The sequence below is a fragment of the Mustela lutreola genome, chromosome 1 (genome assembly GCF_030435805.1).
Source record: "Mustela lutreola isolate mMusLut2 chromosome 1, mMusLut2.pri, whole genome shotgun sequence".
NCBI lineage: Eukaryota > Metazoa > Chordata > Mammalia > Carnivora > Mustelidae > Mustela > Mustela lutreola.
In genome coordinates, this window is record NC_081290.1 from 277,482,030 (window position 1) to 277,553,635 (window position 71,606).

At 45.4% G+C, this 71,606-nt stretch overlaps 2 protein-coding genes and 1 long non-coding RNA gene across 4 annotated transcripts; 1 reads left to right on the top strand and 2 right to left on the bottom strand.

The window, feature by feature from the left end:
- Nucleotides 1-535: 535 nt before the first annotated feature.
- LOC131822675 (olfactory receptor 1052-like) lies at nucleotides 536-1,495 on the bottom strand. The gene has a single exon (XM_059158963.1). The coding sequence runs from the start codon at nucleotides 1,493-1,495 to the stop codon at nucleotides 536-538; it is 960 nt and encodes a 319-aa protein (XP_059014946.1).
- Nucleotides 1,496-25,401: 23,906 nt separating this feature from the next.
- On the top strand, nucleotides 25,402-35,337 carry LOC131812933 (uncharacterized). 2 transcript variants are annotated; one of them, XR_009346558.1, is made up of 3 exons: nucleotides 25,402-25,845; nucleotides 31,079-31,215; nucleotides 34,406-35,337. It is a non-coding gene; the product is annotated as an uncharacterized LOC131812933 (long non-coding RNA). The 2 variants fall into 2 exon arrangements; XR_009346556.1 differs by having other exon boundaries at nucleotides 25,406-25,845; nucleotides 31,079-31,203.
- Nucleotides 35,338-43,685: 8,348 nt separating this feature from the next.
- On the bottom strand, nucleotides 43,686-44,633 carry LOC131811333 (olfactory receptor 5G9-like). Its single transcript, XM_059139809.1, has one exon. The coding sequence runs from the start codon at nucleotides 44,631-44,633 to the stop codon at nucleotides 43,686-43,688; it is 948 nt and encodes a 315-aa protein (XP_058995792.1).
- Between the last annotated feature and the right edge of the window lie 26,973 nt (nucleotides 44,634-71,606).

The window sequence follows — 71,606 nt, forward strand, 5'->3', positions numbered from 1 at the left end:
GTAGGGAAATCCCGACACTGAATACTCACTCTCTCACTGTATAGTTTTAGGTAAAAATTTTTAAAATATTTTATTTATTTATGAGAGAGAGAGAGGAAGAGAGAAAGAGAGAACACAAGCTGGGGGAGCAGCAGAAGAGGGCAGGGGGGAAGCAGGTGCTCTACGGAGCAGGGAGCCCGACGCTAGGTTCGATCTCAGGATCCTGAGATCATGATTTCAGCAGAAGGCAGCTGCTTAAGCGACTGAATCACTCAGGTGCTCTTAGGTAACTTATTATTACTGAGTCACTTTGTTTGTAAAACAAGATCATCATAACAAGGACTGCCTCACGATATGGATGCAAACATTCAACACCATAATGGATATGAAGATGGTTTTAAAATTTTCAGTTCTCTGTACTAAGAATGCTATTTGCTGTTCCTTCCCTACTTCTTGCACCTCCTTCAGAACCAGGGCTGCTCTCCATTCAGTCAACTCACAGTGTGATTTGGAAGAGGCTCTGCCTTCCTCATTCCAACAAATAACCTTGCAGCACTCAGCAGGGAAAGATACTGACCTGGAGCTTCCTTTTCAGTGCGTCCTTGACCTCCTTGTTGCGGAAGCTATAGATGAAGGGGTTGAGCATGGGAATTATGATGGTGTAGAACACGGACACTATTTGGCCATTGGTATCATTAGTGGACCCATGAGGCTGGACATAGGTGAAAACCACAGTGCCATAGAAAATGGCAATGGCCAGGAAGTGGGAGGCACAGGTGGAGAGGGCCTTCTCCCGTCTAGCTGCTGAGCGCATCCTCCCAATGGCCACCAAGACCAAGCTGTAGGAGGTGAGGATGACTGCAGCAGGCAGAAGGGTAACCAGAGCGGAGAAGATGTAGAGGACCACTCCTGCTGTGGCTGTGTTGGCACAAGCCAGGCGGAGAAGGGGAGGGATGTCGCAGAAGTAGTGTGTTACTTGGTTGGGTCCGCAGAAAGGCAGAGCAAAGACATTCCCAGTCTGTATAGCAGAGTTGGCACCACCGAATGCATAGGAAGCCGCTACCAGCTGGAGACAGGTCTCCTTGGTCATGACCGAACCATAACGGAGGGGTTGGCAGATGGCCACGAAGCGGTCATAAGCCATGGAGGCCAGCAGGAAGCTCTCGGCTGTCACGTGCACCACGAAGAAGGTCAACTGGACCACACAGCCCTCAAAAGAGATGGACTTGTCTGAGGCCAGGAAGTTGGCTAAGAGCTTGGGTGTGACCACAGAAGAGTAACAAATGTCAAGAAAAGAGAGGACGCTGAGGAAGAAATACATGGGGCTATGGAGACGGGAGTCCGTGAAGATGAGTGCCATCATTCCCAGGTTGCCCGTCACTGTGATGACGTAAATGAGCAGGAAGGTTACAAATAGAAGCTCCTGGAGATCTGGATAACCGGAGAATCCCAACAAGATGAACTGGGTGACTGGGGTGTGGTTTCCACTGGCAAGGGCTAGTTCTCCAGGTGTCATCTGCAGAGGTGACAAGTGATAATCACTCAAATGGGAATTACCTGAGCATGTCCACTGCGGTGCATAGGACAATGAGGGAGAGTATAAGCAGGTATAAGGCCTCTTGCACAAGATGCTAATGGGAAGCATGGTGCATAGTGGAAAGGACATGAACTGGGAAGCCTGACAGATTCTGATTATAGCACTAACTAGTTTTGTCCCCTTGGATAAGCTGTATTGATGCACTTTAGGTTTCTTGTCATGAAGTGAAGAAAGTATGCCTAATTTTAACAGGGTTGCTGCATGGCCCAAATGAAAAAAGGAATGTAAAATATCTGAACGTCTAGAACACAGTAAGTGATCAATGAGTTATGAGGCCTCTTCCCCAATTTCTAGTGCCTGTATCTATACATATGCTTATGACTAGATTTGACATTTTTTTCATTCATTTTAAAAATCCAGATATAATTCACATTCACCATTTTAGGGACATCTGAGTGGCTCAGTCGGTTAAGCGTCTGACTCTCGATTCCAGAACAGTTCATGACTTTGGGGTCCTGGGATTGAACCCCATGTTGGGCTCGGTGATCAATGGGGAGTCTACTTGAGATTCTCTCCCTCTGCCCGTGCCTGCCCTGGGTTCTCTCTATCTCTCTAAAACAAACAAACAAACAAACAAACAGCTAGATAGTTAGACAGCTAAATAAATAAATAAGTAAAATATGTAAAAAAATAAAGTGTATGATTCACTGGCCACACAACCAGCCCCACTATTTAACTGCAGAACACTTTTATCACCCAACAAAGAAAACCACGTGGCCACTGGTAGGCACCCCCCATTCTACCCTTCCCCCAGCTCCTGAAAATCATTCATCTACTTTCTGTCTCTTTAGATTCATCTGTTCTGGGCATTTCATATACATGGATTCATACAATTAGTGGCTTTTTGTGTCTGGCTCCTTTCACTTAAAGTTTCCAAGGTTTCTTCATGGCGTAGCATGTAAGGGTTTTCATTCTGTCTCATATTTAAACTTCCTTCAGGGCATCCCCTCTATATAGTAACCATTGTGTCCTCTGAGAATCTATCAAGTTGAATGTTACCTGGGAGACCATCAGCTTGGAAATAGTGTTTTAGTGCTTGCTTGACTGTCCTCCAAGATATTTATCTGTAGGAGTATTGGAAATGCCCATAGTCCTTTCCTTCTTTCCCATACATCTCTCTCTCTTCTGCCCCTCATATCCCACCTTCTTGGGGATCTGGGATACACCCTGAAAATTAGTCCTAGGAAAACCTCACTAATCCCTTCATCCACGTCAAATGGTTTATGTGGAAGACAAGGAGGAATTGTGGTGTCTCCTCGCAGAAGAACATGGAGTAGCCTCACCTTTGTACAGGATAGAGACCAGCTTTCTAGTTCCAGCTCTGTTACCTCGGGCAATTCTCCTTTCTCTGATTCCTCATGGGCAAGTCAAGGTTTGGCATGGAAGATCTCAGAGATCACACTTGGCTGTGACGGTGACAATGAGTGAGGGCATCCTCCCTGAACTTGCTGCCTGGGGATGGGTCTTTGTGCAAGTGTAGCCCCAGGCACCACAAAAAGAATCCAGGTGAATTTGTCCAGAAAAAGGATACTCTATACCTAATAATAACAGACAATTTGAGGAGGGTCTGTCCAACTCACAAGAATCTATTTAAGTACCTGGCCACTCACAGCAGAGATCCCTCACAAATATTTCATACCTAAAGGAGGAAGTTATGAGAAACCTTGTTAACATATATGAATAGAAGAGAATATGGGGACTGCTCTTATGGTAATGCCATTCAATGCATTGAACTTCTTAGTTAATGCCAAGAATCACATAGTAATATATCATCAAAAATTATATTGAATGTTGCATCATCTGTCAATTTGAAAAGATCCTCCCTCTATTCTGTTGAAAGATTTCCATCTGACTTAAAAAGGATTTTATAGGCAGTCATTAAAATCATTCACTTTTCAACACCTATTTACCTAATTACCTCTTTGTGTGGTATCCTTGTGTTTTTGTATGCCGGCAAAATGTCTTATACAGAGAGTCAGGATGGGTTAGAGGCACACATTTCTTTTAAAAAGTGAAAGGAGGATAATTGTGAAGAGGGAGATGAGAACGGAGTACAGGACCCCTCCCCCAACCCCCATGCATTTCCAAGGACACTGGTTTTGTAAAAGAGTAGATGCGGACCTTGAGGTTCTGGAAATTAGTTCCCTTTAAAATTGCTTTGTCTACGAATCTCTTGAAAAGTCTTTACTTCAGCCTCAGGGGTACACAACCGTAGTTTGAAGAACATGGCTTTAGAAGCACTGGTCAGTCCCAGGACACTGTCCTCTGCCCTACTGCCCTTCCTTCCTCTCAGGGCTGGTCTTGTGATTTTGTGACCCTAAGAGATTTCACTGGAGTACTCTGCACCCTTCAGAGACTAACCCTCTGTTTAGTGCAAAGATCAGAATATGCAACCCTGAAAGGCAGGCTCCCAGGGATGGGGCAGGATCCCATCATGTGCTTCTGTCTTGGAGTTTAACCTAGCAGGATCAGCTTCCTGCCCTCTGCTCCACTTCCTCCCGCAAGTGTCCCGTGGATCTTTTATGCTTGCTCTTCCTTTTCTACTTTTTTAAAGATTTAGTTGTGTCCAGATCTCAATATCCACAAGTCTCTGATCTGCCATGAATCTCTGATAGGATGACTGCGAAACCACTACACACACACACACACACACACATGCATGCATGCACACTCACACTCACTGTTGTTTTTAGGGTGAGATCCTGGATCCTGCTCTCCAGTAAATAAGGTTGCTGTCCGCCTCCCCAAATCCTCCTTTGCCACCATATTCCCATGGTCCAGACTGTGTTCCTTCCTTCCTTTGCTACTCCCATCCTGTCTTCCAGATGGCCATTTGATTCCTCCAGAGCCACACCCACCAATCATTCTTGATTGTGGCGACCTCAAGGAACAGCCTTACACACGTACCTGTGGGGTCTCAGTGTGCAAAGTACCCCTAGGCAGCATCTGTGAATCCTGCAAAGCCACTCCTCAGCCCTTCTTGTCAGATTTCCCTTACCCGACTGAATGCTCTTTTTGTGTGCCGTTATCATCTAGCAGCTGAATCTCACACAGATGTATTTAGAATTATTTAACGGGGCTTCATCAACGTCGCTGTCTTTCTTTCCTCCCACTGGCTTGTTTTGCTTTCCCATCACATTATAACTTCAGAAAGCAGAGGCTATTCTAAGTCTTGTATAAGCGAACAGCAAATATTTGAGCAACCACTGTTATCTAGAACTATTTCTACCATTGCAGTTCAAACATATTCAAGCTACTGCAGTTGCCCAAAGTATTTAAACAACTACTGTTCAACTAGAGTAAGACATGGCTTCGGCCATTTAGGGTCTTGAAATTTTGCTGAGAGACAGACTCATTCCCGTGAAACAAGAGGGAAGTTGGGTGGTGCCCTCTTGCCGGTAAAACCCACTGGAGTGGTGGAGAAGGCTTCAGAACAGGAGCATGGGGCTGAGCTTTGTGGGAGGATGGAGGGGCTCGGTCCAGGAGACAAGGCAGCACCACAGCCTGGACGTGGAAATTAAACTCCTCAGTCAACATCTACCAGGCAAAAGATGCACTGGAAAGAGTCAGAAAACCTGGTAGAGTTACTCAACCTTCTTGAGCCTCAGTTTCCCTAGTTTCTGGGCAGAAAGACAATGGTATCCATGGACTTAGCCCACTCTTGGCAACAGGGTAAGCCCCTGGTATGCATTAAGTTCCATCCCACTGCCGGTTAGTTTATGAGTCCACCATGGATGGGGAGCTGGAGGAGATTGCTCAGGACCCCTGAGTGCAGTGGGATCTCAGGAATGCTTACATAGGGGTGGGGTGGGTGCAGATTTGGGGATTGAGGAAGGAGACGTTAACAGCTTTCTGAATCAGCTCTGGTGGAACTCAGTGCAATCTCCAATAGGCAAATACCAACCTTAGCAAATAGTGCTCCCAGCCAGGTCTAACTCTAGATGCTCTCAGCCCAGCCACATAGGGAAGACTGTGGGACTCACTTTCACTCCGGCCTGTGTCTTTCAGGTTGTTCCTCCTGGGGCTCTTCTTGGGGGGGAGGGGCACACATCTAGACCTGGTGACAAGGCATACAGCATATGACTGAGCCTTTGGGTGCATCCTGGTTCTGCTGGGCTTATAAAGCTAGCTAGCTCCATCCCCTCTGGATCCCAGGTGGCTGCAGGTGCTCAGAGCTCTGGAGAGGTGCTGGAAACATACCCACCCCCATATCCCCTTCAGGGGTCCCGCAAGGTTCAGGCCTCGGGGAAGAAGAGCCGATCCCCTGTAGGTTGTGGTCACTTGCTTTGGTCTTGAGACAGAGGGAGGTTAGGGTCTCCTGGAGGAGTTGGACTTTATGGTCCTTTCACACCAGCAGAAGGACTTCCTGACTCCTCCTTGGAGTCTGAAGTCCAGATAAGAAAAAGTCAGCTTGCCCCTTGGGAGCTTGCAGAAGACTGGGTGACAGCTTACCCCGCTAACCCCACTAAACGACCCAGGGGCTCTTTGCTGGGCCCTAATTCTGGTCAAATGAGTCGGTGACACTGAGCTCTGCAGAGTATATGCATCTAGAGCTCCGTGCCTTTCCCTGTTACTTCTGTGTCCCAGCAGCCGCGGGGCATGGAGGGAAGCTGGGGGCACATGGGGTAGGAAGTCTGAGGCTTGACCCTCTCTGTGAAGCTCTCCTGGTTTGGGCTGCCAGGGACTCATCTAAGGAGGCACTGGGGGCCTTGTTAACAGAATAGGTAATTTATTTATATTAGCAATTAAAAAAAATTCCATTTTCAGAAAGGAAGCTAACTTCTAAGCCTAGGAAATGCCGATGGGCATAAGGAGGAGCCCAGGGGATCGTTAACAACGTTCATCTCCCAGCTGTTGCGTCGTCCCTCCTCTTCCCCACTCTGACTGCTTTGAGGGTGGGGAGGGGCGGCTCCCTCCTGCCCCGCTGTCAGCTGGCTACGCTCTCTGGAGCCCAGCAGGCGCTCAGCAGTGCAGGACCCCACGAGAACACCAGGAGCAAAGTAGCGGCGTGCATGTTAGAAAAAGAGCATATCTGGACATTTTTAAAAAGCACCAGGAGATGATAAGACATTAGAATTTGCTTTAAAGAAAAATCTGGGTAGGTGCATGGGGGAAAAAAGGGCACTTTGGAGATCATTGATAAGATCTAATATGAACATCTAATATGAACTGTGGCTCAGGTCATAGTACTGTAGGTCTGCAAAATGTCCCAGTTTTGGTAACTACTGAATCTGGAAAAGAATTACGTATTCTTTTTTTTTGTTTTGTTTTGTTTAAGATTTTATTTCTTAAGTAATCTCTACCCCCAGCATGGGGCTCAAGAGATCAAGAACCCTACGCTCCCCGGACTGAGCCAGGCTGGTACCCCGAGAATAATCTATTCTTAGGAACTATCCAGTGAAGTGTCTAGTGATAAGTGGTTTGGAAAACATGCCATATCTGTATGAATATTCTGTGTGTATATATGCACGTGTATACGGACGTGTAAACTAAAGATATCTCTGGGTAAAGGATCTGTGGAGTTCCTGTGTTATTCTTGTAACTGTAGAAGTATAGTAAATACATTATAAATATACATTATATTAAATTATGTCAAAATCAAAAGGTAAAAAAAAAAGTCTGATGGGAGGAGGAGATAGGGAGACTCGAAGCAGGAACTGGCTGTAAGCTGGTCATTGTCCCGACTGGGTGATTGGTACGTGAGAGTTAGCTGGTCATGCTATCTGCTTTCTAGATATTTGAACTTGTTCATAATAATTTTAAAAGGTTTTGAAGCATCACAGAAAAATCAAGATTTTCTTGCAATTCCTTGTACCTAGTTTACAGGTTTAGATTTGTATGTGGGGTGGTACACCCCATAATTTTTCAGTGTTAATCTTTTTTTTTTTTTTTTTAAGATTTTTATTTACTTATTTGACAGAGATCACAAGTAGGCAGAGAGGCAGGCAGAGAAAGAGGAGGAAGCAGGCTCCCTGCTGAGCAGAGAGCCCGATGCGGGCCTTGATCCCAGGACCCCTGGAATCATGACCTGAGCCGAAGGCAGAGGCTTTAACCCACTGAGCCACCCAGGCACCCGTCAGTGTTTATCTTAAAGGAAACAAAAATTCAAAGAAAGGAATAGGTTAATTACTGCTTAGCCAGTGTCATGCAGCTAATTAGTTCTAGACTCAAAAGTTTAGCTCAGTGTCTTCTGGGTCCCAGTCTATGAGTCTTTATACAATGCCTTTGTCCTCTTAATCAGGGCCTAGTCAATAATTTGGGATTACTAAGTGCATAGAACTTTCTCTTTTGCCCTATGAAGATACTTCAGTGCTTTACTGCTTTACTTTTTGAGGAATTTTTTAAACAAATTGAAAACATGGACATTAGGATCACAAGCACCCATATGTCCACCACTTTGACTTAGTAAATGTACATGTTCTTGCTATAGATGCTTCAGATCTTTTTTTTTTTAATCATGGAAGTAACACACCAAAGGTCATTGAAATCTCCATGTTTGCTACCCCTGTTCCATACCCCTCCCTCCCTAGCGACAACCATTATCATAACTTTGACTTGTAACCTTTCTAGTCTATGAAAGTATAATTTTTTAAGACTTTATTTATTTGACAGAGAGAGAGACAGAGGGAGTGGGCAGAGAAAAAATCAGGCTTCCTGCTGAGCAGGGAGCCTGATGTGGGGCTCCATCCCAGGAAGCTGGGAACATGACCTGAGCCAAAGACAGCTGCTTAACAACTGAGCCACCCAGGCGCCCCTGAAAACATAATTTTCAAACAAAATTAAAACTATGACTCATACAAATATAAAAGACACACATATCAAAGACTTTATTCTATCAGTAAGAAAAACGCTAAGATATTAAGGCCAGTTCAAAAGGCATTTGTGAGGGGCGCCTGGGTGGCTCAGTGGCTAAAGCCTCTGCCTTCGGCTCGGGTCATGATCTCAGGGTCCTGGGATCGAGCCCCGCATCAGGCTCTCTGCTCAGCAGGGAGCCTGCCTCCTCCTCCTCTCTCTCTCTCTCTCTGCCTGCCTCTCTGCCTACTTGTGATCTGTCTGTCAAATAAATAAAAACAAAAACAAAAACAAAAACAAAACAAAAGGCATTTGTGGGGAAGGGAATTTATAAGCAATAACTTAATAAAAATAATAAAAGAAAATTAATTTAAAAGGAAGTTAGGAGAAGACTGCCACATTAGATACTCAAGTGATTCTTGTCCTATATGGCAATAAACTATGAACTGGGGGTTATTTTTTCTGCAGGACAGATATCGTTTGCATTTCTACCAGACAACAATCTGTAAGTTAACATGTAACTTCTTTAAGTTTGGAACTTTTAATTAGCAGTAACTGTGGGCCAAACCAGGTACATTTCCTAAATAAATCCTTGGGTGGGCCTATTAAACGATACCCCACTGTAACATCGAAAGGACATTCCACTCACTTTTCTCCACTATTTCCAAGTTTTGGATAATTTTTCTTAGCAAACCTATATTTCTAAATTTTCCTACAGATATGAATCTATATATAATAATAGTATTGAGCGTTGATTTGTCCCAAGCACTGTTTTGGATTTTTTGTTTTGTTTTTTTTTTTTTTTGAGAGAGAGGGCACAAGCGAGTGTGCCCGTGTTAAGAAGCCGGAGGGGCAGGCGGAGAGGAGAGAGAGGATCTGAAGCGGCTCCACATCCAGTGCAGAGCTCAGAGCACAACCCTGAGATCACGAAATCAAGAGCTGGATGTTTAGCTGACTGAGTCACCCAGGCACTGCTGTGTCAACCACTCTTTCAAGGGTTTTACCGATACTAAGTCCTTTGTCCCTCAAAATCCATATTAGGTACTGTTATTATTCTCATTTTACAGATGAAGAAACTGAGGCACAGAAGTTAAGGCAGAGCTTTGACTCAGTCGCAGGCTATCTGGGGTCATACTGGACACTATTTTACAATTTGCTGTTTTACCTTCAGTATCATATTTTGGAGAACTCTGCAGGATGATCTGTCGTTACAGTTCATTCCTTTTTTTTTTTTTAAGATTTTATTTATTTATTTGACAGACAGAGATTACAAGTAGGTGGAGAGGCAGGGAGAGAGAGAGAGGAGGAAGGAGGCTCCCTGCTGAGCAGAGAGCCCGATGCAGGACTCGATCCCAGGCCACCCAGGCGCCCCAGTTCATTCCTTTTGACTACAGTTTTACAGTTTACCGTTCCAACCTATTACTCTACAGCAGGTAATTTACCTGTTCCTGCACTGGTGAACATCTAAGTCGTCCCCAGAGTTTCATCACTATAATGTACCATGAATATTTTTGGATATGTCTCTTCATGCATATGTGTGAGAGTCTTTCTAATTTAACTACCTTGAAATGAAATTTCTCTACTTTGGAAGGAGCAGATGGGTCCTTCTGTGATCTTGCCATAGCTTCTAACTGACCCTAAGATAGGCACAGATTGAGCTCATGGGAAGCTGGAGCCTCTTCCCCTTTTTCAAAGAGAGAGGGAGAGTGACAGAGACACAAAGGTGGAGACAGAGCAGGGATCTGTATCTAAAGGGCCTGAGTCACACTGGGGAGAAAAAAACAATTTATCTGACCCTCTAAAAGGAGCGAGAGCTCCTTCACACCCATTAGGACAACTATTATAAAAAGACCACTGGGATGCTTGGGTGGCTCAGTTAGTTAGGCATCTGCCTTCGGCTCAGGTCATGATCCCAGGGTCCTGGGGTCCAGTGCCACATTGGGCTCCCCATTCAGCGGGGAGTCTGCTTCTCCCTCTGACTCTCCCCTCATCATGCTTGTTCTCTCTTTCTCCCTCTAGAGGTTAGAATTTCCACATGAGTTTCGAGGGGGTCATAGTTCATCCATAACACAAGGACTCAAAGAGATGCTTGTGTCCCAAGGCTCCTAACAGTCTTATTCACAATACCAGGAAGGTGGAAAGAACCCAGATGCTCACCAACAGATGAGTGGATAAAGAAAGTGTAGGAGCTATGTACAGTGGGCTATTATTCAGCCAGAAAGATGAATGAAATTCTGATACAAGGTACAACATGAATGGACCTTGAAAACTTCATGCTGAGCAAAGTAAGCCCGGCAAAAAAAAAAGAGCAGATATTGTGTGATCCCACTTGTATGTGCTACTGATAATAGGCAAATCCACAGAGAGAGGGAGTAGAATAAAGGTCGCCATTGGTCTGGGTGGGGGGGCGGATGGCAGCTATTGTTACGTGAGTGCGGAATTTCTGTTTGGGATGATGAAGTTCTGGAAATGGACAGTAGTGATCATTGCACAAAATTCTGAATGTACTCGATGCCACTGAATTATACACTTAAAAATGGTTAAAATGGTAAATTCTATGTTCTTTGTATTTTACCACAATAAAAAAAGGAGATGGAAGGGTAATAATATCTGACTTGCTAGTGAGGTAATAACATATTGTTTGTGAAAACACCTGCTAGGTCACATAGAAGATGCTCAGTAAATATCAGTTGCTACTTGTTTCTTCCTCTTCTTCTCCCTCATGTCTTCTATCATCTTCTACATTGCCTTCTGACTTGCGTTAATTTCTAAGTTCAGGATCTGTATGGACTGAATTGTCAAATCATATGATGAAGCCCTAATCCCCAATGTGACTATAGTGGGAGACAGTGTCTTTAGGGAAGTAATTAACGTTAAATGACGTCATGAGGGTGGGACCCTAATCTGCCAGGACTGGTGTTCTTACAAGAAGAGAAAGAGACACCAGAGATCTCTAGAAGCCTATGAGGAAGTGAGAAGGTGGCTGTCTACAAGACAGGAAGAGAATTCAAACCAGAAACCAACCCTAAAGGCACCTTGATCTTAGACATCCAGCCTCCACAGCTGTGAGAAAACAAATGTTTGTTGTTTAAACCACTGAGTCTGTGACATCTTGTTATGGCATTCCTAGTAGACTAACACAGAGTCTGAGGATATGGTTTTAGGGCTAACTTTCCACTCCCCAGTTAGGCATTACTTTCCAACCAAGTGTCATTTCTAATCCCAGCAGGTGGTTACCTTTCTCAGCTTGGGCTTTTTCACTCTGCTATCCCTGGGTGAGTATTTAGAAAGTTCAAATTTATCTTCATGTTAGCCTGAGAGAACAAGAATTAGAAGGAAAATCTATTATAAAAACAAATTACCTTGTGGGTTTCTGAGACAAATATGAGTTATGTTTAGAATGTCTGTGCACCTGCTCTCTCCCCATGGATACCGATAGCCAAGTGCTGGCTGTAAATGACACAAATACAAATATAGAAATGGAGGTGCGTATGTGGATCGAGTAGATAGATCAAATAGCACAGGCTGATAGAAGCCGACTTACAGGGAAGTGAGAGTGGGTGGGAGAGAACAAATTAGAAAGAGCATGGCTCTTGCAATGAAACAGGTTAAGACAATCTGGCTTTTACAAATTGTATGATCTCAGGGGTGCCTGGCTGGCTCAGTGCGTTGAGTGTCTGGCTCTTGGTTTCAGCTCAGGTCTTGATCTCAGGGTCATGGGATCAAGCCCTGTATCAGGCTCCTCACGTGGTGCAGAGTCCACTTGAAAGTCTCTCCTTCTCCTTCTGCCCCTCTTGCCCACTCCCTCGCTCTTTCTTTTTCAAATAAAATAAAATTATTATTTTAAAAAGCTAAGCAAATTGTATGACCTTAGTGAAGCCAGCTAACCTGAGTTTTTCCCTTTGCAAAATGGGAATAAAGTACTTTTTTCAATGTGTGATTGTAGAGATTCACAGGAGGCAATGTTTGCAAAGCCTGGATAAACTCTAATTGACTTCCTTTTCTATTCTGCAACAGAATTAATCAAGCAGATGTTTTCTTAGAGACCCATAGAATATAAAATAGAAGAGAGGAAAGACTGATATTTACCAAGGGATAAAGATAGCAGAAAGAGTAAGGACATGTGAGGGGTTGGTAAATTTAGTGAAAGGTGAGGAGGGAATAGAGCTTAATTCTTAATAGAGGCTTAAAAACAGAATCTGCTGAATAAATAGCATTATTAGATGAGTATATTAGGTTTGTCCAGCCACAAGTAACAAAAGACTCAAGCAAGGCGCCTTGGATATTTATTCCTTATTAGGAATATTTGTTAGGATATTTATTTCTTATTTAAAAATAAATTTGGTGGTAGGCTTTTAAAAAAGTTTTATTTATTTAAGTAATCTCCACATCCCATGGGGGTACTTGAACTTACAACCCCAAGATCAAGAGTCTCAGGCTGTTCTGACTGAACCAGCCAGGCACCCCAGTGGTAGACTTCCTTTTTTTTTTTTTTTTTTTAAGAAGATTTTATTTATTTAATTGAAAGAGAGAGAGCATGAGCTGGGGGGAGGGGCAGAATTAGGTTCCTCAATGAGCAAAGAGCCTGATGCAGGGATGCCGGGCTCAATCCCAGGACCCTGAGATCATGACCTGAGCTGAAGTCAGACGCTTAACCAACTGAGCCATGCAGGTGCCCCTTATGTCTGTATTTAAACTGTTTTCTTGAAGAAGGAAAAAGGGGAATTTTCCCTTATCCCACCTTGAATATCTTCTCTCTTCATTGGATGTTCAAAACCTACTTACATAAGAATGCCTACTGTTCATTCATTCATGCATGTGTATAGGCATTCATTTATTAATTCACTTAATAGGTATCATTTGAATTTAATAGTTATCAGTTGAATACCTAGCATGTGCAAGGAGCCGTACATGGGTCCTTGGTCTTAAGGAAGTCCTTTGTCTCACATAGCCAAAGGAAGAAGAATGGATATCTGATAGGAACTAAATACAGAGGACTCTTGAAATTCGCCAAATTAGTATGTGCAGTTTTCTGACCTTGAAGATTCATCAGAGACAAAACTTGCAATTTTGCTGAGATATGAATTCAAACCACCTGCATGGTCCTGCTGGTGTTTGGAGGAGTCAGTTTCCTAGTGAGTGAATTTAGCTGAGTCCCAACATTTGCACTCAGAATGCCTTCGTTGAATATGTACTTCATAAAGAAATTGTATGCTACAGTGACATTTGTAAGATTGGGATTGAATGAGTTTTCAGAACAGTCACTCAATAATAGAAAGAGTCATGCTTAATACCATAGTTTTTTTTTTCTATTTTCTTTTTAAGATTTTATTTATTTATTTGACAGAGAGAGAGATCACAAGTAGGCAGAGAGACAGGCAGAGAGATGGGGGGAGGCAGGCTCCCTGCTGAGCAGAGAGCCCGATGTGGGGCTCGATCCCAGGACCTGGGCCGAAGGCAGAGGCTTAACCCACTGAGCCACCCAGGTGTCCCAGTACCATATTTTCTAAAAGTCAGTCATGATTTTTGCTAACTTTACATGCTACTTGTAATATTTACTTAATATTTAAAAAATACAACTAATGGGGTGCCTGGGTGGCTTAGTGGATTAGGCATCTGCCTTTAGGACAGTCATGACCCTGGGTCCTGGGATGGATTCCTGTTCAGCAGGGATCCTACTTCTCCCTCTCCATATGCTGTTCCCTCTGCTTGTGGTCTCTTGCTCTCTCTGTCAAGTAAATAAACAAAATCTTTAAAAAAATTAAAAAATTAAGAAGACAGCTCACTTAAAAATGAACAAAATCTAGTCCTACCTTAAGAAAAAAAGTCCCTAATGAGGCAGTTGTATTTTTAATTCATATTAGAAGAAAAATGTAACTATTTAAATAAATTTGTTAACTTGTGTTTCACCTAAAATTCAGTGGTCAGCACAAACATGGCCTTGGAAATCACTTAAACCAGGTTTAAATTCAGATTCTGATGTATTTATTAGTGGGGTATCCTTGGATAAATTACATAGTGTCTGTGACTGCCAGGTTCCCCAACTGTAAAGTGGGACTGAAAATCCATATTTCTTTTTTTTGTTTTTAAAGATTTTATTTATTTGACAGAGAGAAACACAGCAAGCAGCAAGAGAGGGAACACAAGCAGGGAGAGTGTGGGAGGGAGAAGCAGGCTTCTGGAGCAGGGAGCCTGATGTGGGGCTTGATCCCTGGACCCTGGGATCATGACCTGAGTTGAAGGCAGAGGCTTAATGACTGAGCCACCCAGGCATCCTTGAAAATCCCTATTTCACAAGGAATGCTGAGAGAACCAAATGAGATATGGCACATATAGTATATAGATTAGTGTAGTCCTTGGTCACAGTAACCTTCCGGTTAATGACAGTTTATATCGACTATGGATGGCCGTTTAGATTCACTAATTGCCAAATATCTTTGTCTTCCTGGAAACAAAAACAGAAACAGTGAACTATTTGATTCCATCCTAGTAACATAGATTTGAGGGGAAGGTGCTAAACACAGGCATCTCCAAAGAGGTGTCAGAAATCCATTAAACAGCTCTCTGGTAAATGGTGATTGGAATGAAGAAAAAAAAGGTGAATCTGAGGTAGGATTGGAACAAGATAACACAGACACCCTTGAGTAGCCAATGGGAAGGACAGCCCGGAGGAAGTGCTGTCCAGTCACGAGGGTGCTGAAATGACTCCATGACGCAGCCAGCAAGTTGCAAATAACCTTGTCTGAACACATCTCTGGTTTTTAACCATCATATCTCAGGTACGCCTACTCTTCTCCACCTTTCTCACAGTCTGTCACCTCAACCTTCCACCTACATCTACCATTCTCACTCAAGGCTCCACATCCCACCCTGTCTTCTTTTCCAGCTGGCTGAACGCTGACCTTCCTGCAAATCATGCTCACTGCTGCCAGAACAGGCTTCATTCCTAGGATGGTGCTGAGTGTGGGAAGTAGCTGGAATGAGTCTTTGAGGGTTGATGACTACTCAACACTTTTTCCTTCAGTCATAAATAGCCCCCAGTGTTAATGCGGCTGGATCACAGCCTCAAAGACTGGAGATGCTGAGGATGACAGCTTTCAGAAACATGGTTATAGCTGCTGCTTATTCTGTGCTAAACCCTTCAGCTTTATCTCCCACATCTCTCAGCCTGGACTGCTCCTGTGCTCCATCCAGTCAGACCTTTGTATGCAATACCTTGCTCTAATTCCCATCTTCCTCCTGTTCTTTAAGTTTATGATAGCCTTCTTTCTTCCGCAATCAAAATTTATCTTTCCTATACTTAAATGTCAATGTAAACTTCTCCTCCTCCAGGCTCCTCTAACTGAAAGCAATATTCCTTTATTCTGAAATTCTACAGCATTTTTGCATGGGTATTCCACTTAATCCTTGGTTATAAACTGCCTCAAGTTCATTTTGAAAATTGCTAAAACATGGGGCAGTTTTGTCTCTCCAGCCAAACTTTGGGCATCAGAAGGCAGGAACCAATGTGTTTGCATGTTTTGTATTCTATATAGTTCCAGATGCCATAGCAGGATACACAGTGGTGCTCAATAAATGTTTATTGATTGAATAATAGAAGGACATGACTTTGGGGGTAGTGAAAGGTACAAAAATGTTAACTGAAATTTGACTAATAGTCTCTCAGGAGGGACATAGGAGCAGAGAATCTGATAGGTTATTACTTTCCCCCTGAATAGGCTCAAAAGGATATTTGGGGGGCGCCTGGGTGGCTCAGTGGGTTAAAGTCTCTGCTTTCCGTTCAGGTCATGGTCCCAGGGTCTTGGGATCGAGCCCCACATTGGGCTCTCTGCTTAGCAGGGAGCCTACTTCTCTCTCTGTGGCCTCTCTTGCCTGCTTGTGACCTCTGTCAAATAAATAAATAAGATCTTAAAAAAAAAAAAAGGATATTTGGGGATTGGGCATGGGAGGAATTGGATGGAATTGGGCTGGAGCAGGTTACAACATGACTTACAGATAAAGACTCAGGTGTAGCCTAAAATTTTAGAGTTTCATGGAATTCAACCTAATATGATTAAACTATCATGGAAATGTAGAGTAACCAAGTTTGAAGGAGCTCAGGGGTCACTCCAAAAGTCATTGGTTGATACATGATTCACCTTTTCAACATCCTCACCAGGTAGGCATCAAACTTCTGCTCAGACACCGCCAGCACCGGGACTTCACTAGCTATAGAGACAGTATATTCAATGGAATGGAAATCTAGTTTGGCTCAGTTCCACAGTTTAAAAAATTTGAGAACTCAATATATACTAGCACTGTGGGAGGTACTCCCGCTGGGGAGGAAGAGATGACCCATGGCTCTGCATTTCTGTGCATCCTATGGAGTTGTGGGACATTCTCTGCAACCTTTTGTAACCTATCTATTTTTTCTATCTTCTCTTGTCCTTTCCTCTATGGTTAATTCTTTCCCACAACTTTGTTTTCCAATTTCCCTCTCCCCCATACCTTTTATATCTTCAACATGATTTACGCTATCCAGGAGCTTTCAAATCCTGGGATAGCTTCCTGGAAATAATGAGGATGAAGAGAATGACTACTATCTATCCTAACAATATTTTTGAAAAACTAGAAGAAACCTTAAAGATTATGTATTCAACTCTGTCTTGTTGGGCCAGAGTGGAAAAATGCTTCATCCCTGATCAAATAGATAGTGACGTGAAAGAGATTAGCAGTCCATCATTTGGCAGAGTAGATCCCAGGGGAAATATTCCCAGTGACCAACACTCAAGTATGTAAAATGAAAGGACAGTAAGAATTTGAGCTGGCATGGACGTCACATTTACATATATTTGCATACACCCACACCAACTCCCTGCAATCTCTTCTCAGTTATTTCTCAAGTGAGAATGTATCATTGCTTCTCTTGTTTGTCATTTTTAACTTTTCATTTCTCTATTCCTCTTCACCCACTCACAGTCTTTGGCCTGGATCCCCTGCAGTACGCAAGGAAAAAAAAAACATATTCACAGATCATTAAAATTAAACTTCAAACACCTGTGTCTCTCTGACCATCTGGTTTCTCCTAGAACAGCCACTTCCCAAAGATGGGGATCTTGGCCTCAATTACCCATCCAGTGCTCAGAAAAGGAGGATGCTTAGCAAGAAAGTCCCAGGTTGGAAAAGCTGATGGTTATAGACAGAGCCACATAAAGATGATTGGGATACATAGTCTGAGGGGGATTTTAATGCAAGATGGCATATTCCTTGAAAGTAGGGACTTTCTTACTTATCACTGGATCTCCAGAACTCAGGTAAGGGTATAAAAGCCAAATATTAGTTATCTACCAAATGAACCACCTGCATAGAATATAATAATATTTGATGTTTTTGGAGACTTTATAGCCACCCTCTAACTTAATGTCCACTACAGGTTTCTAAAGTAAGCATCTATTGGGAAGGCTATATGAAGTCCCAAGTGCTATACCCATGTGATGTTATTTTTGGCATTGTTCATGGATTAATCAGTTTTTAGAACACATATTTCCAGCTCTAGATTAGGTTCCTGGGATTCAGAGTTACAAAATTTATCCTCAAGAATCCATTAGAGAAGAGGGACACACAAACTCTCAACAAGGACATCTCAATGGAGGAAGCCAATTGGAGTCAGTTTAGACCAAAGAGGAGAATTTACCATAGGTTGTGTATCTCATGGCTTTGGTAGTGAATTAAAAATAGCTCCAGTTCTCCGAGGGCATTCCTCTCAAGAGGTGAGACTTCATTCCCCTCCCCTGGAGCACGGGCTGGACTTGTGACCCACTCCAACAAATGGGCTGCCAAGGAATGATGTGTGACCCCTGAGGCTTAATGTCTTAGTTCTACAGGTGAGAGGCTGAGGTCAAGGGGTCAGAAGTCTTGTTTCCTTCTGAGGGCTGTGAGGGAGAAGCTGTTCCATGCCTCTTGCATAGCTGCTCATGGTTTGCTGACCATCTTTTGGTGTTCATCCTTGTCTGTCTGCATCTTGACAAGTGTTTTCCTTTATGCATATCTGTTCTGTGCCCAAAGTCCCTGTTTAATAAGGACACCAGTCACACTGGATGAAGGCCCAGCCTAATGACCTCATTTGAATGTGATTATCTCGAAGAAGACCTTCTCTCCAACTAGGGGCACTTTCTGAAGGTCTTGGAGGTTAGGAATATGTGTGATTTTGTGAATTTTGGGAGGACACAACTGAACCCATAGCAATATCATAAAAGGCCTTGTGGCTTTCTCCCTGCTCTCTCTCTTAGATCACTTAGCTCTGGGGGAATCAAGCTGCCATGTTTCAAGAACACTCAAGAGGACATGTGATAAGGTTCACAAGGCAGGAGACTGAGGCCTCTGCCTAACAGCTGTGTGGACAGCCCACCTCGAAAGCACATTTTTCAGCCCCAGTAGAGCTTGAGATGACTGTGGTTCTCTCTGACATCTTTCCCTTCCCCTCCCCCTTCATTGAGGTATAACCAACAATTAAAAATTGTGTGTATGCAAGGTGTACAACTTAATGATTTGATATACTGGTATATTGTGGGATCATCATCACAAGCTAATTAACATAATCATCACCTCACACAGTCACCATCTTTTTTGTGGGCATGGTGAGCACATTTGGGATTTACCCTCTTAACAAAGTTCAGGGATACAAGACAGTATTAACTATAGTCACCACACGGTACATTGCATCTCCAGAACTTACTCATCTTGCTTAACTGAAACTCTGTGCTCTTTGACCAACATCTCCCATCAGCCCCTCCTCTCAGCCCTTGGTAAACACCATTCCACTCTGCTTTTATGATTCTGATTTTTTAAGTGACACACGTAAGTGAAATCATGTAGTATAGTGTTTGTCTTCCTATCTCTGCCTTATCTCACTTATTTAACATAATGTCCTCTAGGTTCATCCATGTTGTTGTAAATGGCAAGAATTCCCTTTTTTGAAAGGGCTGAATCATATTTCATTGCGTGTGTGTGTGTGTGTGTGTGTACAACTATATCTATCATCTATCTATCATCATCATCTCTATCACATTTTCTTTGTCCGTTCATCTGATGACAACATTTGGGTGGTTTCCATATTTTGGCTATTGTGAATAATGTTGCTGCGAACATGGGAATACAGATATCTCTCTGAGATCCTGATTTCACTTCCTTTGGATAAATACCCAGAAGTGGGATTGGTGGCTCAGAAGGTAGCTGTATTTTTAATTTTTTGAGGAACCTCCATACTGTTTTCCACAGTGGCTGAACCATTTACAGTCCCACCAGCAGTGCACCAGGGTTCTAGCTGACATCTTTTCTGCAATCTCATGAAACACACTGAGCAGAATCATTCAGCTCAGCTGCTCCTGAATGCCTGGCCTGCAGAAATTGTGAGCTAATGAGTATTTGTTGTTTTAAGCTGCTAACTTTTGGGGAAATTTGTTATGCAGCAATAATGAGCTAACCCACAGGAGGGGAGAAGGCAGAAACCCGAGTCTAGAAAGTAGACAGAACTTTCTGCCTCTGGCTACCCACCTACTGTCTTTCTCCAGTACTTCATCCATAGAGAGAAGCACGGAAACCCCATAGCTCCTGAGTTTACACACTTCAGTTCCAGTAACACAGAGATCTTAATTCCAAATTGGAATTTAATTTGTGTCAGCTGTGGTAGGGGATAGGTTTAGCTAGATTCAAGTTTTGTGGGGCTTGAAGATTATATTATTGTGGGTAGGCTCATTAAGGAAAAGAACACTAGTTTACATACAAAAAATGATTATGTGAAGTGAATGAGAAAATAAATCACATGAAATTAAAAATATTCTAAAGCTGACAAATATTGAAACATTACAAAATTTAAAAATTGCATGGTACTTGGGGCACCTGAGTGGCTCTGTTGGTAAAGCATCAGCTCTTGGCTCAGTCGTAATCCCAGGGTCCTGGGATCGAGTGCCCGCACGGGCTCCTTGCTCTGCGGGTAGACTGCTTCTTCCTCCCCCTCCTCCTGCTGCTCCTCCTGTTTATGCGCAAGCTCTCTCTGTGTCAAATAAATAAATAAAATCTTTTAAAAAATTGCATGATCTTTGTGTTTAACTCTGATGGCTGGAAGAGGTTTCCATAGGCTATATTCTGGCTCTGTACATGTCCAACCCACATGCATCTGGGTGCCGTAGGTCATGCGAATGCAGTGATCTGAATTCTGGCTTTGTGTTTTCACGCATGCTGCTGGGTGAATTGGTCCAGTGGGTGATGGCAGTGCCCCGGAAGTCGTTCTCCACTGGGATGACTACCCATACTTAACTACAGATATTTAGAAGTCATATAGATAGGGGTGCCTGGGTTGCTCAGTGGTTAAGCCTCTGCCTTCAGCTCGGGTCGTGATCTCAGGGTCCTCGGATCGAGCCCTGCATTGGGCTCTCTGTTCAGCGGGGAGCCTGCTTCCACCTCTCTCTCTGCCTGCCTCTCTGCCTACTTATGATCTTCGTCTGTCAAATAAATTAAAATAAAAAGAAAAGAAAAGAAAAGGTCATATAGATATATGCAGGAAACCCATATTCCTATCCCAACTACCCCTTAGCCGGATCTCACATTGCCTAAACCTCTCTAAACCTACAAGAGGGAAAATGTGATTGGGGTGGGGGCAAGATGGAAAGATACAGTGGTTTTAGCCATTTGTGGCTAAAATTACTTACAAAATCTTACAAAAAGCATCTGACCTTGTGAATACATAGCTATGGAGTTCCCAGAGCCTTGGAAGGGTCCAGGCAAGGGAGGAGCCCAGGAGCCTTGGCTGGTCCCCTTCATGGAAAAATTGCATCTGGGCAGGGTCTTGGAGAACAAAAGGACAGCTGCAGACTTGACCTGAACCTGGTGGGTGAGGTGGGTGCCCCCTGAGAAACAAAAAGATCTGATGACGGTATATAATTATAGTATACGGTGAGGAGGGATTTGGACAGGCTGAGAGAGTGTGGATTTGGAAGTGGGAAATTGACTCAAGCTTGCAGACCAGACCTCAGCGAAGGCTTGCATGGAGAATGACATCTGGGGTGAATTGCAAAGGGTGAGTGGGAGCGGGGAGGAGAATGTACTGGGCTGGTGAGTGGCATATGTAAATGGAGGAGGTGTGAGGGACCATTGCTGACAGCAAATGCTTTAGTGACATTGAGTAAAGGGTGCGAGGATGGGCTTGCCAAGAACCCAAAACCAACCCAGGCTGGGTCATGAGGGGCTCTGCATGCCAGGCTATGCTCTTAGGCTACATCCTGAAAGGGATTGGGGCCTCAGGGAATGGAGCAGAGAATTCAGACGATCAGATTTGTGCTTGTACACCAGCCTGGCACTTTTAATCACTATGGGTGACTTAGTGGTATTAAGAGAAAAATGTTTCCGATTCACTGATTGAGTTAGCTTTTATTGGGCGATGCACAGATAGGGCAGCATCTACTCTAGCAGATAGAAAGGAGCCCTGAAGAGCTGTACAACACGAGACATGTTCACAGACCAGCGTGAGCAGGAACAAGTCATAGTGGGTGGGCACTTGGTGACTGGCCAGAGCAGGGTTACTTTCTGTAAATGGAGAAAAGGGAAGTCCCGGAGGCTGCTCAGGTAGTTTGTGTTGAGCGGGCAAGCAAGCGCTGATTGGTTGACCTTGGTTGGCCTTCTCTTCCAGCAGAGCCGACCATTGAAACTTAACCAAGTTCTGGTTTGCTGACCTGGACTTAGCATGAACAAGTCCATCTTGGGCCTCATGAGGTTACTTTCGCAGTGGACACAGGGACTCCTTCCAATCGCATATATATAGACATGTCTTGGGAGAAAACTGCAAAATAATTCAAAAGGTATGACTGAGCTCAAATGTAAGAAAAGGAAATCCGGAAGAGCCAGAACAGAAGAATCTCCGAAGAGCCAGAAAAGTGAGTGGAGCTTGAACAGTGGTTCCGAGGGGAAGGAGACTGGATCAGGTCTTCACAGAGGAGGCCTGGAGCTACAAAGGCCAACCTAGGAGGCAGGTCTGGGCTGGAGGCCGGGCAGATGGAGCGCTGGAACCAACTTCAGGAGCTGTAAATCTGGCTGTCACCCAGGCCTCTGTGGATAAAGGGTAAGGAAGGACATTGGAAGCAGCAGATAAAAGGTCATCCTTCCTGAGCTTCAGACATGTGGCCTCTTGGACACCCCGTGTCCCCCAGGCTCTGGGCTGTGTGTGCTGCCTACAGCAAGTTCATATATGCATGCGTGGACATCCTACTATGGGGCAGGTCTCATGTACTAGGGACTTAGAGTTTTTTATTTATTCATTTTTTTGTTTGTTTGTTTTAAAGCTGCTGAGTGATTATCTGGGAATATTTCCAGCCAGAAAAAATATGGAAAATTTTGGAATTTCTTTCGCTTAGCTGGTCGTGGCCTCAGCATTTTTCTTTTTCCATCCAAATCCCTTCAGGGTCTTCGGGGAGCCAGGAGGAGTTGATTTCAGGATGCACTTGTGGGCGGAGGGAAAGGGGAGGATCCATAAAGAGAGACTATAAATCTCTATCAAGGGTCCCAATCCTAGGCCTGGTGCCTTGACTAGGAATTTGTCCCCAGGGCTTGGGAATGTATGAATCGAAGTGAGGTGGTCAGTGTCACTGAGCTCCTTATCTGTCTCCCAGGAAGCAGATCTGAGTGAAAGGTTAGCGAATGGATGATGACACACAAGGCAGGGGTCACAGGGCCTCGTGGAGCTGAAGTCTTGAGTTAAGCAAGTGGTGAGCAAATTGGGCTGCCGGGAAAGGAGCAGGGCATGTAAGGCCTGTGTGGACGTGGACGCAGCCAATGCTGGGATGATAAGTCTACCTGTAGGGTGGGGTTAGGCTAATTTACACCCTCAAGATTTATAACCTTCTTCCGGACAGGGGAGTGCAATGTCTGAGATCCAAGTCTATGAAAAGGGCCTTCCCTGAGCCAGTCACCCAGCAAGACAAGGCTGATTTTCCTCAGGATCCTCCTTACCTTCTGACCTATAACTTGTGATTTAAAAAAAAAAAAAAAAAAAAAAAAAAAAAAGAAGAAGAAGAAGTCCCCCAAATGGAGTCACTTGCTCTTAGGATAGCAAACCGAGACTTAATGGCAGGATGTGACCTTTAACCTTGTCCGTCTGGAAAGATAGACACCCCCCTTCCCTCAAAAGTCTCCCCCCATGTCTGCCTGTAAAGGTCTTCCATTTTGTGTAACTCCTCAGATGGGATGGTGTCCATTCATGAATTATTGAATGAAACCAATTGGAGCTCGCCCCACCAAAAAGTTTGAACTCCTAGAAACAGAGAGTAGATGGGACTGTGGGGGGGTGGGAATAGTGGCTGTGGGGGAAGTCAGGGAGATGTGAGTCAAAGGGTGTAACACTTGCTCTGAGAAGGTGAGCCCTGGAATGTAATGCACAGCATTGTGACTACTGTCAACAATACTGAGTTATATACTTGAAAGTTGCTAAGAGACCAGATCTTAAATGTTCTCACCACAAACAAGAAACGATAATTGAGTGATGTGGTCATGTTAGCCAATGCCGCAGCGGTAATCATATCATAGTGTGTAAATATATCAAATCAACACATTGCTCATCTTGAACTCACAGTGTTATGTGTCAGTTATGTCTTAATTTAAGAGAAAACCTTATTAAAGCAAAGCAAAACAAAACAACCCAAACCCAAGCATCTTCTTGGAGACTATGGCCTTACACTGTACCTCACGTCTTGGCCTCTGGAAGCCCCTTGCTGCTGGGAAAAGGCCAGGGGTGAACCTCACCCATTCGGTCCCACACTGTTCAATATGGCGGCCATTAACTGCACGAGGCTGTTGAACACTTGAGACGTGGCCGGTCCACACTGAGGTACGTGGTAAGGGCTTAAAGGTACACTTCAGGTGTTGAAGACTCAGTATGAAAAAAAAGAATGTGAACTATTTCATTGCTAATTTAAAACTATTGATTGCATGTTAAAGTGACTATTTTTGATATATTGGGTTAAGTAAAACATATTACTGAAATCTGTTTCACTAGTTACTTTTGGCAAAACACAAAGTGAGCACCTGGCTGGCTCAAGCTGAAGGGGTTTGGAACGCTCAGATCTCGGGGCTTGTGAGTTGGAGCCCCGAGTTAGATGTAGAGATTACTAAAACAATAACAACAACAACAACAACAAAACTGCGAAAAGAGTTCAACTGAGTAAATGTGAATGTCTACTGAGTAATTCATGAATAGGGCTGCAGTCCGTCTAGCCAGCAGAGAGTAGGTCTGAGGAGCTATTAAAAAGAAAAAAAAGGAGGAAGTTGTTTGGAAAAGAAAGGGTTGTTTCAGGCGAGGTCCCCTTTGCTTAGGGGGAAGCACAGGGTCTCTGATCATGCAGATGACCTTGGGGGATGGAGAGGGCCCCTGTGACAGACTGTCTCCCTGGAGCTGATCAGAAAATCCCAACTGACCTGGGAGTTTGAAACCCAGTTAGGTTAGGGAGTAAGCCCTGGTTTGGTGAGTTGGCCTAAGTGGCCCCATTTGGGGCCCTTGATTTTCTTTTTGACACTTACATTTTTTTTACAAAAATAACTGGTTTCTGGGAACTTGGTTCCTTCTCCATGATCATTACTTACTCCTTCTCATCCACTGGGCTGAAGGGAGCCGCAGTAGAGCTTTGATGGAATTAGGACCTGAGGGGTGACCTCCAGGAACGGCTGCCAGAGAGGGGAGGAGGAGGATTGAGGTCTCCGTCTAATCTTGTGTTCTGCGCAAGCAAGGGAGGGGAGCTAGCAAGGCTGGCGAGTCCCGGCTCTCAACCCTGAGACCCTGAGGATTCCTCCTTGCCCAGGGACAATTGGCCGTGTCTGAAGACATATTTGTTCCCACAACTGGAAGTAGGGGGTGGCGTGCTAGGGACAGGACACCCCCAACCCTCCCACCCTGCCCCCAAACAAAGAATTATCCAGCCCCAAATGTTAATGGTGTCCAGGTTGAGAAATCCTAGCCTGCGCCTAGGACAGGGGTCAGGACATCCTTGGACAGGAGTCTGGAGGGAGGCTGTGAACGCTGACTCAGCGGGGGAATCTAGTCTACCCTCTTCCATTCCCTGGCTCTTTCTAGATCATCACTGACTCACTGGCTTTTCCCCCTGAACTCCCAAGCCTGCCTGAACTCATCCCTCCCTCTCCTTCAGAGGTGTGACTCACCCTGCTTGAGCCTCAGGTGGAGACGGCTCCCAGCCAGAGACCAGCCCTCCGGGGGAGAGCTCCAGAAAGGGGATTGGTCCACAGGGGCCAGGTTGGTTGCCCAGCCTCGCCTCTCTCTTTTCTTCCTGTCCCCAGTCCCTCCGTGAGTGGTCCTGGAGCTCACGGAAACTCCTGGTCAGACCAACTCTACCAGAGCTGTTGGGAGAGGAAGGAGGAAGCTGGTAGAACCTGATAGTGTTTTCTCAGAGGGAATAAAAGCTGACGGCCTCCAGATTTCTTGAGGAAAGCCCTGTCTCCAGGTGTGCAGGGGGCAGGGGTAGGGGTGGGAGTGGGGAAGAGTCGCTGGTGGATTCTGTAACTTTCCAGCCAGATTTCCTTGAACTTCCCCTCCCTGCCCTCAAGGAGTGTACTGTCTGGCTGGGGATGGAAAGCCTGCAGATTGATTATAAAGGGCTTTAAAGAAGACTCAGTGGTAGCAGAGGCTTCAAAGAGGGAGATGCCTGCCCATGATTCAGTCTCGGGTGTACCTCTGAGAAGAGCTATACTTTGCTGAGCATCTATGACGTGTCTGATACTGTGCTGGGCACGTTGCTGCCGTCTCCTGTGTAAGTCAGGTGGTTAGCAAGAATTCTCTCTGTTGCCGACACCCCGCTGAGGGCTGGGCAACTGGGACATAACGTTAAAAAAATAAAAATAAAAAAGACCATGTTCTCCAGGTATTCATGTCTCACGGGGGAGGAAACCTGTGTCGCACCTGGTGTCCTGGCTTTAAACAAGGACCGCATCCTTCCTTCCACATCTTCAAATCCCCATTTTTTTTTTTTTTTTTTTTTTTTTTTTGTAGATTGTGCTGGTTGGGGCTTCTTGCTTGAAACTGAATGTTTCTTTTTTTTCTTTTTTCTTTTCCCCACTCAGCACTCAATCTTTCATTTGTGATGGTTTTCACATTTTTCTTTTCTTTAACAAGGGCAAACCGCAGCACAGAAGGAGGAATGATAAATTCTCTCAGTAGGAGTCAGAGAATTTCCCAGAAGAGATTATGTTTAGGCGGGGGCTCAAATGATAAGGAAGGGGCTTGTCCTGGCTGACGCAGGGATGGACGGCACAGTCCCGCGCCCAGGAAACTGTGAACAAAGGAGGAGCAGGCAAAAATGCAGGACTGGCTCAGGCCAAGCCAGCGCATCGTTGTGGCCACAGGGCAGGTGTTTGAAGGGAAGTGTGGGGTGCCCCCTGGAAAGTTAGGTTGGGACAAGCTTGTAAGACAACACGAAGGAGAGACTCTCCCTGCCAGGCCAAGGGTTGTAAACTCAAATGCTTGCAAGGGATACTTGGATACCTTACATGAATGAAAAACGTACGCTTTATTCTTTCTACATGGAGATACTATTTTGGGGGAGAGGGGAGCTCGTATTACATTTATTTGGACTTAAAAATATTTTTAAATTAATTCTTCTTCTTTTTTTGTTTCTTTTTAAAAAAAATTATTTATTTTTTATTTATTTTCAGCATAACAGTATTCATTATTTTTGCACCACACCCAGTGCTCCATGCAATCCGTGCCCTCTATAATACCCACCACCTGGTACCCCCACCTCCTACCCCCCCACCACTTCAAACCCCTCAGATTGTTTTTCAGAGTCCATAGTCTCTCATGGTTCACCTCCCCTTCCAATTTCCCCCAACTCCCTTCTCCTCTCTAACTCCGCATGTTTATTTTTATTTTTGACATGTTTCACATCCAAATGGTACACATTCTCTTCATGCATTCAGAGTCTGGGCCAGGTGTCGCATGTGTGCTGGGCATTGTCTGAGCACTGGTTGTCTTCCTTGAAACAGGCCACTTTGGGTCCCTGTTTTCTCCTCTCACTTTTACCAGAGGGGTGAATGTGGTCAGTTTTCTGAACTAGGAGCAAAAACTCAGGGCATGGGGGCACCTGGGTGGCTCAGTGGGTTAAAGCCCCTGCCTTAGGCTCAGGTCATGATCTCAGGGTCCTGGGATTGAGCCCCACATCGGGCTCTCTGCTCAGCAGGGAGCCTGCTTCCTCCTCTCTCTCTGCCTGCCTGTCTGCCTGCTTGTGATCTGCCAAATAAATAAAATCTTTAAAAAAAACCCAAAAAACCCAGGGCGTGACATGAAGGAAACACTTTAAAAAGAATAGCCAGGGGGCAGGAGGGGGAAGGAGTGGAGAGCCGTTGACCCGGGGCCAGGCAGTTATGGTGAGGTGAGGGCACGGCTGGTAGAGAGTCCCCGGTTGCAATTTTCCTTCCCAGAGAAACTGGGAATCTGGGTTTCTGAAATGTGATCTCATCAACACTTTTTATGTTCACTACAAAATTCACACGTACGATGCTGTGCACACACAATGTGTGGGAGATTGTGGGTGAGCCGTCATTCGCCACCATTCTCTGGTCCAGGCAGTTGGCAATGAGGGAGGCACAGCCAAGACTGTTGGATGCACAGTCCGTGTTCATTCACCCCTTCCTTAAAAACAGCACTGCAGGATAGTCAAGGCGGTACGGGGGCCAGCTAACAGCTGATATCCTAGCCTCCCTTGCAGACCATATGACCACCATGTGATGAAGTTCTGGCCAGTGAGAGGCAAATGCCTATGACTGGGAATAGGTAGCTGGCAAGTTCCCCTTTTGCCAACATTCTTCCTCAACCCCTGAGGTGATGGCTGGAGCTTTAGCAGTCATGTTGGACGAAGAGGCAGCCTTGAATATAGACGCTGTATTGTCTGATGGGGCTGCCGTGACAAAATACCGCAGACCGGGTCACTTAAACAACAGAAATTACTATTTTTTTTCCTCACAGTTCTGGAGGCTGGAAGTCTAAGATCAAAGTGCTGGTAGGTTTGATTTCTTCTGAGGCCTCTCTCCTTGTCGTGAAGATGACCACCTATGTCCTCACATGGTCTTGCCTCTGGGCAACTGCATCCCTGGTGTCTTTGTGGGTCCAGATTTCCTCTTATTGTAAAGACATTAGTCAGATTGTATTAGTGTCGACCTCAGGGGGCTCTTTTTAATTTAATCACCATTTTAAAAAAGATTTATTTATTTGTTTTAGAGAGAGGGAGGGAGGGAGATAGTGGGGGGAGAGGCAGAGGGACAGAATACTCAAGCAGACTCCCTGCTCAGCACGGAGCCAGACACAGGACTTGATCTCAAGATCCATGAGATCATGACCTGAGCTGAAACCAAGAGTGGGTTGCTCAACTGACTGAGGCACCCAGATGCCCCTAATTTAATCATCTTTTAAATGCCCTGCCTCCAAATACAGTCATATTCTGAGGTATTGGGGCTAAGGCTTCAACACATCAATTTTGAGGGGACATAGTTTAGCCTGTTGCAAAAGTTATGCACTGAAGGTGTTGGGACAGAAAGATAGAAATCAGCTAGATCCCCACTGCCTTCATGGACCCTCCATACAAGTATGAACCATTTCCAGATTTAAAAAAAAAAAAAAAGATTCCATTACAATTCAGGTTGCAGGGACTTCTCCTTGATCCCTTCAGCAGCCTGAAAAATCTCTTTGTTATCAGTCTAGTTCTAGCTTAAACATAACTGCTCTTTGGACGCTCCTCTGACTCCTCGAGACAGACTTCATCATAAGGAACTGTAGGGGTTTAAACTGTTATGGTCAGTTCTCTGTTGCTAGCAGAGGAAGGCAATTCTGGAGAGCTCCCTGGAAGAGGAGCGACTTAGCCTAGTGTGTGTTTTCTAGAGGTTTGAGGCAGAGGAGGGGCATCTGGAGGCAAGGGAGACCCTACCAAAAGAAGCTAAATAGGAAAGGCAGGAAGAAGGCAATCTGGAGCCTTGAAGATCAAGAACTTCCCCATTTCCTGAGATCAAGTTGAGAAGTGTGTTCTGGGGGGTTCCACCGTGAATCCTCAGGGCACCTGGGTTCTCAGGTCTGTGTTGTTTTATGGCAGTCTCATGGGACTCGGAGCTAGCCAGTTCAATCCCTCAGATTTGGTTATCTGTAAAATGGGGGTAATGACACCTGGCTTATCTGTCTTAAACAGCATTTGGTGAAGATCAAATAAAAGAATGAATGAGAAAAGGTTTCGAAAACTATAAATGGCCCAGATCAGAGTTTCTAAAGCCATTTGTTTACATTCTTTGTGATATTTTGCCTTGTGTATCACCTGTATTGTGATTTTTAAAAATTGGACCATTATAAGCAATTTTTTATTAAAACACTCTTTTTATCAGAATAAAAGTGACATAATAAATAAAAATGAAAGTAACATAACATTAAATGCTAACTAGTTACTGTTAAGTGCTAAGACTGGCTCTCTATATTAGAAAGAGAGACCGGAATAGGGAAGGTTGTGACTTCCTCCTTGACATATTCAGAAGAGGTAAGGAAAAAAGGAAGAACTTTCTGGTGATTCAGTGAATCTACTTAATGTTAGAGCTACATGATATGGCCTCATTCCTGTGTATAAAAATACTTGGTCTTGGGGTGCCTGGGTGGCTCAGTCATTGGGTGGCTGCCTTCGTTCGGCTCAGGTCATCATCCCAGGGTCCTGGGGTTGAGCCTTGCATACAGCTCCCTGCTCATTGGGAAGCCTGCTTCTCCCTTTCCCACTCCCCCTGCTTGTGTTCCCTCTCTTGCTGTCTCTCTGTCAAATAAATAAGTAAAATTTTAAAAAAATATATACTTGGTCTCATGAAGAGGTTTTTCTCAGGGAAGAAAGGAAGACATGGTGTTTGAATAATTCTTTGTGAGCATCTTTTACCCTCCTGGGAACCTTACAGTAACCAGTTGAGATGGGAGTGAGTGTCCTGTTTTCACCTGGGAAAACTGAGGGTCAGGGGGTTATGTACCTTGACTCGACATGACAGAAATGCTAAGAGACAGAGTCATTCTGAGGTAGCATGAACTCAGGTGTGCCAAGCCCCTAGCCCCTTCTGTACCACTGTATAATTCCATAAGCCTGTCCTTCCTTATGATGTATGCATTTAAGAAAAACTCTGCCCATTGTCTGTGAGATGTGGTTATTAGAAAGGGGCAATATAGTGTATTGGTTGAGAATATTGCCGCCAGGAGCCAGATAACTTGGATTTAAAGTTTGGCTGTGCGTCTTATTAGCTGTGTGACCTTGGGCCAGTTACACTGCCTATCTGTGCCTTAGATTCCCCAGGGATAATCATTGTATCCATTTCATATGGTTGTTCTGAAGATTAAATGAGTTGATATGTGTAAAGCTTTTAAAATAGTGCCGGGGGTAAGGGGGAGCACTTGGGAGGCTTAGTCGGGAGAACATGTAATTTTGGGGGGCTTGATTATGAGGGGCTTGAGTTTGAGTCCCATGTTGGATGTAGAGATTACTTAAAATAAACGAAAAATAAAATAAAATAGTGCTGGCCCATATTTCACTCTGTTCATATGCTCTGTGCTTTCTGTCGGGATAGAATGTTCCCGACAGAACATTATTGGGATAGAATGTTCCACACTTAGGAAGGCAGCTTGCCAAGGCATCCCTTCTATAAAGAGCCTCCACCTCTTTCTTCCTTGGGCTGTAGATCAGAGGGTTCAGCATGCGGATGGCCCCGGAGGAGAAGACAGATATGACCCTGTCCTATCAACCTATAGCGTGCGAGAGCTCCGCTGGGCATGCAGGACCAGGATGGCGCCGGAGATGAGGCAGGTGGGGGATGAGGTAGGGAGCACAGATAGGGAGCCTCTTGCTCCGAGCCTCAAGGGAACACGGCCTGTGGATGGTCACCGGGGTGGAGGTGTAGGAGAGCAGGGTAACGCTGTCGGTGACAAGACAGATAATCAGGGCGGAAGCTGTGAGAGTGACGTTCGTTCCTCTCTGCAATACTGCTGGCTGGTCTGCAATACTGCTGGCTAGAAGTGCTCATTGAAACCTTCCTACGTGCGCTCTTTCGAGGTCTAAAGCTGCTTCCCCAGCTGCTCTTCCCTGTGGTCTTCAGAATAGCCTGGGACACTTGCATAGTGGGGGTGTCTCTGTGTGTGTGTGTGTGTGTGTGTGTGTGTATTTGCTGTAGATGCATAATGATGGGCTTATATCATAACTGTTTTATTCGCTTAACAGTACTGACGTTTCTCCACCACAAAAACCATAACAAAACAAAAAGCCAAAAACAAACAAACAAAAAACCAACCCACAATTCTTCCCCCTCCACAAAGTAGCATTATTGTCTTTGTAAAAATCCGTGCTAGTTGTAAACAATTTAAGCAACGCAGAAAAAAATTAAGAAGACAGTAAAATCTGAAAACGAAAGTCAGCTGGGGTCCCACTACTCACAGAAAATGGGAATTGGTGGACATTTTTACTAGAATCCTCTAAATGCCCTGGAGACTAGGACGGTCGGAGGACACACCCACACTGCGCATGCTCTTGCGTCGTTTATTTCCTCCTCCAGGAAGATGTCCTGGGTGTTTCCCTGTATCAAGCACTAAGTGATAGCCTAGGGCCTCATTTCCGCCAGCCAAGCCTTATCTTGTGTATGTTCGGTATGTGCCATCCTTTACTTAACGACCCCCCTTGGTTGACAGTAATTATTTCCAACTCTTTCCTGTTAGCAATATCTGGCGAGCGCCTCCAGGGATAGGGCCCCCGAGGGCCAAGCCCAGGGAGCCCGCGGTATAGACATACTGCTCTTCTTCTCCCAGGAAGGAAGATTCTGGCTCACACCTTGGGGAGCCTGGCTCCTGGGGCTTCCACAATCCCAAGGGCGATCACCATGCAAAGCAAAGCGCCTTGTTAGGTAAATGACTTGTTTGGGCAAAGGAAATTCAGTCCCTAGACTCGGATCTGGCAGAATCTCAGCAGATGAGGGGCTGGATGGACCATATTTTCTGTAGGTAGGAAGGGGTTTGTTTCCTTGGGGGACACCTGCTGAGTCACCTCTACAGAAATGACAGACCTTTGTCCCCTGGCCTTCCGCACTGCACCTCAGCCTGCACAGCTGTCTGACTCACCCTCCTGGTGAATGCCTACTTCCTGGCGCAGGTCTCTGCTGTGAACACCCTTCGGCCACCGCAGGCTTCCTCGGTCCCTGCGGCTACAGTGCGTGGGAGCGGAGCCGGGCCACGGGACTGGGTTTGGCCTGGAGCGGGAGTGGAAGTGATCTGTGCCCTGTTCTGAGCATGGACGCCTTAGAAGCCCCGTGCACCCCCCAGCTTTCCTCTCTTTGCTCTGCTGTGACATCAGCCGAGTGCAAGGCAGAGGGGCTTCCCTTAGGAGTCTTGGAGTGAGAAGGAGCAGGCGGGTCATGGACTCATGAGGAACATGAACAGGACTAAGAAATAAACTATTCTTTTTTTTTTTTTCTTTTAAAGATTTTATTTACTTATTTGTGAGAGAGCAGGAGAAGGAGAGCGTGAGCAGAGAGAAGGAGATTATCAAGCAGACACCCCACAGAGCGTGGAGCCCGGCAAGGGACTTGATCTCACAATCCTGAGACCATGGCCTGAGCTGAAAACAAGAGCTGGAGCCTTAACCAACTGAGCCACCCCAGTGCCCCAATAAAGGTCTCATCTAAGCTATTGAGATTTGGGTGTGACTTGTTCATATAGAGGCCTTCACATCCTGATGTATTCCTCAAGGGCAAAGTTTTTTCTTGGCTCTGGTCCCAGTTCTAGCTTATCTGCCCTCAGATCATCCAGGCCTCTCAGGTGGGGCTCCTTCTCACCTCATGGGGAGCAGCTCCTTCACCGTCACCGAGGCTGCCTCTACCTAGTTGACCCCAGGAAATAAACAAACAAAAACATTTATAATTCATTATATATTAACAAAATTTTTTTTAAAAATACAGGAAAAAAATTTTTTTTTACTGTTTTTGACTTTTATTAAATTTTAAAAATTGAGATATAATTGATAGGTAACACTAGATTAGTTTCATGTGTCCAGCATAATGATTTGATATTTGTCTGTATTGTGAAATGATCACCACAGTTACGTCTCTGGTTAAGAGCCGCTGTACAGCCAGCTGCCATTGTTTTTCTTGTGATGAGAACTTTTAAGATCTACTGTCTTAGCAACTTTCATTTTTGTTTATTTATTTTTAAGCTTTTATTTATTTACTAGAGAGAGAGGCAGGCAGAGGGAGAGGGAGAAGCAGGATCCTGCCGAGCAGAGAGCTGGACACACTCGGGGCTCGATCCCAGGACCCTGGGATCATGACCCGAGCCAAAGGGAGAGGCTTAATTATCTGAGCCATGAAGGTGCCTCTCTCAGCAACTTTCAAATATGCGTTACAATATTGTTAACTATAGTCACCATGCTGCGCATTAGAGCCCCAGGACTAATTCATGGCAATTTATTGTTGTTTTTTTTTTTAATATGAGAAGGTTCCAGCTGTGAGTGGCAGGTTCCATCTGACTCCGTTCTTGCCAACCTGATTGACAGGCGATATGTTGCAATGAAAGAAAGTCCTGGACTAAATTTCAAACTTACAAGTTCTGCCAAACAAATGTACCAGTTAGTAAGCGAGCACAAACTGCTGGTAAACCCGTCTGTGTCTGGGAGTGGTCCCTTTCTCTGTCCTTAGCTCTGCTGACGAGCAAATTCTTCGTGAAGTGAAATATCCGTGTTCCTATGCCCGTTGTGTCAGCGGGCAGGACCCTCCAGGAAGCAGAGAGAATGCAAACCAAAGGGCTGTGCATTTACGTACGTGGTAGGAAATGGGAAAAACAATGAGGTCTCTAGGTTCCGGGTGCTTGCTTGCGTGTGGCTCTGTGCTGAGAGCTGTACTGAGAAATGCAGGTCCATGGTCTCAGCCGAGATGTTCTTGAGGAATATCCACTGGGAAACGACATAAAGGCTATGTCAGCAGCCAAATGGATGTCCTTTCTTGTCTCTGCATCTTTTTTTGATCAAGGGTGGAAATACATCAACAGGGCCACGTCCAAGAGTTCCAGAAAGCCAGAGTTGAAAGAACTTTTGGGGAACGTCGGAGTCAACATCTTTGGGAAGAGGCCCAGAGGGAAAGGTGCTTGCTGAAACTTATACACAGCCTGTGAACTCTGAGTGGGCTGGAGACCTGGTCTTTCTAAACAAAAAATATTTCCTCAAGTTACCCAATCATGCCATAGTAATGTGCTGCTGTTCCCGGTCCTGTTCCCAGGATGACCTGGATCCTTTCAGATGAATGCTGATTATTCATTAACCATCAAGGGCACTGCTGGACTATGTACACTTGGCAATAGGCTCTTTTTCAGCTGAAATGATTTCCCTATTGACTGTCCCAGCTCCCCTGGCGTGATGGGTGGGAGGCACATTCAGCGTGGTAGCCCTGCCATCATGTCATCAATGGAGAAAGTGAGGCAAAGATCTGTTTCTAGGGGAATAGAAAAGCGTCCCATAGTGTTGTTTTAAAATAATAAGTTGAACCGAAGAATGGAAATCATCTATATCTAGTGGATTCACTATTGGGACTGAGAGCCGGGATTTCCGACAGCAACATGACCTAACTAATTGTTCCAGGAAATTCAGCCAAGGAAGATATGGCCATAAACCAAGAAATAAGTTCACTGTTTGCTTCACGAAATTCCTGCAAACCAATTTATCTAAACAAATAGTTTGCAAAAAAATAAAAAGCAAGGGCGGGGATGGGGGAGATGTGCCTGGGCAGCTCAGATGGTTTAGCATCTGCCCTCGGCTCAGATCATGATCCCAGGGTCCTGGGATGGAGCCCCACATTGAGCTTCCTGCATAACGGGGAGCCTGCTTCTCCCTCTCCCTCTGCCATTCCCTCCACCTGTGCTCTCTGGCTCTGTCTATCTCTCTGTCAAATAAAAAAAATAAATAAAATCCTTGGAAAAAAAAAAAGTTTGTTCGCCTGGGCCAACAGCTCTCCTAATAGGACCGTAGATGACTTGCTCACGGAATAATAATCTCAACCAACAATGGTTTACTTCTCGAGATTTGCTTTCAGGCCCCGTCTTCCCTGCTCCTGCCAATTCTGAACTATAATGTCACAAACTTCGTCCACTCCTAAGGTGCTCCCTCATTTGTGAGATCCACTTTGTGGGCACCTGACTGGCTCAGTGGGAAGTGCATGTGACCCTTGATCTCAGGGTCATGAGTTCGAGCCCTGCGTTGGGCTCCACACTGGGTATGGAGCTTCCTTAAAACAAACAAACAGGAAAACTTAAAAAAAAAAATCCACCTTAAACCCCTTGGGTCTGGACTCTCAAACTCTGTAAATATCTTCCACAGATTTCCTCCTTTTGAGACACGAAGGTTCTGGGTACTCTTTTCCTATAGCAGGTCTCATAAACTTAGCTTTGAGCAACAGGTGTGTGTTTGGTGATCTTTTGAAGAGTTATCAGTTGTCAATTTATCGATCTCTTCTTTACCAGGGTTTCTGTTCTTTGAGAGCATGGTACTTCTTTTTTCTATTCATTTCCTCTCTCGCCCCGCCCCCCTGCCCCTCCCCCTTCTGCCCTCCCCTTCCCTCTTGTCCCTCCCCTTCCCTCCCCTCCCTCCCCTCCCCTCCCCTCCCCTCTCCTTCCCTTCCCTCCTTTTTTGAAGTCCTTTGCTTCCTGTTGTGGCTCCTCGATAATTAGGAAAAAAAGCGGAGTCACACTAGCTTTTGGAGGTTACCTTGTCTGTACCTTTTATGAGTACACGGGTTCACTGGTACTGCCGAGAGGGTTCGGATCTCATGTAAACGTCAGCACCGGAAGACACCTTACACAGATCATATTTTCTAAATCCCTCTTTTTGCACAAGGAATAACTGGGGTTCTGGGAAAAGAGACCCTTCTCTGATTTGGAGGGGAGATTCTAAAATTAGGTACTTTAAGCAACATCCCTCCTTCTCCAAGTCCCCAATTTTTGAGGAATCAATGAATCACTCAGTCCACTCTTGAAGCCAGACCATGGAAGAAAAAGTGCCTTCATTCTTTGTGGTGACTCACAGAGAAAATTCTGGTGGGCGTGCAGGTGGGACCCAGGAAGGGGTGGAGAGTGAGGTAACTGGCTTCGGGATCTGGGGCTTTCTTTGGTGGCAAGAGAGCTGAGGCCAAGGCAGGGGCACCAAAGGGTCCTTTCATGTCCTAATTCTTTCTGCTTTTTTTTTTCTTCTTTTCTATCTCATTTATTTTTTCCTGTTCCAAGTTGCTTTTCAGGTGCTCTGTAGGAACTAGAAACTCCTGGTAGGAGCCAAGACTCTGTGGGATTAGTGGAAAGCTGGGCCCTGGTGGGAAATACAGAAGCAGCTCTTTGGAATTTTTGGAAGCAGGAGATATGTAAACTTGTTGCATAATTTCCTGCAAAAATCCAAGGGGTTTTAGACACTGGAGTAGAGCCAAGTCTTTGAAATCAGCTGGACTTGGGTTTGACCTTAGAGTTCTTGGACTCTAGTTTCTTCATATGTGAAATAAACATAACCTACTCACAGATTTTTCCTGCGGGTCAAAGGAAGTAGTGCGTATCATGTGTCCCAGAATGCCTGGGACATCATATGTGTTCAATGGATGTTAGCTAGTAATTATCATTATTGAGAAAAATGCCTTCTTCAGGTAGCAGTAGTGTTTTGTTAGGCCCATGCCTTCTAGAGTGACAAGTGGTAATCTTTTCATCACCTCCTGCCCCAAAGCCTAAAATCCAAAGAGGAAGGGGCAAAATATGTATGAGTAAATACGCCTTCATTCCTACGTCCTGAGTAAGTACCCAGCACCGCATCGGGCTCCGTGGGGGATGAAATCAAGTGTGAGGCTGGTGTCCTGCTTCCACGAGCCTACAGTTTCCCTGGGGAGGCAAGTGATGGCGGTGAGTAGAGTCTGTGGGAATGTAACTCTGTGGGGATGATTCTGGACTGTCCCGGTGACAAATGTGCTCATGTGTGTGGACTGGTGAGTAGACAGGTGCTGGAAAGAGTACACTTCACTGAAGTCTTTCAAGGGTGACCTTTGGGCGCTATCTCTTATCTGGGCATAGAGATGTGGGAGAGAGGTCAAGGTCAGGTACAAGGCTACGAGAGGAGGGGGTCTTCAAACTCCAGACAAACTTTGTGCATAAGCAGAAGCCTGGAGGGATCTGGATACACCTCTTTGCTTGGAGTCTGGCTCCTCACAAGCTAGGTTTGACTTCCACTGGCCTTAACGACAAGAAACCCAATATGTGTCTTGCCCTCAGGGTACCACCTGTTGGTCCAACTTCATGCCTGACCTTGATTTCACTCACAATGTTGCTTTACCCATTTTGACCCACGTTTTGAAATCTTATCCTCCTCTCCTGGTATTTGAACCTTGGCCCTTCCTTGATTTGGAGTCAGCACTCTGCTCACCACAATCTGATAACTTGCCCTGGCTCTGACCTGCCCCAGGACAGCAGGGTCAGGCTTATCCTGAGAGCCTGGCTGAGCACAGTGTGAACGGTGTGAATCTTCCCTCACCATAGAGGGTGAAGCTGGGAAGACGAAAGGCACAGATGGAAGAGCTCTGCTTTGGGCTGCAGGAAATGCCTCCCTCAGAAGGTGACTAGGATGCTAGTGATGGGGAGGAGGGTGAGCAGAAGGGAGTAAGAGAACGGCCCTGCCTTGGCAATGTCAGTGCAAGTAAGCGGGTGGCTGGGCGGAGGCGCAGAGGTCACAGAAGTCGTGATGAAGGTTGTCGGGCTACAGAGGAGCAAGAGGAGGCTGGCCTTTCGCAGGACCCCCTCACTAACACCAGCAGCCAATGAGCCTTTCAAGCCCAGAGTGGATGATGCTGGGGAAGTGGGGAAATCATATCAAATGAACATCCATTCAACAGCATACTTCGTGTTAGGGTTTTTGGTCATTTGAGTATTTAAGCTTCACACCATGTTCTTGTTTAAAGATGATGCCAGACTGTATGTTGTACAACCCAATTTAGACATCAGTCCTGTCTGATTCTAGAACCCATTAACTTGTGTTTCATCTTATGTCCTCACGAATCTCCATTTCTCTGGCCCACTGTTGCTGGTTCACAGGGAAAGAAGGAAATTTGGGAGCATGACCGGGTGGCCTAGGAGGTAGCTTCGTTACTCTGTAGGTCTGGGCTGAGTCTGGGGCCGTGTGATGTTTCAGCAAGGGCCCGGCCTGCGGAAAAGGGGACCAGGCCGTGGTGTGGCAGAAGAGAGGCTAGGACGGGGCTGACAGCTTGCTTACTGCTCTCCTCGCCAAGAACTGTGGTTCTTGGCGGGTGAACCCTGCCAGCCTCCTTGTTCCGTGATTTCTGGCTTCACTAAACTCTCTCTCTAATCAGGGAGATAAAATACTAAGATAACACAGGTCGGAGAAATGATTCAGTGTTAGGACGACTAATCACAACAGCTAAGATGCGTTGAACGCTAATTAAGGACCTGACGGTGTGCTCAGCACCTTATAGACATTAAATCTTTAATCCTCACGAACCGCCCTATGAGGTAATTAATATTGACATATTCATTTTCAGACAAACAGACCAGGGTCACACAGCTTTGTGTGCCAGAGCCGGGATCCAGGCCAGGTCAGGCTGTCTCCTGAACCGAAGGCCATGCTCTGAACCTCCAGCATGGGCAGCCTCCCTCAGGGAGGTGACAGTAGACAAGGTTGTGCGGGCATGGAGACCAAGCCTGCCGGAGCCTCTAGAAAACCACAAGGTCTGGGGACTAAATTCAGAATAATTCAAGGACAATCCATTAGGGGTTATTTCAGGTTTTGTTTGTTTGTTTAACTATGTAAGAAAACTCCTTAAAATACAATATCTTTTTAAAAATTTTTTTATTTTTTGTAAACATATAATATATTTTTATCTCCAGGGGTACAGGTCTGTGAATCGTCAGGTTTACACACTTCACAGCACTCACCATAGCACATACCCTCCCCAATGTCCATAACCCCACCCCCCTCTCCCAACCCCCTCCCCCCAGCAACCCTCAGTTTGTTTTGTAAGATTAAGAGTCACTTATGGTTTGTCTCCCTCCCAATCCCATCTTGTTTCATTTATTCTTCTCCTACCCCCTTAACCCCCCATGTTGCATCTCCAATTGACTTACTTCGATAAGCATGATACCCTCTATCTAGTTCCATCCACGTCATTGCAAATGGCAAGATTTCGTTTCTTTTGATGGCTGCATAGTATTCCATTATATATATATATATATATATATATATATATATATATATATATCTCACATCTTCTTTATCCATTCATCTGTTGATGGACATCTAGGTTCTAAAATATAGTATCTTAAAACTACAACCCTTTGTTGTTGTGTTTCACAGTTCGGTGGGTTAGGAGTTTGGGTAGGGCTTGGGGCAAATTGTTCTTCTCCTCCGAGTGGCATGGACCAAGATCATGCACACAGCCGCCCGCACCTGGCCCCTGGGCTGTCCCAGGAGGCCAAGGCCTCTGTCACCATCTGGGGCTTAATAACCTTCCATATGGCTTTTCCAAATGGCTAGCGGGGCTCCCTCCCAGCCTGGTGGTCTTAGGGTGGGCCTCCAAGATGGAAAAAGTGGATGTCAACAGTCGTCTTCAAGGCTAGGCCTGAAGTCGGCATGTTGTCACTTCTGCTGTGTGTCATTGGTCATAACAAGTCACAAGTGGGATTGCCTGACAAAATACATGGGGCCCATTTAAATCTGATGAACAAATTCAGATAAGCAAAATACGTTTCAGTATAAACTACACAATATTAGGACATGTTTATACTAAAAATTATTTGTCGTTCATCTCAAATTCGATTTTAACTAGGCATCTGTATTTTCATCCCAACCTTGGTGGGAGGGGTGCATCTTCTGGGGGGTGTCTGCCCGTTTGCCCCTTCTTTCTTACTAGTCACCTCTGGCCAGCCCCAGCTGGAGGTGGACTGACTTAGATTCTTTCTCCCAGGGAAAGCCTTATTCACTTGCATCTGACCCCTTCCATCCTGAGCCAAGTTGTCCCTGTCAGTGATGCCTGGAGAGACGTTCCCACTTGGTGATTGATGGTACTCGGTGCGGGAGAGCTTGAGTTTTTTATAGGTGGATCCCAGTGTTCGGGCTGCCTCCCTATGTGGTTCCAGTGTCCCTCCCCCAGGGGTCTCTGAGGTTAATTTAAATGTGTTTGAGAGCCTTGGGAACAAGAGGAACATGGAAGAGACTCGAAGAGACAACCCCTTTTCCATCTGTAAACATGTAGGCTTTGGCCATAACCTCTCTCTTTCCCATGGGATAGGTGGAAGTCCAGCAAGGCTAACCAATTTTGATCGGGAGATGGAGCCTGTCCCCTCAACATTCCATGCTCAGTGGCAGTGGTCTGGGGTAGCCCCGTGCCTCAGCCGCCTGGCCGGACCCCAAAACGGTCTTCCTTCTAGCACCTGGGGCTGGATCTGCCCCTCCACCTGAACTTTGGATTCCCTTCCACCCAGTAGAAAGTACCACACCTTCAGGTATTGAGTGGGCTCTGGGTGGTCTTAAGACATGGTGTAATTCAAATGCTCTTGAGAGAGGTAACACTTTGACTTAATGTCCAACCAACATTCCAGTGCCTCCCGTTGGGTTCCGTGTCAGATGGTTTTAGTTAAGGGAAGAGGGGAGGAGACATTTGGACAGGGAGGTGTGCGTGGGGCCAAAGGGGCTGGGTGCCTTGTCTCCTGGCAAACCTTCCCATATCCTCAGCTCCTCCTGCTCTCCCCTCTCTGCCCTGCCTTCCCTCCATTTCTCAGAAGCCACTCTGTAATCCACTTCTGGGAAGCTTATTTACTTTGAAGTCTGTAACTGGGCTTCCCAGGACTATGAGGTGAGCGTGCTCAGTAATTGTTGACATTAGGAACAGAGCACGAGTTTACCAGGACAATGAAGGAGGCATTGACACCCTAGTGTCTCTGTTCCTGGGTCCTCTGTGTCTCCTTGGCCCTAAGGGAAATTATTATTCAAAGGAAAATTTTCTGTTATGCACATAGCTTATTTTCATGAAAAGATTGCACTCCCTTAACTCCTGAGTCTGGGATGGAGTATTGGGAGGGGGTTGGGGACCAGCTGGGGTCTGCTGTATTCTTAGTACGTGTGACTGTTAACTTATACGTCACCTTGACTGGGCTCAGGGATGCCCAGAGGGCTACTTCTGGCTATGTCTGAGTGGGGTTTGCAGATAAGATTAGCATTTGAATTGGTAGACTGAGTAAGGTTCACCACCACTAATGTGCGTGGGCCTCATCCAATCCACTGGGGGGCTTCAGTAGAATAAAAAAGCAGAAGAAGGGCAAGTTGGCTCTTTTGGCTTGAGTTGGTTCATCCATCTTCTCCTATCCTTGGACACTGGTGGGCTTGGCTCTTGGGCTTTTGGAATCCCGCCAGGAATGATTCCATCAACCCCCAGTTTTTAGACCTTTCATTTTATACAGAATTACACACCTCCAGCTTTCCTGGTCCTCTGCCTGCAGACGGCAGATGGAGGGACTTCTCAACCTCCATAGTTGCATGAGCCAATTCCTATAATAAATCTCCTCTCCTATCTATCTATTGATCGATCTATCTATCATCTATCTGTCTATCATCTAATCTATCATATTCTATTGGTTCCATTTCTATGGGGAGCCCTAGTACAGTATGTTAGGAAAAATGACCCCAAGCCATAAATTAAGCTGGGAGATGATTTCAGTACCATCACTGAGCATTGATCAACATTGCTTACCATGCATTATTCAGTTTTCTAAGAACATGTTGTTTCACTTTGATATTTATTTATTTATTTATTTTTTAAAGATTTTATTCATCTATTTGACAGAGAGAAATCACAAGTAGATGGAGAGGCAGGCAGAGAGAGAGAGGGAAGCAGGCTCCCTGCTGAGCAGAGAGCACGACTCGGGACTCGATCCCAGGACCCTGAGATCACGACCTGAGCCGAAGGCAGTGGCTTAACCCACTGAGCCACCCAGGCGCCCCACTTCGATATTTATGATGAGCAGGTGAACATGGAGGTTTCATCTGGAAGAGATGCAGTGGTTTTTTGGTTCCCTGTAGGAAGAGAGCCCCGCTGTGTCGGCTGAGCCCAGTCTGCTCAAAGCTCCCCTTTTCCCTCCCACCAGCCTCTATGACAGTCTGCTTTTGTTTCTCTCTCTTCCCCATTAATACCATCCACATTTCCCTGGATGACGTGTCGGCCAAAGTAAATCAGTTGATTTAGGAATTTGGAGCTAGGGGCAACCCAGAAAAGCACAAACCATTCATACCCCATCCCCTGCTACCTCAGGTTCTCCAGACAGGCAGAAATACAGGGATTTTAGCACACAAGCCAATTTTATTTGACTCTCAGAAAGATAGTAAATTAAACCTCAGTTAACATCTGGATTTCACAATAAATTTCACCTCTTTCTTACACTCTTAAGATGGTAAGATTGATTTCTATTACAATGAGGAAGGGTTTTGTCTAAAGACATAAAGGTAATTAGATCTTGATTGAAGAAACCTCTATGGCCTTTCAGCTTTTTATTTTGTTTAAGTTGGTGATTTATCGAGAAATAATAGCTCATTATTGCTGTAGCACATATTCTGGTCCCTGGCTGGTTATAATGGAGATTTCTGTAGCTGGGGCTCCATTTGGCCCCATAAAGTCAATGATCACTCTCTCCTTCCTATACTCAAACACCACAGGGACCATTTCTCGAACATCACACAGAAGGGCAGTATCTTCTATATAATCTTTTAGGTCGCTATGGCATTCAATGCCCCTTTTCACATTTGAGAACAGATAGGAGAAAGACAGAATCTGTCCCACTCTGGGACCACTGCAAAAGGTCCTAGGGCTCTGTAAGACAGAAGTGTGGATATAGCATAGCAGGGGATGTAACATATCCATGCTGAATGTGGTCTACTGATGGATGTACAGAGGGATGTTGCCAAACAGGTGAATATTCCTGCCTGGGGCTTGAACTTCAGGGAATGATGGGAAGGTGTAGGAACAAGTAGAGATATGTGGTTGAATGCTATAGAGGGTGGGGCAGAGTGGGTAGTGTTGGTGGCTTTGTCCTGTGGCTGAGCAGTACTGAATGCTCAATGGGGGCAGTGTTAGCCGTAGCAATGGGGAGTGCTCAGGGGTGATGTTCCCCAATGGGGCAACCTACATGGATCATTTCAGTGGTGTTCAGCGGTGTTTGGCCACTGTTGGTTCCTGTCCCATCTGGAATCTCTAGGCCTCCCTTCTATTTTACGAGCTCCCAGATAGCTTTCTAACAAATTCCTTTTCTGCTTAAGTTAAGAACCTTAATGTGTACGGCGGCCTTGACATCTTTATTCCTTAGGCTGTAGACCAGGGGGTTCAGCATGGGGATCACAATGGTGTAGAACACGGAGAGGGTCTTGTTATAGGCTGAAGCACTTTCTGGGTTGGGTTGGACATATACAAAGAACACAGACCCATAGAAGAGGGAGAGGGCAGTGAGGTGGGAGGCACAAGTGGAGAAAGCTTTGCGCTGGGCCTCCAGGGACCTCATCCTACAGATTGTGGCCAGGATGTAGGCATACGAGACCAAGATGGCGGACACTGTGGGAACAGTAACCAAGGCAGAAAAGAAGAGCAGGATGATGTTGGCTACAGTGGTGTCTGAGCAGGCCAGTTGGAGCACTGGGGGGATGTCACAGAAGAAGTGATCAATGATGTTGGGACCACAGTAGGGCAAGATGAAGACATTCCCTGTCTGCAGAGCTGAAATGAACACCCCCACAGCATAGGTGCCCACCACCAGCTGGGTGCACAAGCGTTTGGACATGATGGTGTGGTAGAGGAGAGGGTGGCAGATGGCCACAAATCGGTCATAGGCCATGATGGCCAAGAGCAGGCACTCTCCTGTGCCATGGAGGATCATGAAGGCCATCTGGACCACACAGCCCGCGAACGAGATGGACTGGTCCACAGTGAGGAAGCTGGTCAGCAGCCTGGGGGTGAACACGGAGGAATTGCAAATGTCCAGGAAGGAGAGCACACTCAGGAGGAAGTACATGGGGGTGTGGAGGGCAGAGCTGGTACGGATCAGGTCTATCATGCCCAGGTTGCCCACCAGAGTCACAGTGTAGATCAGCAGGAAGACGCCAAAGAGGAGATGTTTTTGGTCAGCCTGGTCTGTGAGGCCCAGCAAGATGAATCCTGTCACCGTAGTGTGATTCTGCCCTGATGTCATTCCACTGGGGTGTTATACACAGGACAATGGCCAAGGGGCGGAGAAACAGGAATGTTAACATTCTCATCAAACAGATAGGCTTTAACATCTATCACCGAAGAGCCTGTGTATCTCCAAAGGGGAGACTGGTCCCCAAACCCCACTTCAATCCCATCATGTCATACTCATGCTGAGGTTCTGAGGGTTCTCTGTCCCCCTTAGGACGACGTCTACATTCCTCTGCTTTCATACGTGTTCCTCCATGCTATCTTGCCCTCAGTTTGCAGTTCTGAGCGATTTATTTCTACAAACACACTGTGTGATTACAAATATCTGTGCCTTTTCAAAATCTAAATTTTCTTGTTGGAACGTCCTTTGATCTCTCCAAACCCAGCTTAGAGGTCCGTCCCCTCCCTCTCTCTCTTGATTTTCACAGGTACTCTTTCAGTTAAATTCATGGCACTATATTTCAACATTAAATAAAATGCCCCTCCATCTTTCCTGGTTGGAATTTCTTACTCCTGGCAGGAGGAGAGTTATTTCCTATCTCAGGAATTTGTGTGCTGGTATCTATCACAATGCCAGTGTCAATGAAAAAATATAAATTAGTGATCAATTAGGTAAGAAAGTCTTCCTCATTTGCGTCATGGCAACAGGATCCTTTCAGTCATCTTTACCCAAACCTTTTAGTCATTTTTGGCCACTTTTTTTCTCACCCTTCAAGGAACCCCTCAACAAATCCTATTGGCTCTACCTTCAAGATGTCTACCAATTTCTCACCCTTTCTTTGCAAGACATCCTCATACCTTGCTTGATAAATTGCAATTGCTCTTACCTGGTGTCCTGCTTCCCTATTAGGAGGAGCAGCCAGGAGGAGCCTGTCCCAGCACAGAAGACACAGGCAGGGTGCTCACAATGACTGTGAGTGTGGCCACTGCTCCGTCACTTCCTTTCTCCCTTCTGTCTTCTTGTCTGCTCTTTTCCCTCTTGCTTATCCTGCTTCAGCTACTCATGCCTCCCCTCCTGTCTTGGAACACCAGGAGTGATTCAGGACCTCTGCACTACTGTCCCCACCCCTCACCCCTCCTGCTCCAGGCAGCCACAGCGCTCCTTCCCTCATTTCCTTTGAGTTCAGGCTCCAGTGTCACCTGTGTGTCATGCCCTCTCTAAACATCTTATTTACAAAGAAACCCTGTCCTACCCCGGCGCTCACTATCCTTTTTCTCTGTTTCTTTTTGGGCTTCATAGGATTTTTTCCCTTGTAATATGCAACATTCACATGACTTACTGGTTTTGCCTGTGAGCTCTGTCTTGTTAGGATGCTAGAATCGCGAAGCTGGGCATTTTTGTCAATTTCGTTCATTGCTGCATCTTCAGTGACTGGCACACAGGAGGCTCTCAGTAAACACTGTGGCCTGGGGAAAGGGAAGCTGTAAAGAAGATACAGTGTCTCTTCGAGACAGATCAGGCTGCAAAGACAATCATTACTACCCAGATGGGTGGGTTCAGGATGTGCTTTGCCCAAATCAGGTGGTAAAAGTTGGAGAACGATTATGATAAAGTGTGAGTAAGAGCGGAATTGGAAGATGATGCCCCATGAAACCCGGTGTCTCTGAAAGCTGGGGCCTGGGGGACCTTGTTGTCCAGTTGTACTAACACTCCACTCTTCCAGCCCCGGAGTGTTGACCTAAATCCCTGAATTCAGAGCCCTCATCTTGAATCTCTGACAACCATACATTTTTAACTCTGGTTGCTGTGGAGGCTTTAAGGGGATTCTTTTCAGATGGGTGTATGCCTTCCCTCCTATATTGATAATTTTGGTAAGATCTCTATAAGATGATAAATTTTTGTAACAATTAAATTATTTAATATGAATTTGAATACATATTTGAATATCTACATATTGAAGATACTATCTGAGGGGTTGAAACAGTTAAGAGTATCTGCTGAATTTGACTCAAAATAAGGAGGTTGATTGGCTAAATTGGATTGACTGAGTTTATGTTTGATTTGACTCTGCTGAAATGCAGAAGAATGTATATAGGTTTTTATTTAGTAATTTTCTGGAGTTGTTTAAATGCTCATTGGAAGGGCTTGGGAAATCAGGTACATTAAATCTGTGATTGTAGTTTAAAAGGTTGAAGAGCATTCAATTAATCGTGTTTATAAATGGTGTTGAAATGCTTAGGAGAATTTGCTTCTATGGATTTTGTGTCTGCGTGACTTTGAATTGTTTAAGAGAATTTGACTGTAAACAGTGCTTAAATTATTTGGGGACATTTAATCTGTTAGATTTTGAGGCTAAGGGAATATTAAGATCAAGTGTGATTGTTTTAAATTCTAACAAACATTACTAGATCTAAAATTCAATTGATTAAATTTGAAAGTTGCATTTAATGCCCTGAGAAAAACTAAGTTCTGAATTTACAACTTAAAACATTATGATTAATTGATGAATGGCTTTAGATAATCCTTTCCATGCACAGATCTGGACATCAAAAAAAGTCATTGGGGTAACACAACCCATTATGGGAGCTCAAACCCTGGTGGATTTGAATGCATTGAGGCGAGAATCACAAAGGAGCCACAGGACTGGGCACCTTTATTCTCGGAGGAGTCAGGTTGGGAGCACAGAGGAGTTGGGTTGGGAGCACCAGGGAACCCTCCCACGAGATGTCTCCCAGATCTGCATGTGGTCCCAGCTATTCTACACTTTGTAATAAGCCACTGGGCAAGCACTGGAGAAAGCTATGCACTGATCTGCTTGGTGCAGTGGACAACTCTTGTCTGGGCCTTTGGGATTCCCGGGAGGACTGAGATGGTCAAAATAGATGTGCCTTGGAGAAAATGAGAAGCTTATAATGATCCCGAGTGGCTGTGGAGAGAGGAAGACATGTTAAGAGGCAGGAAACTTATTTGTTGGACCTCCTCTCTGGACTCCTCTCTAGGTCAGGCCCTCCCTTCACCCCAGCCTCCTTTGAGAACTGAGTAACCTTTGCTTGAGGTCCCAGCAGGATGAACTGATATCTGAACTTGAATGACCATCTGGACAGTGTTTGGTAGAATCCTCTGTTCACTGGGGAGGGATCATAGCTGGGGGAAAGAGAATACAGAACACAAGCTGGAGAAATTACTTTACAAGAATCAAGAGATAAAATAGGGTGACCAGAGCAAAATAGTAAAACCCAATCATTCAGCCAGTCAAAGTCAGCACGAGGACCTCACAGAAAGGCTTTTTAGGTGAACTCAGATGTGCAGAATGTCTTCTATCAGCAGTTCTTGTCCTCAGTGGCGGGTTTCTGGAATCCCACCAGGGAAATTGGGACCCCCAGAGCCTCTAGACCCTGAATACAAACCTTTGGGAGTTTTTACGTTGGGGGAACACTGACAGATGGCTGACACAAGGCAATGCTACTCTGATGCCTGTTCCAAGAGCCAACTCTGCTGGGGACACAAGAGGGTTCTTAAAAGTGTTCCTTGAGTGAATCAATTTCATTGAATTTTTGGGTAGATGGAGGTATAGAAAGAACAAGGGAATTATCTTTCAGTTTTAGTTGTTGTTTTTTCGAGCGGCAAATATATTCCAATGGTACAAAATTCAGAAGGGACTACATTGAAAATAAGTCCTCAACCTGCCTGTTCCCTTCCGATTCCCCAGCCACTCAGCAATCTGCCTCAGAAGCTACCAGTTTCTTGTGTATCTTTCCATGGTTAGTCACTGCTTATATAAGCAGTACATGAACCTATATTTTCTCCTCTCTTTTAAAAGATGCAAATGGTAGCAAACTATACACATTGTTCTGTACCTTGTTTCTGTTTTTTATTTAACAACTTATTTTGGAGTTCTTTCCAGGACAGTAATTAAGGGCTGCCCATCTTTCCTCACCAAAGGCTGCATAGTGTTGCCTTCTGTAACATTTTAGCAGTTTCCCACTGAGGGACATTGAAATTGTTGCCACTTTTTTACAATGAGCAGCAAAACAGCACCTATCTTCAAGCCATTTAGGGTGAAGGCAATTTGCAATCCAGAGCCTGGAGACCCTTAATAAAAGATATTTACATGCACCTCTGACAAGGCTTTCATGCTGGGCTTTTCACTGTTTTGAGGGGCGGGGGAGGGAGAAGAAACCTGGCAGGTTCGCAGAGGGTCTCTGCTTAGCTGTCTCTTGCTTCTTTCTCTTTTTCCTCCCAACGGATGGGACAGAGGTTTATAAGCTATGCTTACTGATCTTTAGCACCTGGTCATCAGAGTGAGACTTGCGCACCACACCGGCAGCTTGGATATCACTGGGTGCTCCTTAGTCATGCAGAATCTGGTTCCACTCCAGACCAGCTATGGAACTGGATTTGCATTTTAACTAGCCCCACAGCTGACTTTTATTCTTGTTCCAGTTTGAGACACACTGAGGGGCAGCCCGAGTGGATTGAGCTCCTGTGCTAGTTGTTTGATGCTTGGGTAGAGGGACAAAGAGAAGCCTCCTAGCTCTAATTGTGAAACTCCCCCACAGGGACCTCTGGGTCAAGGCTGATCCTGAAAATGACTGCGTATTTGGTGTGAATGTCTGAAAGTGACTGGGAAGGGGGAGTGTTGTGAAGGCAGGGAACTTGCCATAGGAGGGAGCCCCTGAGAAGGAGACATTTTCCTTCCAACCCAGATGCAAGAATGTCTGACAGCCCCCAGGCCACAGGCTGGTCCCTCGCCCAGGAGGAAAACTCACTATCCTCTGTGTAGGATATTGAAGTTGCTTTTTAAAAAAAGATTTTTATGTAAGTGAATGGAAGGGACACATTGAACTTAATACCAAGCCTAGGGACAGCCTCACTGATGGCATCTCGGGAGACAACTTATGGATCCAGAGGCCCAGAGCCCAGGAGTAGGAGCAGACTGGGAATGCCTGACATTGAGAACCCAGCCCCATGGGGCAGTGGAACAGCGGGGGGGGACTGAGAGATTCTATACCCCTCTCCCTCCACCCACCCTCCACCATTGCAAAGTGTACCACTGAAGAGTTAAAACTTTCATTGCCTTTTTAGGGGGGTTTCTTCGAACCACTGCTGCCTGCTGGGTTTTGGGTAAGCACCACTGCCTGCTGCTGCTTGTTTTGGGTAAGCACCATTGCTTTGAAGTGAAGCAGCAAAGAGCATGGGACTTTGTATTAGCCTGATCTGGATTGAATCCCACTGTCAGCCATGACAAGCTTTGTGACCTTGGGCAAGTCACTGAACCTTACTCAGTTTTGTCTTCTTGCAAAATGGTAATGGCTGAAGCGGCGTTCAGGGCTGTCATGAAGGTTACGTGACATGATGCTTGAGAAGCCCTTGTTAGTGTGTTTGGTGGAGAGAAAAAAAAAGGCAGTGCTTGTTATGATTTCTAAATGGGGACTTGAGGGGACAGGGAAAGAAGAGAAGTAATGGAGAAGAGGTGGGGACTGCCAGCAAGCACACTGACCTGTGGAGAAGCAGAGACCATCTCCCACTGAGCCCAGCTCCCGGAGCCCCCGCAGTGACGTACCCTCTCTGGGACGTTGGCTGCCTCGGACCTGCTCCAGAGGCCGGTGCGCTCAGTCAGTCCTGGCAGACTTTTGGGTCTCTTCCCCCTAGGAAGGCATCCGGTTGAGCTCTTATCTGGCCTTTCTACCTGGACTTGTGAGAATTACCTCATTTTAGATGGTCCCACGGGCTGAGCAAGAAGCCAATGACTGGTGGCCCAGGATGCCTGTGGAGTGATGACTGGAGATGCAACTTCTGTTGATAGGTGGGGGCCGGGACCCCCTGGGGCTCTGGGTATGGGGCTGACCCTCCCCATTTACCAAGTCTCTCCCTTGAGGATTTTTCTTCAAGTTTAATGAGCAGGAGGCTCCAGAGGGAAGAATTGCACAGAAAACCACTCAAGACAATATCACCTTCCTAGGGGCTTGAGGCAATTAATTTTCCCCCTCATTAACAGCAGAGAGGTTGTTCGCGATCTTCCTCTTTCTCATAAGACCTGAGACCCAATAAGGCTCACTAATTTTTTATTTGATGACACAGAAAATCACCAGTAATAATAATGACAGCAACTAACATGCATATAGTTTAGCAATAGCTTGCATGTATGTGCTTTTATTTTATCTTCAAGTTGCTAAAGGCACTAAAGATGAAAGATAAAAGCAACCCCCGGGGTGCTCTCCACCTGCATTTCTCTTCCTGTGCTCATTGACCCTGACTCAGGTCCACATGTCACAACTTAGGAGGACCTCGTTCACACTGCATTCTGGGTGACTGTCACCTCCGGAGTACTCCAACCACCTCCTCTGTGGGTGCCAACATAGACCCGTCCTTTCCCCCAGCTTTGGATGCTTCCCTCTGGAGCCAGCCTTTCCTTCTCACAGCTGCTGCTCTCCCGGAATCTGTCCCCTGCCACCTGAGCTATCCCACCTCCCTTTCTCTGTGATGGCTGTGGCTTCCGGTTTCTTTCTATTTGATGGCAGGGATGCGTCATGCCTGAGTGGCTCTGAGATGTGATAGGACTTGACGTTATCTTGATGATCAGGTTGAACATCCTTCTGACAGAGCTACCTGTAATGCATACTTGTTTATTTAAGAATACTTGTATCATAGGTACGCCTGGGTGGCCAGTCGGTTAAGCAGCTGCTTAACTCAGCTCTGGTCATGATTGAGCCCCGCATCGGGCTCCTTGCTCAGTGGGGATCCTGCTTCTCCCTCTGCCTGCTGCTCCCCTGCGAGTGCTCTCTCTCATAAAAAAAGAAGAAGAAGAAGAATACTTCTATCATAGAAGATGAAAAATTGACAACTCTATTTCAATTAAAAAACGAAAACCAAAAAAGAAACCAACCCTGCCAACACCCTTGATTTTGGACTTCTGGTGTCCAGAACCATAAGAATAGACATTTTTGTTGTTTAAGCCAAAAAAATAATAAAAAAGAAAAAAGAAAAAGAAGAGAAGACAAACTAAGTATAGAGCCAGGGAGCTTGTGAGAAGCGAAGTGGAGAATATGTATGATGAATATTTATGGGAACGCATGAAAGGATAAGGAAGCAGCACAGAACTGTGAAGCATAGGAGACAGTTCCACGAGGCGCTCGCGGTTCATGAGATCTTAAGTCAGCACGCTGGGCTTCTGCCCGCTTTTGGCTCCACTTGTTCTCTGTCCAGGACCCGCTGAGGAAGGGCACGGGTGCCCTGCCTGTCACTGGCGAGGCTTGCTCGCTCCCCCCGCCTTTCTGATGGAACACCTATGGCTCTGGACACCTCCAATCTTCTTTGTTTATCTCCCACTCCACGTGCTCAGGACCATGTGTCAGTAGGAGGGCTGGTGTGGCAGCGAAGGAGAACACGAGACCGGCAGAGAGATGCAGGCACACGCATGCGCACACATACACACGGGATCCAGGTAGTGAGTTCTCCATCCTGCCCCAGCATCTTTCCGCTTGTTTCCGTCTCTTATTACTAACAAACCAGTCTTTCTTTACTTTTATTTTTTTTTAAGATTATTTGCTTATTTATTTGACAGACAGAGAGAGAGTGAGCAGGTGCACAAGCAGGGGGAGCTGCAGGCAGAGGAAGAGGGAGAAGCAGACTCCCCGCTGAGCTGGAAGCCCGATGGGGGCCCCATTCAGGCACTGCCGGCCCAATCTGGGGGCCCATTCAGGTGGGGGCTGATGCAGGGGGGTGCTCTATATGTGTGGGGGGCTTGATGCAGGGGGCCCTGTGGGGTCTTCATGTGGGGGTTCCATCCCAGGACCCTGGGATCATGAGCTTAGTCGAAGGCAGACGAAGGGAACTGAGGCACTCAGCGCCCCCTTAACAAGCCATTCTTTTTGAACACCTTAATTTGGTCCTCCAGTCTCTCTGCTCCACACTCCCCATGGCCACACACGGGGAGACTGGCCTTGCACCAAGATAATCTCCCAGGTGGCAAGTGCACTTTAACCCCATCTTATGAGCCATAGCAGGTTTTGTCCCCTCAATGGGCAGCTAGACACGTGAAGAGCAAGAAGGAAGCTTCAGGGAGGTGGGAGAGATGTCAGAAGGGAATCCTGAGCTCTCGGCTCGGATCTGCTCCTGGGACCGTTTTGTCATGACTGCCCACATGTCTTCTTGTGGGATCTCGGCCAGGGTTCTTCTTAGGTTTCTCCATCCACCTCTAGTCCAGGGCTTCGAATCTCAGGCTCTTCTCCTTCTGCTGAATTCTTTGCTCGGAATCTGACAAACCTGCTTTGTTCTCTGCATTTCTGCATTGCATTCCATGAGGCAGGGTCTGAGAACTGGAAAAGCCCGAAGGATGGACTAGGGCAAGGCTGCTGCTCCAAGATGAAGCTGTAGGGGGCTGCCCCCTTTCTTCCTGTGCGTTTGGAGACCCTTCATTTCCCACCGCACTGGGAAGCCGGTCTGAGGCAAAACAGTTTTGTTAAGGCAAGCAGCTTGTTTGTGTGAAGGAAATCCAGCCTCAAGACACGTGAAGCCAGGATGGAGTGCTGGGGTTGAGAAATTTGTGGAAGGCTTGGAGGACAGGGTGGGTGCCCTCTGGAGGGAATCACAAGCTCCCTCCACAGGGTCCCAATGTGATGTGTCCTTTGGATCCTGGCTATCCTACCCTGTTCAAGGTTACAGTCTATTGCTTTGAGTATTGAACTTGTATCCAGTGACCTTGCTCAACTCACACTAGTTTATCTGCAGATTCCTTTGGGTTTTATATGTACATGATCACATCATCTGCAAATAACGGATGCTTTATTTCAATATTTATTACAAGGGCTTGGACCTCCAGCACAGTATTGAATAGAATCGTGTTAGTGGACAAACTTATCTCATTCTTGATCTCAGGAGGAGAGCATTCAAGATATTACCATCAAGCACAATGTTCCCTGTGGTATGCTTCTGGTTTTGGTAGCTATGATTCATCAGATTAAAGAAATGTTTTTAAATTTCTGGCTCACTAGAATTTAAGATTTGGAATTTAAATGTCTACTTTAAAAAGAGTCACTAAGAAGCATTAAATCGAGTCAAGAATATTATTCTGCATTTAGTGAGCTGATCATCGAGTCTTTCTTTCTGTTGTCTAAAAAGCTGATTGCTTACATTGATTAATATTCAAAAATTAAATGAATCTTATTTCTGGAACAAATACAAGAATTAATCCAACTTTGAGATGTGTGACCCTTCTTAGAGATCACTGGATTTAATTTGCCAACATATTTGTCATGGCGTTTGCATCTATTATCATAAGAGATGTTGACTTACATTTTCTTCCATGTTCTTGTGGCATTATGGATTCAGACAACGCTAGCCTCATAAAAGACTTGGGAAATGATCCCTTTAGTTTCCGTAAATGTTTGGAAATTTCACTTGTGAAGCCCTCCTGGGCCAGGAGGTTTTCTTTATGGGAAGATCCAGTTTCTTTCTTTCTTTTTTTTTTTTTTTAAAGATTTTATTTATTTGTTTGAGAGAGAGACAGACAGTGAGAGAGAGCATGAACGGGGAGAAGGTCAGAGGGAGAAGCAGACTCACCATGGAGCTGGGAGCCCGATGCGGGACTCGATCCTGGGACTCCGGGATCATGACCTGAGCTGAAGGCAGTCGTTTAACCAACTGAGCCACCCAGGTGCCCCCCAGTTTCTTTTCTTTCTTTCTTTCTTTCTTTTTTTTTTTTTTTTAAATATTTTATTTATTTATTTGACAGACAGAGATCACAAGTAGGCAAAGAGGCAGGCAGAGAGAGAGGAGGAAGCAGGTTCCTTGCCGAGCAGAGAGCCTGATGTGGGGCTCGATCCCAGGATCCTGGGATCATGACCTGAGCCGAAGGCAGGGGCTTTATTTAACCCATCGAGCCACCCAGATGCTCCAAGATCCAGTTTCTTGATGAAGTATAGAATCTTGTATGTTCTTACTCTTTTTGTGTAAGTTCTGCTAACTTTGGTAAATATCAGAGATGCTGAAGTCAAATTTACATGGGCTTCATTCCTCCATGCATGGGTGGAAGGACCCCTAGATGTGGGTGAGGACCCAGCTCAGTATTCTGATGGTGCTTGGCAGGAAGTTATGATGGGTGGGTTTTAAAAACTCCCCTGTTTGTCAGCGGTGGCATGAGCTCTATCATTCTGACCACATCCAGAAAACTAGATATTCTTTTAGATGCCATCAGGTTGAGTCTCTGTTAGGATGACTGTTTTACCTCCAGTGGAGATGGAGGTAAAAAGCTGCATGGCATGGAATAGAGGAATTGTGTGACCAGCGTGGAGTCTGAATTTTCTGAATGTAGACAGGGCAAAAGAAATCAAGGATGTAGCAAGGATGAAGAAGTCAGCCCTTTGGGAATTTGTGGTTAATGAGAGGAGACTGGCTCACTAGTGAGTCTGGGCAGTTTCCAGGGAGGGGCAGAGGAAGTGGGACTGGGACTGGAGATTAAGGATGTGTGCCAAGAGCTATGGGCATGGTGGGCTGGAGAGTCTGAACTGGGAAAGGAGGGGAGTGAGGCCAGGAGGAGGTTGAGAGACCGTGGGAGTGTGATAGGACCAACGGACTGGAGGTCTTTGGGGGTTCACAGAGCTGGGATACTGGAGTGTAGGCTGGAAAGATGGCACATGTTGGCTGGAGCATGTAAGCCTTGAACAGAGGTTATTGGGGGGGGGGCTGTTTCTGAAAGCGTCCGAGTCCACGGCACAGTCATAGCAAGGAGGCGCTGAGAGAGATGGGCTGTACGGAGGATGTGAGAAATTTTAGAAGGATCAGTTACGACATTGCTCTCCATCTTGGTTGTCATCATCTAGAAGGTTAAAAAAAAAAATCGATGCCTTGGTCCTTTATATAGGCTAAATGAAGCAGAATTCCTGTGGGTTAGATTTTAAAATAGGCATATATATCTTAAAGCTCCCTAGGTGAGTCTCCAGTGCAGCAAGGACTGAGATTAAATTCAGGTGCGTAGCTTTTCCATTTTCTGACGGAAGGGAAAGTTAAGCACGTGGAACTCTGGCTGGGGAAGTGGTAGTGAAACAGTTAAAGAAAAATACAGGGCCCTGGGATTACAGAGGAAGGCTGTTTTAGACAAACAGGTTGTTCAGTGGAGAGAATGGGGCACATTGTACAAAGTTTGGAGAAATCGTAAATGGGTATGTGGGTCCACGTCTCCGTATTCAAGTTTAGTCCTTTGTACAGAGGATTAATTTACCTTTGAATGGACTGTTGTCTTTCTTTGATATCTGTTCGCTGAGGGAGAGTTAATTTGTTTCTAAAACAGCACAAGGCTTTTTTGGTTTCACCTAGGAGAGTGAATGGGTCTATTTTCTTTCAAGGTTGCGCATTTTTCTGCATTTCATCCTGGCAGAGATAAGACCTGGAGGGCCAGCTGAGTACAACAGGCTATTCTTGTAATTCTGATGTGACTGGGCACCCTGAGTGGCCTCTGTTCTTGACCCTACACCCACCTTGAAGCAGGAACGTTGTTCTGTTTCCCAGTAAGCACAGCCAATCAACAAAGGATGAATGAATAATGGCAATTTTACTGAAAGTCCTGGGGAAACTGAAAAGCTCTATTGAATCCTGGGGAGACAGTTTCGGTCTATGACAAAACCCATAAAAATTCCTATTAGTCATATATGATTTTCTTCCAAAGGGGAAAGATTCCACATTTCCTTCATCTCTTTTCTCTGTTCTTAAGCAGAATAACCAAATCCCTTTCCAAGTCTCTGCCCCGTCCTTCCGTTTTTCCCTCAGCCTGGCACATGACCCTCGACCCTGGGAGCATCCGTGCCCCCTGTGGTCTCTGTGGCACCCTCTGCCTGCCAGCACCGGGGGTCCCAGGGGCATGCAGGCCCTTCCTGGACTGCCTGGGGTTTGTTGGTCTCACCTGACAGCTTTATGGTTTAGAAGGAACGGGAGGCAGAGATGGATTCCAGTTTGGTCCCTCTGCCCCTGACTTCTTCCTCTGTGTGTGTCGCTGACTGCCCCCCTCCCACAGCGTCCTTGGGGGACTTCCCTATCGTGTCATATCTTTATTTTTCAGGTGAAGACTCTGGGCCTTGCCTTAGACCAAAAATCCATACTAAGCCCCTCTCCCCACCCCCAACACTGCTGCGTGTCACCGCCGTCTCTCCCCCAGGCAGATGCTCTTCTCCAGATTCCTTCTGAACTCAACGGAAGGACAGAAAAGTCACGCGTCCACAGCTACGGAGTGTTACAGTCCAGACCTTGAAAACACCTTCGTGGGGTGTTCATCAATTGAGCTGCTCATTTTCTTTCCCATTAGAGTCTTGTAGCTGCTGCGTATTTATTATATCTCTTCACCCTAATGGGGAAATTTTGCGGCTGAATTGCCATTCATTCATTCAAAAATGTTTCTTGAGCACGTCCCATGGGCCAGGCAGTGTTCTAGGCTCTGGGGCTCTAGGGACCAACCAGAGTGAGAAGATTCCAGCTCTCCCAGCTCTTACGTTAGGGAGAGGGGGACGAACATACACGAACACGAATGTATCAGATGGGATAAATACTTTGACGGGAGCTGGCCCAGAATGATGGACGGACACTGTGGGGACAGGGATGGGCTTTATAAGGAGGTGACATTTAACTCACCTTTTATTGCTTCTCAGAGTCTGAATTTTCGGGTCAGTGTTCTAAGTCGCTGGCACCACTCCCATTTCAGAGGCAAGTGTGACTATAAACCAGGGATTAGCAAACTTCTGGAGAGGGCTACAGAGTGGATGTTTTTGGTTTTGCAGCCCACGCAGTCCCCTCTGGTGTTAACAGCACAGAAGCTGCCGCAGCAACATGTCTGGGAGTGGAAGGGGCTGGGATCCCAGGGAACTTGATTTAGGAAAAGCAGGTGGCCAGCTGTCACTGGCCCACCCACGGTAGGCGGCTGACCTCTGATCTGGACTGAACTGTGCCTTTGTTCACTGCACCAGTTAGAGAGGCCTTGGCCTTACTTTTCTTCGTTAGAAAAAAAATACCCAGGAAGATAGACTAATTCAGAAAGTTTATTCAGTATACAAGAAAAATTAGGAAAAAAAGAGCGTCTCACCTTTGCCTTTAAATACACTCTAAGAATAACCACTCTTTCAAGATTTTTTTATATGTGTGTATATACATAATTTTATATGTACAGACATCCAAGTAGAGGTTTTCTTTCGTTTTCTGCTTCTTTTCCCCCCTCCCCTCTGCTCCGCATTCCTCCCCTGTGTCCCTCTCCCTCTTGTCCCCCCTCTGTCTCCAGCACAGGCCATTGGTCTGAAATACTGTTCTGCAACTTGCTTCCTTCACCCTCCATCACATCACAGTGGGCCCCTCGGATTGGAGAGGCAACATTCCACAGTTGGTGGTGTCCTGCTGTTGCCAACCGACATGACGTGAGTGTCTAATTATTTTTGGTGAATGGTGCTGTGGCAGGTGGTGGGGGTGCATTCGACGTCTCCACCCCACACCCCAGCAGCTGGCTGGCCCGGACCCTTGGCATGAGAGCAAGGCTCAGGGCAAATACCAGCAGCCGCAGCCTATCCTCCGTGAGCAGGGACAAACAGCCAGCCTGGAGTTGGGAAGGGGGCTCTGTCTGGCACCCTGGGCAGCGCTGGCTTGTGAGGCTCTCTCCAAAACAAGCCCCTCTCACAACAGGATTGGTAAACTCCTCCCCACAATGCAGAGAAGAGGCCCACGGGGGCCCAAGCCCCTCCTCTCCACATGGATGGTGGGGCCGGCCCCTCATTTTTAAAAAATACCTTATTCATAGGAAGACCTCCTACATGATCCAGACAAATCACCGATTCCTTCCCCCTTCTTATGTAGAAAAATCAAATAACAGAATAACCATATGATTGCAATATAATAAAGAGAATAATACAGTAAACACTGACATATCCTTCCCTCAGACCCACGATAACATTTACCCATGTTTGCTTTGTCTATTTTTTTCTAAAAAAAAAAAAAAAAGACACATACACACTCACACACACACATACATAAATTTAAAAAATTTTTATTTTACTTTAAATTATGGTTCCAAAATAAACCATAGTCCTCATTTCTCCTGTCAAAGCTCTTTCTAATATTCCTTATGCATTATTCCTTAAGTAGCCCTAAGAGGGTGAATAAAGTTTATTTTTCTTGATGAAGTCCCTATCTTTAAGTTCAGCTGCTCAGAAATGTCAAAGCTGGGGGACCTCGCTGGCTCAGCCAGTGGAGCATGGGGCCCCTGATCTGAGGTCTGTAGGTTTGAGCCCCACGTTGGGTGTAGAGATTCCATAAGAATGAAATCTTCATTTATTTATTTTTTATTTTTTTAAAGATTTATCTGTTTGACGGAGAGAGAGATCACAGGTAGGCAGAGAGGCAGGCAGGGGAAGAGGAAGAAGCAGACTCCCCGCTGAGCAGAGAGCCCGATGCAAGGCTCTATTCCAGGACTCTGAGATCATGATCTGCACCAAAGGCAGAAGCTTAATCAACTGAGCCACCCGGGTGCTGAGAGAATAAAATCTTTAAAAAAAAAAAAAAAAAAAAAAAAAGAAGAAATGAAAGAAAAGTCAATGCTGAGGCCTCCGTGATTCTCTCTGTTTTTCGCTGCACTGCTTGATGGTCCGCTGGAGAGCATACGCATCAGTAGGGCGGGGTTTTTGCTGTTGGCCTTGGGATCTCCCTGCAGTCTGGAAGAGAGCCCAGCACAGAGCAAATACTCACTTGCAAAAGGTTTGTTGAATGGCTTGTTGTGGCTCCTGCTATCCCTTCAGAAGTCCAGGCAGCAGAGATGCGGACAAGATGCAAAAGAAGGGATAATCCCTAGATCAAGGGAATAAAGCATTTCCAGAAAAGCCAGAGCCAGTGGCCTGAAATCCATAGTTCCAGCCACTTGAGTTGCATTGGCTAGAAGCCAGGGCTACCTGTTAGAGACGCCAGCACAGAGAGTTTTCAGCTGGGCTCATGCCTGCCACATGCACAAATATTAGTGCTCTGTAGGTAAGGAAGGAGGGGGAAGGGATATGGAACATCAGTAACACTTCTGTGGGACCCGGGGCGTGTGCGTGCAGACTTGCCCGTGCAAGGCTCTGAGTGCAGAGACCAGGAGAGACTGTGAGACGGGAGGCAGAGGCAAGTGGTCGGGCAGCAACAGCTTCTCAGAAGGTTGTTCAGAATCAGCAGAGAAACAGCCTGGTGGGGATCTTGTGACTGCCTTCTCTCCGTGTGACTAACATGTCTTATTTGTGTCCAGCCTAACGTATCGGACGGATCCACAGAGTATCTAAAAACTAAAGACTGGCTTGGAGGTTCAGCAGTGGGCCTGTGCTGAGCTCCACGGCCAGTCAGCTCAGAGCTCTCAGGCTAATGAACTGTTTACATCAGACGGGCTTTTCCCTTGTGAACTTTGTGGCCTTTGCTTGCTCTTGCCTGGGGTTGACAAGACTGTCTTCCCAGGATGTCTGCACCTCATGCTTTGCCAAGACTAGCCACAGGGGTGTCCGTGTGATGTGTGGGACCAGGGCAAAAGGAAAATGTTGGGCTCCTTGCTTAAAAATTATTAAGAATTTCAAGATGGAGACTGTAGAGCTTTCAACCAAGCATGGGACACTCTGAGCGTGGGATCCTCTGTGGTTGCATAGGTCACAAGCTCGTGAAGCTGGCTTGGTATATACCTAGATGTGAGGAAACCCCCAAGGCTTAGGCTAATCATCTCTGAGTTATTTTCTTTTTCTTTTTTTATTTTATTCTTTTCTTTTTTTTTTTTTTTTAAGTAGGCTCCACACCCAACATGGTGTGGGGCTTGAACTCATGACCCTGAGATCAAGACCTGGGCTGATATCAAGAGTCAGATGCTTGACTGACTGAGCCACCAAGGGGCCCCTTCTCTGAGTTATTTTTGGCAGTTAATTGAAGATTCCATCCCACAAGGCTGGACTGTTAATGTGTGGGAATAGATTTTCCCTGCTTTGCCTGGCAGTGAACTAAGACTAATGAGCACTTGTGATGATTCAGGAATTGTTACTTTACTTTGCTTTTTTTTTTTTTTTTTTTTTAATCAGCAACAATTAGGAGTGGCTGCTACAAAAGAATTCCTCTGGTTAAACATGCAGGCTGGGAATATGATTTTATGCGTCTATGCATCTTCCTTTCTATGAATCTACTGAAATGTCAGCGGAAGAAAAAGAAAGTGTAGGAACCCATAAGGACAAAGGAGCATGAGAGAACAGAGTAGCTGAGAAAAACCAATAAAACAGCTAATTCCTGAGCCCCTGCAAAGTGTTGGGAGGAGCCAATAAGACATTAGTTAAGTCTTACTGTGGAGGTCCTTAAAGACTCAGAGTTGGAAATGCAAGATTAAAGCAGAGGTAGACGGGTGCTAAAAAACCAGGAGAGAATGGAAAGTCCAAATAAAGAGCAGGTGTATCCCAGATTCCTTACCTTGCCCCAGCAAAAGCCTGGGAGTAACTTTTACTTGGGAGAAGTTAAATTCCAGAGCTTTTGGATTTGGGGATGCCAGACACAGTTGAGGGTAGTTGTTAGGTGTCAGACTGAAAATAGCAACTAATGAAAACCTTTAAGACGTTTCCCTAGTCTGCTTAACCCCATTTGACTCCCAGAATGTTGGTGGCCAGGCTCATAGCTGATAAGCAGGGATGTAGAACAGTCCTCTCAGGGGAGGCCACCAACTAGAAGGACAGGACTATCCATAATTCATATTCCCAGAGGTCATTGTCTCTCTCAACTGCCCTTTGATGGAACCTATGAGCCAAGAAACCCTACCCAGGCATGCTGAGCTGTGACTCACTCTTAAATATGAGTGGACAGCCAGGGCTTTTGGGGGAAAGACACTAGATTGAAAGACAAGATCGAAGTCAACAACCAGAAAAGGAACTCAGAGGAAAGAGAGTGTAGAGAGCAGATGTCAACTTCAAAACACTATAATGAATATCATATGAGGGCTGAGATAGGATGTGTGAAAGAGCCATTCCCATCACTTTCTATTTCTATTCCTTGTTTTATTTTTTAAAAGATTTTATTTATTTATTTGACACACACACACACACAGAAATCACAAGTAGTCAGAGAGGCAGGCAGAGAGAGAGGGGGAAGCAGGCTCCCTGCTGAGCAGAGAGCCTGATGTGGAGCTCAATCCCAGGACCCCGAGATCATGACCTGAGCCGAAAGCAGAGGCTTAACCCACTGAGCCACCCAGGCACCCTTCCATTCCTTGTTTTAATTATTATTATTATTTGTAGCAGTATTGTCTCTTGATATTATATAGTTTACTCTGTCATTCCCAATTGAATGGAAGTCCTATGAGAGCAGGGACCCTGTCTTGTTCAATTTTCTATTACCAGTACTCAAAAATGACCCAAACAAGTGCCTCATAAATATTGCTCATTGAATGGGTTAAAATTGCTTCTGTAAACAGGAACAGGGTACTATAAAAAGAAGAGCAGGAAAGATACTGAAATAGTAATAGTGTGATAAGAAAATTTAAAAATTCAGTAAACTTGCAAAATACCATTGGGAAATATTCTCACATAAATGTAGGATAAAATAATGGAAAGTAATACAGAAACGGAAGAAAATGAGATCAAAGAGTTTTAAAATCTGATGACTAGAAATTCCAGAAAGAAAGAACAAAACAAACTGAGGGCTGCTGGGGGGAGGGGGGTTGGGAGAAGGGGGGTGGGGTTATGGACATTGGGGAGGGTATGTGCTTTGGTGAGTGCTGTGAAGTGTGTAAATCTGGCGATTCACAGACCTGTACCCCTGGGGATAAAAATATATGTTCATAAAAAATTAAAAAATTATTTAAGAAAATAAAAAAAAATAAAAAAAAAGTTAAAAAAAACAAAGAAAGAACAGAAAAATTGGAGGGGAAAAGATCATCACAGAAATGAGAGAGAAAAATTTCTAGGACTGAAAACTATGAGTTTCCAGAATTTACAAGTTCACCGAGTGTTTGGGAAAACAAATGAGGACAGAACTGTCTCAAGACACATAATCACAACATTTTAGATTGTGGGGATAATAAGAAGATCCTATAAACTTTCCAGAGAGTAAAAAATGAGCTGACAAACAAAAGGCCAGTATCAAATGACACTGGACTTCTCAGCAGCAGCCCCGGAAACCAGAAGACAGTGGGGTACAATGTTCAAAAGACAGAGAAGTTGATCATGAACATCGAATTCCACTCAGACAAACTACTGAACGAATGTGATGGTCAAATAGAGAAAAGCTCAGATCTGCAGGTCACTAAAATATACCTCACAGGTGCCCTGTCTCAGGAAGCTTCCCAGGGAGTAGCAAAATGAGGAAATAAATGAAGAAAAGAGGAAGATCTAAGATCCAGAAAACAGAGACTCCAGAGAGGAGCGAGGGTAAGGGAGTGTCCATCCTGATGTGGCCTAGGATGACAGCTGTGTCTCAGACCAAGAGGGCAACCAGCTGAGAGAGAAGCAGGAATATGGAGGGCCCCTGAAGACATGTCTCTGAGAAATACATTGAATTAATGGATTGTTTGGTGTATTTACTTGGTGTTGGAGATGGGTTTTTAGTTCTCTTTGGAAATGGTTTGGAGATAGTTTGAGTATGTGTCAATTATAAGTACATAAAAAACTAAGCACAGCTGGAAAACTGAGGTAATTATTAATTGAGGAAAAACAAAAAGCCATTTGAGAAAGTGTATGTATTCATAACATACCAAATGTCTCAGTTATGAATGACTTTTTTAATAACCAATAATGCATGCATTAAGTTTCCATGTAACGAAACTTCTTGACACAACTTTGTTAAGAGAATAAGCTAGAAGGGGTGTAGAGATGTGGGCGTGGTGTGTGAGTTAAAAGAACTAAGTCCTTGTTTTCTATCTTACGAAGTGAAAAATTAAAATGTTGCAATGAAAAAATAAACTGTAAGCATGTGACCTAGAAATAAGACCGTAAACATGATAAGAAACAAGTGAAGGGGTTGAGTGTGATTGCTTTGGGGTGTGGAGACTGGGCGTCGGGGGGAGTGGAGCAGGGTGGCTTTTCTTTGTTATGAGCCTCGTGGTAACTGCATAATGAAGTCCTTTGATAAGAAAAAGTAATTAAATAAAAAGCAGTACCCTAAAGAGGTGGCAGTCTCCCATTTGGCCTCATCTATGACTGGCCTCATGGCTGCTCTTCACAGTGGGGGCTTGGAGATTGCTACATCACTGGGCCAGTCATGAGGGATGTGGTGTCTTCTTTGAAGCCATAATGAGCTTGTCATATTCTTTTTTTAAAAAAAGATTTATTTATTTATTTGAAAGAGAGTGTTGGGCGGGGTTGGAGGGCAGAAGGAGAGGGAGAGAAAGTCTCAAGCAATGTTCAGCTGAGTGCAGAGCCTGATGTGGGGTTCAACTTGGGGCTGGATTGCACAGCCCTGAGATCATGACCTGAGTCAAAACCAAGAGTCGGCTGCTTAACCTACCGTGCCACTCAGGTGTCGATGTTCTTTTACTCTGTGGGTTCAGTGGTCTGGGAACCAAGGGATGGAAAGGGGCATGGAGTCTCTCATTATACATTAAGGATAAACAAACATGCAAACAATGCACAAACATTTGGTTATTTCTCTTGGCTGAAAAAACCTTCTTTTGAACCCACTGTCCCCTCCAACTATTGCTTTATTTTTCTGCATCCCTTTGTAGCCATACTTCTCCAAGTCGTTGTCCACTGCCTTTAATTCTTCTCTCATGTTTCCTTGGACCCATTCCAATAAGCCTTCACTCCAACTACAATACCAAAAACAGTTCTTTACAAGATCTCCCATGGCCTCTGTGTTACTAATCCAATGGTGAGTTCAGCTTTTATCTTACTTAATGTATTGGCAATGTTTGACACAGTTGACAATACTGGATTCCCCCAGACATTCTTTGCATGGCACTCATGTGGATCACTGTCCAGTTTTCTTTCTACCATTGGCTGTTCCTTCTCTGTCTCTTTCCTGGGTTCTTCTTTATCTTCCCAGACTCATCACATAGATTGTCTGGGCGTGGTTCTCAGATGACTTTTCTTCCTAGTACTTCCTACTGCTCCTCTCCTAACCTATACTCACTCCTTAGGCACATCCATGTGGTCTAATATTGCTTTCAATATGATCTATAAGCTGAAGACTCCCAGCCAGCCAAGAATGGCTATCGTCTGTCCTTTCCAAACGTATCCAGCACCTGACCACTTCTTATAACCTCTCTTGCTACTCTTCCAGTCCAAGCCACTGAGATTTTCCACCTAGATTATTTCAGTAGTCTCCCTGCTTCTGCCTTTGCCCCTTTGAAGTCTATTTTGAAAAATTCAACAGCAGGAGCTAAAACTCAAGTCATACTATGCCCTTTCTTTGCTCACATCTCTTCAATGCCTTCCTCTATGACTCTCCTTTCAAGGATGCCATCTTTCTTTACATTTTTAATGGCATTTCTTTATAAAATATTGAACTTATATGCTTAAACTCATAAGGCATCATGGCAAATCTTGGTGGCGTACATCTTTACTCATTAGAAAATGACAGTATAAGGAACGTCTGGGTGTTGGTTGAATGCCCGACTCACTCTCGATTTCAGCTCAGGTCGTGATCTCAGGGTCCTGAGATGGAGTTCTGCCCTGGGCTCTGGGCTGAGCATGGAGCCTGCTTGAGCGTCTTTCTCTCCCTCTCCCCTCCCCCCACTTTCTCTCTCAAAAAGAAAAAAAGAAAGAGAAGGAAAGAGAGAAGGAAAGAAAGAAGAGAAGGGAGACGAAAACAGAAAAGAAAAGAAAACATTGTAAAATCCATTGCTTTTGGGGGGGGGCACGTTTTTTTCTCATTATGTTGATATTGCTACACATGCTTCCTTTTAAAATATTCCCCTGCCCCACCATCTGTTACTGTATTAGTCAGAATAGCCTCAGCCATGCTGTAGTAACATACAGATGCCAAATGTCTATCTTAACACAACACAGTTATTTTCCTCACTCATATTAAGTATCCAAAGCCTGTCCTCAAGAAGTGTTCGAGAGTCGCGTAGAGGTTTTCTATGCCTGGAAGTGACAGACATCTCTTTTCCTCACATGTTATCAGCCAGCACCAGTCTTCCATGTGCCCAGGGAGGACAAAATGGCATTTGGGGGACAGAAAGCATGGTCAAAAAAGTCCCAAAGTCAGCTCTTGTCTCCTGCTTCTGGTTTAGGACGTGTGTGTGCGTGTGTGTGTGTGTGTGTGTGTGTGTGTGTGTGTGTCCCCATCCTTGACCTCAGGCAACTGGACTGTGGAATTCCGCAGCTCTTCCAGTTCTTTGAAACTTCACAACAGTCTTGAGACCCAATTATCTTCATTTCAGAGACTGAGACATGAAGGCTAGAGAGGTTACGTGTCTTATCCAAGGTCACACCGCAAGCCAGTGGCTGAACCAGAATGACGATGCCTGGGTCCTGACTCCTGGCTTGGTTTCAGCGCTTACCCTGCATTCCTGGGAATAGAACCTCCCAGACCGCCAGGCTCCTCTTCCCGCCCAGCCCTGCAGCTCTTTGCTGCCCTCTCCCGACTTCCTCAGATACTACAGGTGAGGACGTCCCGCAATCCGCACCCCCACCCCACCCACCGAGGGCGCGGGCAGCTTCTGAGGTTACAGCCCTTGCCTGCCCTTTCTTCTTGACATTTCACACCCCATCCCCTCGGATTCCCAGGTGCTAGAATATAGTAGGTGAATATTCTTACTGATTAATGTTTAAGAGCAGCACTCTGACGAAGGTGTTAAGTACCCTACCACGTAGACCCAGTTCCGTGTGGATGACAGCACATGCGTAATCCTAAAGCCTCCCCCGCTAACTACACCCCAGGAAGTGCTCTTAACTCTCTTCCAAAAAGAAAACCGAAGTGCAGAGAGAATGCTCCTGCTTTGATCCTCCCCCTGACCGGTGCTGAACATACATTTATCCGCTTTGTTTCTTTCCCTTTGGCATTGGAGTTACACTGAATCTTGGAGGCCGAGAGAAGATTTCCTCTGCTGATTTGCTGCCTCTCTGTAGACACAATGTAAATCATCCTCACAAACGCTCGCACTGGGATCTGCCACAACAAACATTTTCTGAGCACTTTTCATCTGTTCTTTCATTCCACAATTATTAAACACGCCCTGTGCCTTAGGCAGGAATCTACGAGCAACACAGAAAAGTCCCGGCCCTCACCGAATGTCTGAGCACATTCCAGAGGGTCTAGGCATATGCTGTCTTCCTAGTGGCTTCTCTGGATTTGCAAAGCCTGTGAATTTATGTTAGTAATTCCTTGTTCATGGTGTGCAGGGTGGAGGTTACTAGAAGGGAGGAAAACTTCATTTCATTGGTGATAATCATCTTTCTTCTGTTTTGAATCCTTTCCTCCTGTTGGCTGGAGAGTCATTTCCTGTTCCCTTTTGTTTCTCTCTTCCTGTTGATTCTCTAAAGACCTCTATACCTGGATCCTCTGGCCTCTTTGTAGTGCGTCCTGAAACCAGGTGCATCCTAACGGACCTAAGACATGTACTAAGTCATGTATTAAGTTCCTTTCCCCTCTCCCCCACCAGTCCTCTCTACAGCAAGGTTCTATAATTATGTATCATAGGAATAGATTTTTCTAAAATGAGTTAACTTCCAATGCTTATCTCAATTCTGTTAAGTTCTACTCTATTATTCTGTTAAGTTTGAATTGAATATTCAACACAGATTCAGTTACTCTTTGGATCTGACTGCCTCTTGTAGGTCTGGGGCTTCAGTAATATGTAACAGATGGAGACAAAATTCAGCCTGGCTGAGGGGGCGTTCATTACCACAGATGACCTGGTCTAGCCCCTTTGGGCATCTGGATTTTGACCACAGTTGAGGTTTATGTAATCCAATTCTCTAGCTTTAAGAGTATCTGCTGACAGCCAGATCAAGACGGAGGGCATGCTTCGAGAATCCTCTGTGCTCCACAGACATAGCAGTGCTGCTAAAACAAAAAGAGAAAACAGAAGAAGGCATAGTGAGGCTTAAATACAAGACCAGCATTTTTGAGGATCCAAGCTAGCACAGAAAAGCACAAACAGCAATCAGGGCTGAAGGGGTGGGTGGACTGGCACAGTTTTGGACGAAGAGACAGTCAGTGGTGGTACATGAGTCAGAAGTATTTCCTGTGAGGGGCACCAGGGTGGCTCAGTCAGTTAAGCACCTGACTCTCGATTTCAGCTGAGGTCATGATCTCAGGGTTGTGAGATTGAGCCCCACATCGGGCTCAGTGCTGAGCACGGATCCTGCTTGAGGTTTGTTCTTTCCCTCAGCCTTCCTCCTCCCGGACTCTCATTCTCTTTCTAAAAAAAAGTGTTGCCTATGAGACGGGAAGCAGAGGCAGACTCTCTGACTGACGACCTGGGCTATGGTGATCTCCATTCCTTATCCCCCACCCTCAGGGGAGGAGGCTAGACATAAACCTGCTGCCAAAATGCTGAAGGGGCCATGGGTTCTCTCCAGCTCCAGGCTGGGAGAGAAAGCTGAAACAGCCTTCCCCTTGACCCAGCCTGGGTTGGCCATAGCCCATTGTCTCTGCAGGACGATCCCTGTTGCTGTCCTTGCTAGACCTGCATTTTGACTGGGGACCCCCGAAAGCTACTCAACAGAGTTATTAAATTTGGAAGTAAAGGAGAAGGGAGAAGGGGGGAGGAACAGGAGGAGAGAGAGAGAGAGAAGGGAAACAAACACACTACCTCATATCCCAGTTAGATTGTAAATCAAGTAAAAAACTGATGGATAAAAGCTAATACTGAGGGGCACCTGGGAGGCTCAGTCAGTTTAGTGTCTGCTTTCGGTTCAGGTCATGATCTCAGGGATCATGAGCCATCAAACACGATCCCATCAAACATGGGATCGAGCCCCATGTTTGGCTCCCCTCTGAGTGGGGGGTTTGCTTCTCCCTCTCGTTTTGCTCCTTCTCCCACTGGTGCTCTCTCTCTCTCTCAAATAAGTAGATAAAAAATAAAAGCTACTACTGAGAAAAGCGGTCGACAAACCAGCAATCAGAACGTGGATTTGTTTCAGAAGAAATAAATGAAATCAAAACTCCCATTAAATAATAAAAAATTATGGGGAAATAGGCTGAAAATAAGAATGGTGATGTATGAAAAAAGACCAGTTAGTTAGACTATTTGAACATTTAAGAAAAATAGTCACTGAAAAAAAAAAAAAACAAAAAAAAGACATGGGGCTTTGGGGCACCGCAGATGGGAATACAGTTGGGGCAACTTCTTTAGAGAGCAATTTGGTATCATTTGGTGATGTGAGAGATGCTCACTTAGGTGTACATCCTAGAGAAGCAGTTCTTGAACTTCAGATTGTCTCAGAATCACCTGGAGGGCTCATTAGAGCACACGTCCCTGGGACCCCTCGCAGAGTCTCTAATGAAATTGGTCTGGGGCTGAGGATTTGCATTCTGATGGGCTCGTGGCAATGCTCCGGCTGCTGGTGGGATCACACTTTGAGAACCACTGACTCCTCTAGAAGCCTTTGGCAGAGGTGCACAAAATGCTATGTATAAAAATGTTCATTGATAGGAGTAGTGAAACGTAGAAGCGATTTAAATGCTCACGAGCAAGAGAATGAATAAGGAAACTGTGTTTTTTTTTTTTAATACAAGAGAATATACATAGAAACGAAAATGCATGAACTCGAGATGCAATTATAATGAAAAATATTTTTTAAAAAGATTTTATCTATTCATTTGGGAGAGAGAGCACGAGGGGAGGGGGCTGACGGAGAAGAAGGCACCCCCGCTGAGCAGAGAGCCAGATGCCAGGCTCTGGAGATCTGGAGGACCTGGAAATCTTGACCTGAGCTGAAGGCAGACCCTTAACCATCTGAGCCACCTTGGCGCCCTAGCAAAAATTATTAAAAACCATATTCTGTGAAAAAATCAATTATGAAGTGTTATATGGAGCTGGATATTATCTGTATACATTTTAAAGGCATGTAAAACAGAACAATTTTAATAACAAATGATATAAATCATGCACGAGGGGGATAATTCTCAATTTATGATATTCGTTAATTGTGAGGAGGGGGACAGACATGGAACAAAAGGCCTCAACTGTACCTGCCTTGTTTTTACCTATCTATCTATCTATTATGTATCTATCAATTTTTTTTAGATTTTATTTATTAATTTTTAGAGACAGCACATGCACAGGGGAGAGAGGTGAGGGACAGAAGGGAGGGGAGAGAAAACCTGAAGCAGACTCTGTCCTGAGTGCAGAGCCTGATGCTGGGCTCGATCGCACGAGCACGAGATCATGACCTGAGCTGAAACCAAGAATCGGACACTTAACTGACTGAGCTACTGAGGTGACCCTCATTGATTGTATTAAAAAAAAAAAAAGATCTTAAGCAAATATTGCTGTCCTGGTTCAGGCTGCTGTAACAGAACACCGTTGACTAAGTGGCTTATAAACAGCAAATTTATTTCTCATGGTTCTGGAGGCTAGAATTCTGAGGTCAGGGAGCCAGCCTGGATGGGTTCTGGTGAGAACCCTTTTTTGGGTTACAGACGGCCAAATTTCTGTATTCTCAAATGGTGGGAAAAGGGCAAGATAACTCCCTGGCATGTCCTTCATAAGGGCACGAATCCCATTCACAGGGGCTCCATCCTTATGAACAAATTCATTCCCAGAGGCCTTTCCTCCTAATACTGTCACGATTGGGCATTAGGCTTTAACGTAGGAATCTGGGGAGATGCAAACCTTCAGTCCATAACAATTGTCAAAATTTAATATTGGCTAAAGCAGGGTAGCCGGTAGAAAGTGATTATGTTTCTTCTTGTGTAGATATTGGAATTATTCCGTGATAAAAACGCATTAAGAAGAACACTTGCTGGGGCGCCTGGGTGGCTCAGTGGGTTAAAGCCTCTGCCTTCGGCTCAGGTCATGATCCCAGGGTCCTGGGATCGAGCCCCACATTGGGCTCTCTGCTCAGCGGGGAGCCTGCTTCCTCCTCCCTCTCTCTCTGCCAGCCTCTTTGCCTACTTGTGATCTCTGTCTGTCAAATAAAATAAATAAAATCTTAAAAAAAAAAAAAAAAGAAGAACACTTGCCAAAATACCAGCCCAGACTTGCTTCTGAATGTTTTTAAGGCTGAAAATCACCATTTAGAGAAGATTGGGCCTCTCTGCTGGAATAACAATGCGTACAATCTTGTTATCTTCATCACGATGATGTATAAGAGGACAAGCACTGATTTCGGATCCTTCTCGGAGAAATCGGCGAAACCCCTCAGCTCTTCCTCCAGTCTGGCTTCCTCTTCCTCTGTCAGAGCGTTGCTTCTGCCCATCCTCCTCTGCGTCCTGGTTTCTGGGCTGGGATATTTGATTCTTTTGGCAAGAGCAAAATAAAAGGAATCTGATCATCCAAAAAGCCTCTTTGATTGCCTTCACTCAGAGAGAAGCATTCTGCCTTTAATTGCTCAGTTTTGGACTTCTAGGCTATAAAACTGGGACGACAGAGTGACAGACTCGGGAAAACCCGCAAGGCTGGGTTGGTTTACACTATAAAGGCAGAGTATTGCTGGCAGAAGACAGAATGTTCCAGAGGGAGAGAGGGGAGGAGGAGAAAGACAGCAACCAGGGCGGGGGGCTGGGTATGACAGCATATGACAGCGGACCTTTGGCGTTTGTTGGTTTCCTTGGTTTTCCAGGTGGTTCTTTCCCCCTGGAACTTCCAACTGCGTGGTGGTCTTCCCAGCAGCGTTGGACCAGCCTCAGATATCAGCGCTGAAGTGGTGGTGGTGGGGGGTTTGCTTTGCGTTTTTGGGGAGGAAGAGTCTCTGTCAGATTGGGTCAAATTGGGTCAGAGCTGAAAATTACCCATTGCGGAAGGGCACAGGTATGTCACTGTTCAGTGTCCTCCTTGCCTCGAGGGGCCCTAAGTTCTATAGTGCGACTGCCTCATGGCCAGTGGGGTGAGGGGGCGCTTCACTCCCGTTACCTCGAGTGTCTCTCACCTCATCCTTGTCAGGTGGCGTTATCTTCCGGCTTACTCGGTGAGAGAATGGGCTCAGA

Excerpts from the sequence above, each read along its gene's own strand:
- LOC131822675 (XM_059158963.1), bottom strand. The coding sequence starts at position 1,495 with ATGACACCTGGAGAACTAGCCCTTGCCAGTGGAAACCACACCCCAGTC.
- LOC131811333 (XM_059139809.1), bottom strand. The coding sequence starts at position 44,633 with ATGACATCAGGGCAGAATCACACTACGGTGACAGGATTCATCTTGCTG.